This window comes from Periophthalmus magnuspinnatus, chromosome 16, assembly GCF_009829125.3.
Source record: "Periophthalmus magnuspinnatus isolate fPerMag1 chromosome 16, fPerMag1.2.pri, whole genome shotgun sequence".
NCBI lineage: Eukaryota > Metazoa > Chordata > Actinopteri > Gobiiformes > Gobiidae > Periophthalmus > Periophthalmus magnuspinnatus.
The window spans coordinates 21,510,172-21,578,562 of NC_047141.1; the positions used below are offsets into that span (position 1 = coordinate 21,510,172).

The 68,391-nt window shown below is 38.4% G+C and overlaps 4 protein-coding genes across 4 annotated transcripts in view; 2 read left to right on the plus strand and 2 right to left on the minus strand.

Annotated features, from left to right (window-relative positions):
* The window catches only part of LOC117383696 (CUB and sushi domain-containing protein 3-like), a 185,091-nt gene extending 180,848 nt beyond the window's left edge, over positions 1-4,243 (plus strand). The window contains 3 exon segments of the mRNA XM_055228152.1: positions 484-571; positions 1,636-1,777; positions 2,309-4,243. Of these exon segments, the coding sequence (XP_055084127.1) occupies positions 484-571; positions 1,636-1,777; positions 2,309-2,468 (390 nt within the window). The 3' untranslated portion in view covers positions 2,469-4,243.
* A 20,950-nt stretch (positions 4,244-25,193) lies between these two features.
* On the plus strand, positions 25,194-35,350 carry zgc:110410 (uncharacterized protein LOC553618 homolog). The gene is made up of 11 exons (XM_055228153.1): positions 25,194-25,222; positions 26,231-26,345; positions 27,550-27,703; positions 28,038-28,113; positions 29,331-29,387; positions 30,856-30,946; positions 31,087-31,124; positions 31,805-31,892; positions 33,510-33,599; positions 33,948-33,995; positions 34,905-35,350. Exons 2-11 carry the CDS (start codon positions 26,262-26,264, stop codon positions 35,055-35,057), a joined length of 879 nt encoding a protein of 292 aa, XP_055084128.1. The 5' UTR covers positions 25,194-25,222; positions 26,231-26,261; the 3' UTR covers positions 35,058-35,350.
* A 136-nt stretch (positions 35,351-35,486) lies between these two features.
* LOC117383324 (ankyrin repeat and IBR domain-containing protein 1-like) lies at positions 35,487-54,583 on the minus strand. The gene is made up of 20 exons (XM_033980474.2): positions 54,438-54,583; positions 52,737-52,993; positions 49,771-50,071; positions 49,277-49,459; positions 48,698-48,815; positions 47,902-48,110; positions 45,535-45,623; positions 45,317-45,461; positions 44,259-44,425; positions 43,652-43,740; positions 43,072-43,202; positions 41,132-41,266; positions 40,913-40,999; positions 40,639-40,705; positions 40,052-40,197; positions 39,771-39,949; positions 39,313-39,364; positions 38,522-38,633; positions 38,218-38,252; positions 35,487-38,121 (listed from the first exon to the last, which is right to left on the minus strand). Exons 2-20 carry the CDS (start codon positions 52,922-52,924, stop codon positions 37,264-37,266), a joined length of 3,291 nt encoding a protein of 1,096 aa, XP_033836365.1. The 5' UTR covers positions 52,925-52,993; positions 54,438-54,583; the 3' UTR covers positions 35,487-37,263.
* A 1,178-nt stretch (positions 54,584-55,761) lies between these two features.
* Positions 55,762-59,229, minus strand: LOC117383424 (eomesodermin-like). The gene is made up of 7 exons (XM_033980603.2): positions 59,167-59,229; positions 57,702-58,207; positions 57,458-57,612; positions 57,182-57,303; positions 56,815-56,973; positions 56,674-56,735; positions 55,762-56,602 (listed from the first exon to the last, which is right to left on the minus strand). The coding sequence occupies exons 2-7, from the start codon at positions 58,196-58,198 to the stop codon at positions 55,834-55,836; spliced, it is 1,764 nt and encodes a 587-aa protein (XP_033836494.1). The 5' UTR covers positions 58,199-58,207; positions 59,167-59,229; the 3' UTR covers positions 55,762-55,833.
* Between the last annotated feature and the right edge of the window lie 9,162 nt (positions 59,230-68,391).

The following is a 68,391-nucleotide window of genomic DNA, read 5'->3' on the forward strand; positions in this document are numbered from 1 at the left end:
CCTATTATTATGACTCTGTTCATTTCATTTAGTCTGACAAAAGCCACACAGGCAAACAAATGGGTAATGATTTTCCACATGTGTTACTTATTTTTATATTACACTGGCTATAGACATCCATGTGAAGTCTCCTTGTTTTTCTGACTTTCTGAAATTTTGAACCAATCCCCAACGAGCGGACTGCTGAGTTATTGTGTTGGCGCTATTAGAATTATTTTGCTCAAATTAACTTCAAGCATCACTTAATAATAAACTGCACACCGCATGGTAACACACACTGGTGAGCTATTGATAGTGCTTGTAACTATGTGCTTCAAACACAAAAGCTTTGTGTCTGAGGCAAACACAGAGCTGGCTCTTGTGTTCAATACGGCATATGTAACTGGTAAAGTGTTGTGGTATACTTGATTTCTTTTTTTTGGTGCCAAAAACACACTTTTATATGCACTTGAATAAAAAGCCTTCAATTTTTCTGTGTTCCAGGTCTCAGCTGAGCCAGAGGGAGGCAGTTATGTTTTCCAAGGCTCTATACAGGGTAAAGACTACGGACAGTTCGGCCTGCAGCGGCTCGGTATGTCACCTTTTTATATTCACTTCATTTCATGTTTTTTGTTTGTGTTTTTGCTTTTTTTACTCCGCTGTACTGAGAATTATACTTAGATATATATACAAATATTAGTATTGTTAAGTTAAATTCCTGTAGCAAAAATGAAATGGATTGCATATAATTCTTCCATTTATATTTTATCTATGTCCTGACACAAATAAGATTGAAACTTAAATAAGTAGTTAAATAAAAACTAACTAGTACATCATAGTGTTTTTAAAATGATTCATGTTTTTATAAAAAATTGCAAATATGACATTTGGAAACGATAAAATTATGCTTCTCTTTGCTTCCCAGTGCATTTTTGAAAGACATTATCCCTTTGTTTCAGTCCATACATATATTATAAAAAAGTAATGAATAATTTACATTGGCAAAGCTTTTAAGTATTTGACTGAAAATAGATGAAAATTCTATGAAGGTTAAACTATACAAACTGCCATGGCTACAATACAGCTATGGTATTTCTTTATAGTGTCAAATGGTAAAATGTTTTAAATGGCTGTCTGTATAACTGTTGTTAGTTTGACATGTTCAGTAAATGTATGTTTTGAGTGGTTTTCTGATGTGTGAAGGACTTGAATTCATTTTGCGTGCTGTTGTGACCTAGATAGTCCTATCTCATTACCACGGCCATCTCCCTGACGTGCTAATCATTTGCTCTTTGGTCATTTACACTTGTCGTCTGTGTGAACTGTGTCCTGCTGCTCCCTGTCATAGCCTTCATCAACATCATCATCATCATCATTGTCACAGTTTGCATCACCATCAGCTCCAGCCAATGATACGTATGACTTTAGTTTCACCTTTTAATTGCACTGTCAACACAGAAACATTTTGATATTTTAATACTTGCCAAAAGAGTGGTGATGTGTTGTGGTCCAGCATATCAGCAGTAAAGTTTTTTGTTTGTTTGTTTGACCTTCCGTATCTCCCAATGCAACTTAATATTTTACTGTGTTATTGGCTATACATACATACATGCATTCATCCCTTCTTCTGTATTTGTAATAATGTGTTTTGTGCAGGTTTGAGTGTGAGGGAAAATGTGACACTCCCAGACCCTGAGTCCTCTGGCTCCAGTAACAGCAGCTCTGTGGCTGTGGCCATCCTCGTGCCTTTCTTCGCTCTCATCTTTGCAGGCCTTGGCTTTTATCTCTACAAACAGAGGTATGCATCATATCCACAAACTCCAACATTGCAAACTAAAAATAGACTCTTGTTGTTTTCTGTGTGAGTTAGGTCCTCCTTGAAAAAGCAAGAGGCATGCTTCCTCTCTCCCTGGTGAATGTTAAGAAAGTTTTAGAAACCTAGATTTGAGCTCATGTGAGGAGAGGCAGCTGAAGGAGAGGCAGTGGAGGGAGATCAGTGGTAGACTGTGGCCCACTTCCTCTGGCTGAATGTATGTCCCTCTCTGGATTCCTAAGCTCTATACAAGGCATCAAAGACTGATGAAATATCACACAGGCAGTTACTGTGCTCACTACATTGCACAATGCCATACGTCAGCCATTTGAAATCAGAGCAAAATGATTGAAATTCAGACAGTATAGTACAAATAAATATTCATACACTATGAATGCATATGGTCTATACACATCCTAGAGCTATTGTTGGGTTTTGAAGATTTAATGAGCCACACACAAATGCTGTTTATTGAATTGAAAGGAGAGTAATGAACACCTCTCTTTGTTTCTGCAGGAAAACTGACAAAGCGCAGTACACCGGCTGCTCAGTGCATGAGAACAACAACGGACAGGCCACCTTTGAAAACCCCATGTACAACACCAACACTAAGTCAACAGAGGGCAAAGTGGTCCGCTTCGACCCCAACCTCAACACCATTTGCACTATGGTGTGATGGACTCTACACAACTGTACATGCAAATACTGTATGTACATGTCTGAGAAGGCAGAATTGCTCAGAAATACAAAGCACATTTTCAGATTAAGGCAGTTACAAGGGTTCTTATCCAGATTAGAGTGAAATCTCCGCACATCTCAGTGGAGAAAGTGCTTTACACTCTGTGAGTGTTGGTGTGGGAGACAAAGCCTCTGGCATATAGATAAAATAGAGTATTTTATACTCTCTAGTACAAATATAGTGAGGCTTCTTGACAAAGCCAAATGGATAAATACAATGGAAAAACATCCCAAGACTTGGCCCCATGTCTTACATTCATAATAATGAGTTATTTTCTCTAATGGAGTGCAGAGTAGTTTTTGTGTGTTGACCAATATAATGTTCAGGGTCTATTTTTTAGCAGCAGATCTGTGAGCAGAAGAGGACAGTGCCAGTGATGAAGGCCATTTAAATGTATGGGCGTTTATACCTCCTAATTGGGCGTTACCTCCTGGTGTTGGAAAGTACAGCTGGGGATTTCATTTGTGAAGTGCAGGACAGTTTTTGGTTGCTGCTGCAAATGAGGGTTTTATTGTACCAGTGCAGATTGTTGACCACAGAACAGTGCATTTTCTGCCAATGAGCTATGCTCACCATTAGCGTTTATTATCAAGCTGTGTGCAATGATCTTTTTTATTTGACAGAAATGGTCCTGTTTAAATATGTGAGTTTAAATTGCTGACTGGCCTGTGGACTATATAGGCCCTGCACACTGTACTGTACATTTTAGGATAATGCTTCTGTGTAACGTCTTTCATTACTTCTTTGTTCACTTTTAAAATGGTTGCATAATCTCACACTAAACCAAATGATCTCCATCTTTAGCCAATGCCCCATCTCCCACAGTAAGAGACCAAACATCAGCATGTGACTTTCCTTGAAGTGTTTTTTTCTGATATTTTCGAATTAAAACACAGTGGTTGGAGGTTATATTGTTATTTAATCCTCCCTTTTGACCCATTCAAAGACTATCCACCATCTGCAGTTTACCACAAACTCATATTCCATTCTTTTGTGTATTCTTTTGGGAAACCTTGTTTGAATCGATAAAACCTTGCTCTCCACTCCTACTCTGAGATACACAGATAACTACTGGCAAATTTTATTCAAGTGCCATCTTTATTTTGATATTTACTCATCAGCTTCTTCCAACAAATGTACAGTAAACATGAAAAGTTTGCACACACATTTTGCAGAGTTATTATACTATCATTGATGGACCAGATTCAGCAGCACTCTCATTCTCTACATTGCAGTGCCTTGAATACTGTATGGGCATATGTTTTTACTGCATTCGTCAGCCACCACTTCATTGTAATTGATCCACATAGTCTGATCAGAAAGATGTAACATCTGCGGGTGCTGATTACATTCATATCTGCGCATGTTAGCAAAAAGTGAATATAGCACTGCTGCTATTGTTCCATGTCATTGGTTCTGGTCATTGCGGCAACATTTTGTACATTTATACAGTTTTGATACTTAATGGAATTCCTTTGGAAGATGTCTTGTGTTAAATATATGTAATATATTTTGCAAGTTCATATTTGTTACAAAGAGAAAAGCGCAATTGACATCTTTTGTTGTTCCACCCCAGCTCCAGAGTAGACTAGAAAGCTTCTAAATGTAACACACTTTTATTTGCCCATTGAAAACATGTAAATCAATGTACATAGGAAAAATGTTTTGTAAAGAGATATATTTTTTATGAAAATTAAAGACTTTGTAAGTTATTAAATATGTTGTGTAAAATTTCACATGTAAATGTCATGTAAAATCAAAAATGTTTTGTATTTTTTCTTTATCAGCAATGTATAAATCCTTAATTTATATATAAAATATAAAAATCATGAAGCTACATGTTGTTGTTCATTTTTGTCACACTTTAGGTTAAGCCCAGTGTTGGTGTGCTCTGGGTAGCTAAAATTGTACAGATTTTGCTTTAAATTAGTGACTAGATTAAATTTCTAAAATGTAGTTTCTGAATACAACTATAACATTATTACCATAATACTACGAGTTCAAAAGTCCAATATTAGCACCAACTGAAATCTTGGTTGTTAGATTTCACATTAATTCTAAAGTGCTACAAGAGAAATATGACTTGTTAAAATACTGCTATACCACTTTCTTTGGTGACACTGGGCAGTCCGTTCTTCTTTGACCTGTGAAGTCCTGTCTGAGGCTCAGGGGGATCTGTTCCTCCTTCAGTACAACTCTGAAGCAACGCTTTTCAATAAGCTGCAGCTTTTACATAAGCTACAGGTCCTCTGGGAGACTTGCCCAACTCACTGCAGCAGACCTGTTAAAATATGCTTTTTCTTATCCACTTCTACATGAAGACTGAAATTGCTGATAAATCATCCAGGTATATATCTTTGATGTTTCCTTAACTCAATAAAAGATTGTGGGGATTCAAATCTGTATGCAATTAATGAGGAAGGCATTCATTATCCACTAATACATATTGTTTCTCTATCGTGAATTGCATATACAAATTTCACTATACATATTTCAATTCCCACAATGCGAGAAATACCCGCCCACTTTCTTCCATTGATTTGGCTTTATTGGAGTACACTCATAGCCTTATCTTCTGACATAAATCTCTAAATATTAGATCAGCAACAGGGTTTACGGATTGAAATAGATCAAGACTGGGTTTAGGTTAAGGGAAATGAATTTAAGTCAGTGTAATGTTCTCAAAAAGCGTAGAAACCCAACATGTGCAAGTTGACAAATGTGTGAAAAACATTTGTAAGAGCAGTGCTTAGGCTGGCCCATCCACAAACCCTTAATAGTGTTTGAATTTGTGTGAACGGGAGGAATGGGGTTATTGCAAAGCACTCTGGGTAGCAATCAGGTAGAAAAGTACCTTAAATGTGCCCCATTTGCCATTTCATCGGAGTGAATTTGGGATCATTGGGCTAGAGCTTGCAGACTGAAGTAAGCTGACTGAAGTGAAGAAATGCATTGACGTGCTAAAGCAGTATATACAGACGTTATTGTGTATTTAAGGACATAGAAGGTTTTAGGAGGTCATGGAAACTTTGGGAAAAAATATGACAGAGATGTGTTCTGTGTAAGCTGCAACCTACGCAATAAAGAAACAAAGAAAAGTGTAATTGGTTTGTGTGGCTCTGAATGTTTAAAATATCTCCCAGTGCAAGATATAGTCCCACATAGCAACTTTAATGGTTTAACCACAAGGGAACAGTAAGAGAATGGTTCTACTTTACTTTGCTTGTCACTATTTTGAGACTTCCATTTGACATTTTTCCACTGAACTTAAGGTTTTGCTGAGAATTTGGAATTTCTGAAACTGAAACTTTTTCTATTTCAAAAACATGATTCAAGATAGCAGCCACATTATTAGGCTGTTACCACTTTACTAAAGAATAAAACAACATTTATACATTCAATAACCAATACTTAAATAAATATGAAATTAATTGGTGTTCACGTTACCTTTTCTGGTTAGGCTTAATAACTATGTCTTAAACTTAGACTTAAATCATAATGAACATATAGTTTATTTGCTTAATAACTAATTAGTGAAGGGGTTAGCGTCAGGGGATTAATTAATTAAAAGTAGTTAATAAGTTTGAATCATTCTTAATTAATAATTTAAAATATTCTTCATGCTTTATTAAACTAATTAGGTGTAGTAGTGTAAGTATTACCCATTTTCCTCTTGTTGCAGTGGCTAAAGTGGTGCCAGTGTTGTGCTAGTCTTATGTTTGCCAAGTCATTTTGTCGAGCCGTTATATAACCAAACAAGATGAATCGCTAGTGTGCAGTGGATTATTAACATGGGAGCAGACACAGATCTCCATTTCATGAATCAAACAACAGTTGACTGGCAGGAAATGGGTCGATCTCAGAGTCAGGTTAAGTTTGAGCTTTAGTCTCTGAGCCAAGGATTTATGTATGGATTACAAATATTTGCTGGGAGGATTTGACATTGAAGCTCATCAAAAGCATCATCAAGCAGATTTTGGCCCAAAGGTGGATATGTACGGTGACTGAGGTCTGCGGAGGAGGAGGGGTTTAAAAGCCTTGTGCTGTTTGCTCTGTGCTGGACTCCAAGAAAAACAGATGATCTGCACATGTCTTCAGTCCACATTCAATTTATAGTAGAAAATAGAGGTATTTTATTATCTCACTGATACAGTACATTTTTGCACTCACAGAAATACATTTCATACAAGCATAAAAGCATGAAATATGTCTGTACTTGTGAGTAAAATTCTAGCATGTAATTGTAATTACCGGCAGTTACTGAGTACTGAATAAGTCCCAATTGTCCAGAAGCACTGTGACTGCAGTTCTCAGTCTGGGTGGCTACGGTAAAGTGTTTAGAAAGAGGCATAACATCCCCTCAAAACAATGAGCTGATTGGGCAAAGAGTCACAGTGAGCAGCAAAGCAAACTGACAAATCTGGCCAAATCTGTTTTTCTTTTTTTAAAAGCACATATTTCTTTCCAATCTACAAATGCTCAAGGCACTTTTTCTATGTCAAAACAAAATAGTGTGTATTTGTGCTAGTCCAGAGAGTCCATAACAGCATAGGTGTACAGCCTTTAGGATCCCCTTGTTTTGGTTCATTTGGGTGATTCTTGCTATCAAACCAGCTAGTGAAATAGACTGTTTAATTATAATTATTTCAAAAATAATTCATTGTATTATATTAACTATATAATTGTATCATTTTATTATTTTTTTAAATTGTATCATTTAAAATGGTGTCATATACTCAACTCACCTATTGTTTAGGCTCCCTTAATGGCTCTGTTAGGATTCAAAAGCCTTTGTCTGCCTCTCTGCTCGCATGTCTAAAATGGCTTGAGGGACTTAATATAGCATTCTTCTGCCTCCAGGTTGCTCCACAGCATCTTACAAATACCTAATGGATGGTGGATGAGGAGAGCGAGCCTGCTAAAGCTGTGCAGATCTGAGGCTCATGCTGGACACAGTCCGTTTGTGGAGGTACATTGTGGAGAAGTTTTACCCTCTCTCTGATGCTCTGATGCCCTGTGGCCATTTTACACTTTCATCAGGCAGCTCTGGTTTGTTACTGTGAAATCATCCCCGCAACATCACAGCCCCAGTTATTGACATACTGCATAAAGATGGAAGGGCACGCTTTTGTAACATGAGCGGAGAGTTTTTTTTTTCCTTTTTCTCCAGTGCATAAAAGATCAGGAGAGGCTTATTGATCTCTAACGCTGCATGCACAATTGGTCATGTTTACTGGGAGATGGGCGAGCTGCAGAAGAAGTTGGTTTTGGGCTGCGTGGCGGAGCATAATGACATGAGAGGGTTTCATGGATGTTTGAGTCTCTAATGTGAAGGATTGTTTGTTGACTAACTAGCGTCCTGCGCCCTGCATATTTTAGGCTCTGGTTAATGAGGCGAGCTTTTCCACTGTTTTCTTATTGGCAAGGATATTGAGGAAAAAGGTATGTTTGGACATGGATCGGGAAGAGACAAAACCCAGAGGAAATATGACATATTGATTTTGAGGGTTTATGATGCTCTCTGAATGTCAGGCATTATTGTTTTACCAAAAATAAAAAGATATTTACCAAGGGTTGTCTGTTGGTTGGTTGTGTGTGTGTTTTGATAGCAGAGCACACTGAAGTTAATGATCACATTTCATTGAGATAAAAAAATAAATAAAATCTGTCATGGACCAAGGACAGAATATATTTTCATCACTATTTGAGTCCAAGAATTAAAATTCTAAGCTGTTGAAAAACAGAAAGGAAATAGCCCATCCACAAGAGATCCATAAACAGACCGTGTCAGATTATTAGAGACAAAGTTTTGTCAACAATACGTGTCACACTTATTCCCAATTAATATTCAGTCTGTAGAGTGGGTTGAGTCCAGGCAGTTATGAATCTTTGTCATGCAGAAAGGTCATGAAGAATGAAATGTGTTATTGATTATTCACCATGTGAGACAAAGTGGGGACTCAACCAAGAGAGAATCTCACCCATCTAAAACACTACACTCAAAGTAACACACTAAAGCACTACCATAAACAAAGATTATTTTTGTGCACATGTGTCAAATATAATAAGATCTTTATCTGATTGGCCTGTTTAGAAAACTCATTTCACTGCTTCCAGTGCTTTTAATGTTTTCTAATTATCTTTTCATACAAGAATATGTTAATAACTTGAAAAGTCTGTATTAAAAACATAAATTCCACAAAGAAAACGGCAGTATTTTATGAAAACTACATAAAAAGGAATGATTTTGTTGCTTCCAACTGCTCACACAGAGGGATCCAGAAGAGTTATGGAGTGTAATATGGGCTTTTTAATCTTGGGATGGATGAATAATGTATATCTTTCTGTGATCATTTAAACAAAATAAATTTTTAACCTATGGTTAATCATGTGCTCACTGGGGGGGATCAGATATGGACTGGGTTTGATGGAAATGTTAGATGAAGGTCAAAGGGTTTTTCGTGAGAGGAATATTTGAAAAACTGGTTCATTTATTTTTTTTTAATGTGACTTCTCAAATATGTTGCTATGACAAATGCTACACTCTATACTACATTAAAACATAGAATATATTCTCTTGTTCCATTCTTTTAGTGTGTCCATTTTACACATGCATAGATGTTATGAGAATAAAGATTATAACAACCAACCTTCAAATAATAGGACACCTTTGCCACCGCCAAACCACTGTTAACGCTCCCTGTCACTCAATTCAGACTGGCCTTAGAAAAAGAATTTTACCTAAAGGTCAGTGGCATATTTTAGTTTGCCCATACATTTCAAGCAGGTTAAGCAATGTTGTAAGACATAAGTTGTGCAGTAAGTGCCAGGTTTTTCTCCCTTTATATGCTTGTGATTGTCTGACTCTTTTGCAACTGTCCAAAATGTTACAGTTACATTGTTGCCGTATTATGTGCATCTTAATGAAGTGCAAACATGCATTGTATGTAACCCTCATTTCTATCCTTTGAAAAACATATCATGAGCTCTGCTGCCTGCAACACTTTAAGCCTCTTACTCACTATCAGTCCACACATTAAAGGGAAGGATCTGCATAATAAGACTTTTCCTTACATTGCATCACGAGAAATGCAATTTGATATTTCCCTTGTACCGCCCCCACATACTGTATAGTCGCCATGCATCCAACTGCATTCCTCTGTTGTATGAAAAAGTCATAAATGCTATAATTCAGCCTGTAGCTTTGGTTTGAAGGAAGCTATGTAAAAGTACTAGAAGTACCAACCCTGCTGTCAGATGAATGTACTGAATTTCAGTACTTTGAAGGTGCAACCCAAAATGCAGTGGATATGGCTAATGCTACTAATGAATTTCCTTTCTCTCTCTCTTTTTTTAATACATTTTACATTGGAAAAAAAAAAAACCCTGAATGTTTAACCATAATACCAGCTCCCCGAGAAAAAAAGACACTCCCAACACCACATTTCCAAGAGCAAACAGCACCTATTCTCATTCCATGCTTGAATAATGGATACTACAGTGGCAGTAGCATTATCACGGCAACAGAAAAGAGAAGAAAACAGGGATGTTAAGGGTTTCATGCTTGTCGAAAAAGAGTTTATAATAAAGGCCATTCATTACATAAATTTGCATATCCGCAGGAAAGCAAGTGTGGCGAGCAGGAGCTGGTGCAGCCAGAAGGCCCAGTGGATCAGTGACAGGTGTAGATGAGGCAGTCATATCAGACAACCAGATGCATTGGATACCCTGCACACATTTGGGTAACTGAAAACAACTATGATTTTTATTCAGTGAAATTGTTAGATCCCTGGTGAAGAAACCAAACCACTTCACTGCAAACCAAACAGACACAGTACAGGGCCCAATAGCAACATTACAAGTCTCCACTTTTCATATTAATTCACTTGCTGTAGCTGTGCACCACAGAGTGAAGAGGTATGCTGACAAATGACTTAATTTTTGCTGATGACTTCATGCTAGGTTGGTGAGGTGCTTGCAACAGCTTTTAGCCCAAAGTGTATTGACTGATCATAACTCATGCTAACTATATGCAAACTGAATGCCACCTGCTCTTATCATCCCAGCACTAATTTCCTGGACATGCAGATGAGTAGAATTGGGGGAATAATGAGTGTTATGCGGCCAATCTGTTTGACCTTGGCATATAGTGTACCATCCCCACCGCGAGGAGACAGCTAGCGTCGCTACCAACATATGACAACGTAGATTTAATTGCTCATGGGGCGCTCCATTTAATAGCCCCCCTGTCTGCAGCAATTAATGGAGGAAATGTTTTAAATTAGCCGCTAATGCCTTGTGACATTCGTCTATGGGAAGCGGCCTCGGTGTGATACAAGACAAGCCATTGCACACGAGTTTTAAAGGGACCATAGAAGGAGTCCGTCATGTCTGTCACATGCATAGACTGCATAAAGAAGTGGAAAAGGGGAGTGTGACATCACCCACAGTGTTCGGCTCCAGTCAGATGAAGCTCATTGAGTTTAGCAGTTATAGGGAGGAATTTCAAGATGAATTCCATATTTGGAATTCCGACTGCAAGTAGCATAACAGCCAAAGAGCCAACCGGGAGCAACGCTGTGGAAGGTAATGACTCTTCGTGTCTGCGTTACTGGTTTAACAGGGAGTGGGCTCCTAGCAATGCTGTCAGTCAAACCTGTTCTTAGCACTACAGGGAGCAACCTCAGAGAAAGAAGGTGCCTGACTTGTCTATTATTAATGTTCATATCTTGATTTATGGACACAATAGCAAAATAAAAAAATACCAGGATCATGTAGAGTGGGTTAATACAAACATTTTAAGACCAAAATGACGAGTCTGACAGCAGCAAATATGGAGAGAGGAGTGGCAATTTTTCAACAGAAAGCGAATTGGAGCCAGAGTCGATGGAGCCAGAAGCGTGCCCTTGCTCACTTCATATTCGAAAGTGGCTAGCAACTCAGCTATATCCATTTAAATATACAGTCTATGGTCACAAATCAGGCTATTTTGTCGTTTCAAGTGGTGAATCCATAAGAAAACTCTCCTGACCGTAAGCATGAAAAGAATTTTAAAAAAACCTGAACAGAGCATTAAGCATCTATTATATTGTTATTGTTGGTTATCAGTAACTATAACGAGTGTTTCAGTAGTTATCCATAAATTCAAAGGTTGGCAGATCCTAGCTCCAATCAGTGCATAAGCTGCTGTTGTTGTGTCCTTGGGCAAGACAATTCACCCACCTTGAACACACTACATTCTTATTTTTATTTCAAAAATGTGGAGGGCAAAATAACTAGTTGCGTAAGTGTATTTATTTCATTCCGTTCATTTTGTTCTCGACTGCTATGTGCTTTTTTCCTAGATGTGCCACCGTACACAAGCCTGTTCATGTTTGCAAAGGGACTCTTTTTGTCACGATACATCAATCACACTCACACCAAAACAATTCCTTTTCATTGGAGACGAATGCTTAAGACATCTAATTAAAGTGATGCAATAAGGACTTTAAAGGACGTGAGAGCTTTTAAAAATTCCCCCATTTTAGTCATTTCATCAGCTATCAAAATAAAAACGCCTACGCAACAACAAGAACTCCCCTTAGGAAAATTCATGGGGAAAAGGCGCATTTGATCACTACAGCTTGTTTGAGAGTAATTGAATCATAATTGAAATAGCACATGTAATATTTTATTCAGGAGAGCATGAAAAGAGAGCTACGTTTTGACACTTGGTTTTGCTTTAATGCTCCCCTCCTCCTCTGTTGTCTAAGTCAACACAAACATGACGGAATTTTTAAGTAGCAGTTCATAGCAGTCCCAAACACTGTGATTATTTTGCCAAGATTTACAGGGAAATTAGAGGAGTTTGCACAAATAAATGAAGTCTACTTGAGACTCTTTCAACTATGGTGGCATAAACAATAGTAAGTTTGAATTCTTGTTGATGGTATGATCATTCTGTGGGGGATAAAGAGTCTTAGATGCACCAAATAAGCAAATTTCATAACAAAACACTTTGAGTCTCCCCTCCCTTTAAGTCACTCCCCCTGCAGAACACTATCACAATTCCACTAATGAAACTACAGCACATCACATCAGGTTTGCTGTGTACAGTTTTGTATCATGTTTTTGCAAATTTATGGAGAATTGTCATGTGGGGTGAGTGTTGCACAAAATCTCACAGCTAACCATAAGGACGGTTTGAAAAGGGCCCGGAAAAGACCTCAAAATTACTCAAACATACATGGATGACATCTACAACCTCTTCAGGCATGTTTTTGATGAGGTAGAAAAAAAAAAAAAAGACATGTACATTTTGCATAATACCCCCTCTTATAAGAGTAAAGTTTTACTCTTCATTCTACAATCATTTCAGAGCAGATTCAAGGTTTTGGCATGGGCAAAAGACAAAAGACAAACAACCAGCTGCCAACATACTGTCACATTTGAAAGAATCTGTTGAATACCCTAAATATTTTTCCATTTCATTGTTGGTACTTTTGTGTGAGTTTCTTGAGCTGCATCCCCTGAAGAACTCCAAATTAGATTTCTTTCACCCCCAAAAAGTGTATCCAGACCTTTTCTCCTTTGATTCTCTTCTGGCCCATTACTGGATCAAAAAGGTTGAAGGAAATTGCCAAAGTAAGTTAAAAATAGTTTCCTGGCTCACTCTATTACTTTGTCTTTTTTTTTTCTTTAAAATCTAATTGTCCATGCAACCTTATTGTTCTTTTCAGTATCAATAACTCACCATGTCAGCTCTAGATTCGATGTAGAACGATGCCAGTCACAATGTCGATCTGAATTTTTGAGTGACTTTGAGAGACACTGCATGAAATATTGAAAAAACTGAGCTTATGAGCAATCAGTTAATATGTGGCATTTCATCTTGTCTGGGAAATGTTTGGACCGTGATATACAGCCTCTCCGTTAAGCAGTGCATTATAAATCACGAAGCGCTGACATTTTGGAAGCGTTATCATGCATGGAGAGCAGGAAGTAGCTCTCGCTCTGCACACGTCCAGGGGAGGGGCCAAATGTGATGCTATCGGAGCATATGATTGAGCGAGCCTGTCCTGTGAATTATAACATGGCGTTTGTGTGTGTTGCTCGCTGCTTAAGTTGTCCATTAAAGACACAGTGAAAATACTCTTAGTGGTGCATCAAGGGGATTTGTGTCATCTTACTGGCATGTCCAAGGGCGGACTTATTTATTTATGGACTTAGTGAGTTTTACCTCTATTTTGTCACGTCAACTGTGGTTAAAGTGTGGAATGTTGGAGGAGGAGCAGAGGCAGAAATAAAGACAATCATTTTTCAGTAAAACACAGAATCATTAACCACCATCAGTTGTATAAATATATGAATAAGTACCAAAATGTAGGGCTATATCCATACTTGGCAAGTTTTAAGCCAGAAACAATATTAAAAGGTGCGCTGCATAACGTTTGGAGAGGGGTTCATCATCTGATTGTCTCTACAGAGATGTTATTACTTTGCTTTTTTTTTGTTTTTTTTCTTGCTCAAAAGTATCTCGAAAATCTACGAATAATCTCTCCTCTTCACAGACCTTGTGGCATCAACTGTGTCTTCAACAAAATATATGTTTAATGCCATAATGCAATGCAATAAAATCAAGTCAGACATCCACCAGAAAAGTCACCTAGTACAGCTTAAAATAAATCTCACAATTATTTGGCACATTTTTCAGTGGAGACTTTCCTGTTGGAACCATGCTGTGACATATCTGTGTAATCCCTCGGTCGTCCAAGTATGATCCATAGTAAAAGAAAATTATAAAATCTGTCAACTGGACAAAAGATTATAGGCGTGAAGATGTTCTGCTGCTCATCCAAGCCGCTTCTTCAGTTCTGGTCAGATTACAGGTGGATACTGCGTAAAATCTATCTGAAGGAAGAAGCTAACTGCCCTGAAACTAAAAACACCTAATGTTTACAGTTTTTGTTTGCAGGCTAGGTCTATTGAGCTACAATAAGTGTGCACTGTGCCTGAGTCCTACTTAGCATAATCATTCAAGCCCCTAATGATATTGTGACATAATTAATAAGCTGAAATGTATTCTTGATAAATGTACCACTGGTCATATCCCAGCCTGCAGCTCTACACCACAGTTGTCATGGCTCGAACCATGTTTGTATTCAGACAGTGTCATCAGTCACTTCAGATGTCACTGACTGATAAATGACCAAAACTCTCCTCTGCATCTCGGCGCTTTGTGCTCGGCTCTTGACTGAATTTCACTAAACCGTCTCCCCGGAAACCAGAGGAGCACTGTTACAAAAACATACTGGTATCTGCAGTCCAACTCATTTAAACTAAGGTGCATGTATTAACTTCGGAAAGGCCTCTCAATCCAGCACTTTCATCTTGGTTTGTGCCACACTTTCTCTGCTCACAGTTCACTACTTCAGCTGCATAAGGGCACCATTTTCTTGGCCTTAAATTCAATTAAAAAGAAAAGCAACGAAAATAATATTATATAATTACATGTAAAACAGTCATCTGGATCCAAATTAGGTAGAGGAAATATAGCCACATTGAAAAGTATTCATACTTGTGGCTGAGGTTGTATCTTAATTCTTCAGCCCTGTACATCTGTGCTGTGCATACGACTGAAAGATTTTTATTCTGCACTCTTCTCTTTTAATGTTAATTTTATGATGATTATTTGTGGTTATTTATGTTTTGATTTGTGTGATTTTAATGTCTTTCTTATTCTGTAAAGCACTTTGAATTACCTTGTGTACAAATTGTGCTATACAAATAAACTTGCCTTGCCTTGCCTTGCCTACATCCAAAGAAAGTAGCCCTATCTCACAATACTACAGAAGGATTTGCATAAAAACTTTCCAAACAACTATTAAAAATTCTTATTATCTTAGTGATGTTGGAATATCTATTGGGTATTGCATTTATTCCTTAGTAGTGAAATCGAGTTTGAAATTTCTTGTATCGTGACAACAATAATCGCATATAACTATAGCATATTGTACTGTCAGATCCTCTTCTTTCAGTCTCAGTGCATCACACCTCACTTCTCCCGTTGTAAAAGTGGCATGCCTGCTTGGCTTTAAATGCATTCTGACCTTCTAAACCAAAAGCCTTGGTCCAACTCTTACGTTTTATTATTTGACACTTGGCCAGAATAATAAAGAATACAAGTCACACTGTCATAGCCATCAGAGGCGTCAGAGCCATCATTTCGGTTTTGCATCATTTGCTATTGACTTGCACAATTGAATCCCTATAATGTGAGTTCATTGGAAAGACATTTTAAAGTCAAGGTTACCATTGAAATTCATACACACTTTCTACTGCATAAATGTAATTCACTGGAGAGAGGCTTTTGATGACTCTCCTGACAGGAAGTGAGCTGGGCGCTTTGCATCCAAGTAAAAACAATTGCTGGGATGTAAAGTACCATAAATTCAATAACTTTTGGTCAGAAAGGAACATCGTCTGTGTAAAATTTGGCTCCGATACCAGTGAGAATTCAATGGACGTTTGTCTTTTAACTCTTAAAATACAGGTGTTTTTTACCTGGATTAAGACTAACATCTCTGAAATTTTAAGATTATTGTCAGTTGGAAAAAAGGACTAAACCTTAACTTTAAAGCAACGCTGCGTAACTTTCTGGAGGCGGCACCGTGGCAAAAGAAAGTTGCAAAACCATACTTCAGAACAGGGAGTTACAAGTCAAGCATATTAGTAAAAAGACATGGCTTTCTACATTTTTCAGTGCAATAAAAACATCCAATTTAAAAACATGCTTTAATTTTGGCTAAAAAAGTCGGGCTTTATGTAAGGAAATAATTTAAATCCATAACTTAAATGGAAAGTTTATGGACCCAATCCATCTCAACAAACAGCAAGATTCAACAACTCAAATGTGCTGTTTGAAAAACAGTACATCTCTCATACAGTTGTTTTTACCAGATTGATTAATACAAAAATATCATCTCAAACCCTTCAGCATTCATTGACATTTTGCTTTAGCAAGAGTACTCTCAAACTCTCAAAGACAATAGGCAGAGTGAAAGCAGACTTCAGAGCGTTTTAAAATACAGTGGCTGATTTGCTTTGCTCTTTACAGGTACCGACCTTTTGTGGCCTCACAGCTGGCACACAGAGAACAGGACGTCTTCGCCGCATTCATGTTTTGTCCTCGCTCAGCTCCTTTTGTGCACGTTTCTTTGGACTTCCTCTCACAATTCACACACAGGTTGTCAGGTACAGTGCTACAAGCTAATGAGATGATGTAAAAAAGACATCAAAATCATTACTAATATTAATTTGGAAATGTTATGCCAAAGACAATGCAGTGCTTTTCTGTTCTGCTGCAGGGTTGCTATGGTATCAAATGAATATATGCATGATTTTTAAATATTACATTTAGAGGTGCTTTTATTTTGACAATATGGCTCAGAAATGGTTGTGAGCTATTTTAAATATTCATCATATGAGCCATTTATATCGTCGAGTTTGCCAGTTTCCGTAACTTTTTTGACACTTGCACTTAAAAGTTGGCTCACACTTAAGTTCCTTCAAGGTTTCCCTTTTTCAGATTTTGTTTAAACACATTAAACTGTGCGGTGATTCATGATATTCTCTTTGGCTGAACTTTAGAGCTTATGCTTTGTAATATTTATGTAAAAATATGTGTTTCATAAAATAAATCCATATATTTACGAAAAAATAAACTATTGTGACTATACTATAAGTATCCATCCAAGCCATTATTAGCTTGGCATTTTTCTGAAACTCACCCTATTGACACTGACAGTTTTGACACTTTGTAAAAATAACTGTACTCCATATGCTGTAAAAGTGGATGCAGGTTTTATACATTACTGACAATTCAGTTTGAAAACCTGAAATGGAAAGTACTTATTATGTATTTATACTATATTTGTGTTGTATTTATAATATACATCTAAAATAAGAAAGAAACTTTTAAAAATGGTATGGTACAGTATGTGAAGATAAGATATTTCTCAGGAGATGCAGTTCAGTAATAACAGAAAGACAAAGAGCCAGACAAATGAAAAATATTGCAACTGGAACAGCATCTGGCATAAATCCCAAAGTCCTCACATACTGCAAATGAGTTATCCCACAGCTACCGGAAAAGAGCATAACTGAAAGAAGAAGCTTATCTTTACATTTTCTTGTGACTTGAAGCATTTAATATCTACCAGTGCACAGTCCAGTGAATGCTGTATTTATATGTGTGATCAGTGGTGCGCACTTTCACATTATTAACCAGGCGTGGTGTTTATAGGAGCCAGGCACGGGACAGCCTGACATTTGACCACTGGTTCCTCTGTCAGAGCCAGAGCAGCGGTGAAATGCCACTGTCACTTATTGTTCGGCATTTGTCATGGCTTATATGAAATCCATTTTCTCTGTTTAAATACGTTCTGTCAGGCAAGAATAGAGGCAAACCCGGCCCAGTGTGTGACAGGCAGCTGACACACAATGGCTGCACAGACCCTTCACATATGAGCCATCCATCTGTCCTTGGACTCCTCACTGTTTTTCACAATCATTTTTCCATTTGTCTGCTGCTTCAATGATCTGACAAATTAAACAAAAACGGTCCTTATATTACTTATGTTGACTTTGTGTTTCCAAATGTACCAGAGATTTGTGTTTTTCTGTCATTTCTAGCTCTCACCCCTGAGGGACTGCATGGAGGTCTAGTATAGATTTGACCTGGCAGTTTTCTCCCAACCTGTCAGACACTGCACTGCTTTAAACAAAACATGGTGTCCTTATGGACTACTTTATATTAAAACATTCAGAAACTAAATATTAAGTTTGGTTGCCTCCTGGGATAATTATTGGTTACACTTATATTACAAATTGTTTCACTGGGTTTATGATTTCAACAATCATAATCAATTACATGATGACAACAATCAAATCAACAACACAGTGACTGTATAATGTATTGTAAAATCTGCTTCATTTACAGGGTGTATCTTCCACATCTAAGTGCTATGTTAAAGCAGGGGTACTCGATTCTCACATCATTAAAGGAGGAAGTAGCTGTTTAAAGCTATACAACTTGTTCTTAGCTCTCATAAACAGTTTGGCATTTTTTTTTTTTCAGATGGCAAAATAAAGCAAGCCATGACTGCCAACACTCAACACATCTTTCTCGACTCTTTCTTCCAGATTTGTGATTGATAATATTCAATAATTAGTCTATGGGGAAAATGGGAGGATACATTTCACTCATTTACAAGAATAAAGGCAGCTACAGCAGCTTTAATTTAGTCACAAAGTTGTTTTCACTCAAATTTCTGAATATACAGTGTAAAGTTTATTTCTTTTTGGACCCTTGCTGCTGGAGTTCTTTCATTTGTACAACATCTTAAAAAATATGGCCTTATTGGTCTGGTGCTGACCACTATAAATAGAAGTCTTTTCATTCACCAATAGTATGCAGAACAAAAAAAAGCTGCACTAGACTTGTATGTGTCCCTAAGCACCATTTGGGAATTATTGGTCAAAATAACTTCATTAGCTTCAGCAGTAAACAATAAAATGTGTTGTTTTTGTTTTCTGGTGTGTTTTTGAGACACACAGTACTCAAACATCAGCCAGACATACCAAAGGTCCAAATGTGTCAGAATCACTTAAATTCATGAATTAATAAAGGTGGTATCCAGGCTACACTTGATCAAACCTTTGTGAAAAGGTTTGTTATTTTTAACTGTACCGACAGCACAGTCCTGCCAGGTCTAAATAATTTAAAGATAATTGGAGAGTGCATGTCTGAGATGCCTTAAAACTGTCACGCTGCTTTGAACAATGGTCAGTGGTACTGGATGGAAATGGATTTATTCTGCACCAAAACATCTGAAATTTCGTTTGGTGACTCAGATGTGCATGTTCCGTTGAAAAATAAAAGTCATCTTTCCTAAGTTAAAACTGCTGATTTTTTCATTAAAACCAAAAACATGGTCACAGAATTTAAGAGCAGACTCAATACTTTTGTCTAGAACAGAGCTTCTCAAACTTTTCAAATCAAGTGCCATTTAAGTGCCACGAGGTCGATAAGAGAACTATTTCTCTTAATTAGAGCTAAACCAGGTCTAAAATATATTTCTTCTGTAGTTTTAAACAATAACCCATGGGAGGAGAATAAAAAGTATAAAATCAACTCTAAATTAAACACACAGGAGTCCGCAAACCACCAGAAGGAGCTTGTGTATCAGAACCACTGGTCCAGATTGACTGATACAAATAACATCTCAACCTCATGATTTCATTTGAAAACTTTGCAAGATGAGATCTCTTGGAGGTGCATCCATAACATTTACATAAGTGAATAAATAGATCATTTATTGTGGATACTTCATATTGCAGTAATGGAGTGCTCAGTGTAGCTAATCCAGACCCAGCCTCTAATGAGGACAAATTCAGCTGCAGTTTTGTGTTTTCTGCTTCACTAATGTATTAAATCAACTATGGATAACAATCATTTATTCACTTAATTATGTCCATTCAGTTAGTCCGCTGCAGCTGTGGTTTTTGTATCATGCTCATTTACAAAATAAGATTATACAATCTGCTCTTAAACCAAAAAACAGTAGTAAGTCAACATGTCATATTTGTTATTTAGTGACTGTAGTTTAGCAATCAACTTCAATCAACTGATTTCTTCATTTCTTTTTACTTTGGTGTAACAAACATAAATTCATGTATTTGACTCATTTTAATTAATTGAACTCAGATTTGGATTCATGACTGGACTATGTATCATGAACTGTATGAGATCCCTCCCTGGATCAAGAAGTCAGGCTACTTAGTTTTACCAAGATATTTAGCATTTTGCTAAATCTGGTGCAGCCATCTTTTTAATGTATCTGCACATTGTCCTTCAAATAAATAAATAAATAAATATTATTTATGATTTGTCGGCTCTGGATAGGTTGATATGATTGAAATGAACACATTGCAACTCCAGTCATTATTTACAGGATCAAACCAGTCCCTTAGTTATTGTCTCCTATCACCCATATGTCCTGTCAGAACTGTACTCACCGCTTTCACAAGACTGTAAATTAAAAATGAGGCGTATTGTGGCACAAACCTCCAAGTCCTGCAATGAAGCCAACAAAACCAGCGTTTTCAATCCTCCAAATAAATCCGTGTGTTTCCGCCCGGGGTAGCAGTAATTCACTAGAGCAAGTGGTGAAGAGACACATGATGACGACTACATCTGCCTCTCCAGTGACACCAGAACACTCCCTATCTGATCCGCAATCCCCAAAGCCCCCAAGAGCAGCGCCCCAGTCTGACAAAACAGAGCTGTCAGAACATGTCCTCATCCAGGGACCAGGGACACTCCAAATGACTGTCTGTCCAACTACGTGTCTCTCTCTCTCTGTCCCTTTGTCCCTTCCCTTTCAGTTTATTTAATGACTATACCTACAATGTTTAATCTATTATTATTAAAGATCTGAGCTTGTTGTTACTGTAGTAGCTTAAGGCGTTGCACATATGGGGTTGTCATATGTCTCTACTCACTCTCTCTTCATTTTTTGCTATAGCCCTTATTGTCCAATACAGCATTTGGGCTAGAAAATCATGTTTGTTTCTCATCACTGATTAAATAATATAGTCCTGTGTGATTTAGTTGTATTTGTTTAAGTTAAGATCAACTTTAACCTTGTCCTCAGACTTTAGTACCACCTGTTTAAGATAGATGAGGCATAACTAACCCACTGCTAATGAAAAATACTGTACTTCATTTAGCAATTCACTTCTCAACACTGTGACCTAATTATCAACAAAACAATACTTTTTGCTTATTAATTATATGCATCTATTTTTGGCTTTTAGATTTTAGGATGTCATGACTCTTAGGAGGTGTGTGCAGGAGACAGTTTTCCGTATAGTATTTTAAAAACAAATATCCAAATGAAAAATCCACAAATGTTGAATTAGATCAATTCTATTACTCCCCTCAAATGTGTGTTTTGATATTTTTTCATTAAATACAATGAGTCATAATATATAGTAGTAGTAAAGTAGTTCTTTTTAAGGAGCTGGACAAGAGACATGAGCAAACAGAAGGGACTGACTACAATCAACTAATTAGTGGTCAATCAGGGAAGGTTCTCACATCAGTTTGAAATTCACAATTTATTCATTTCTGTTAAAAGGTATTAAGAATTGCCACATGCTATTTTTTTTTTTTTTTTTTTTGTACATTTACAAAGTGCTACAGTGCATTGACCTAAACATTAGATAATATATGTCATGTAATCAGTGTGTAAAAGTGCTGAATATTGCACATATCCAATAGTCCTGAATGTACTGCACACCCTACAGTGCTGTATACATTGCACGTACCCTATAGTGCTGATAGTATTGTAGGACCCTAAAATGCTGAATGTACTGCACATACGCCTACTCCAAAAAGCTGAAAGTATTGCACATTCTCTAAACTGTTGTATGTTGTGGTGAACTGAGTTACTCAAAGGTTGTGTGTCTTGTTTGTCCAGCATCATGAGGTGTGTTAAATATGCACTCACACAACCCTCCCGTCTGCCCACTCCGGTCCTATCCACCGCCCCCACACAAACTGATTGGTCTGTCAGTGTCAACACAGGCCTGGATTTCCACTGCCTGCTCAAATGTAACACTGTTTGCTTTGCAGGCGATTCAAATCCCACCAAAATCTCATGAATAGGTGAGGCTGCAGCTCATGCGATTGGAGTGGGTATAGCAGTGTAAATGGAAATGTTTACTGACAGGCCAATCATACTGGAACAGAGAGGAGTATTCATATTCAATTTTGCTAAGGTCTGAGTGTAATGTAGTAAAGAAAGTTGTGTCTTTTGGTTGGAATTGTAGCGGGAGAGACTTGCAGTGGCAACAGTAGTCAAAGTAGGGGGTTTGTGTAATCTCTCATTTGTCCAGGAGTGCTCCAGGGTATATGAGGTTTCAAAGGTAGTCATCTGAGCATTGTTTGTGAAAAGAAGACGTTTTGACTGCCATCAGGAAACAAAGCCATTTTTAGTCTGAAGGTACTGGTCTGAGAAACTACAATTTACACTGCCCTGTGCTAGTAGTTGTTGTAGTAAATGTAGTTGTAAGATTTGAGTATGCAGTTGTGCCACCTAAATAGCCCAAAGCCACTTAGGAAAATTGATCATTAATAAACAAATACCATATAAATTCTTTACAATGTTGTCTTTATTTGCTTCTGTATAATATTTTACTAAAGACTGATTGGACACCTGCAGCTGTGTAGCCTGTTGTGCTTGGTAGAATCAATAATAGTACTATAATATAACCTGCCTCTAAAATTGCAGTAGGCTTACACATATAATACAGTATGCTGAGCAAAAAGGCTATTCTATGAAGTGGTCATGCTGAAATGGGACTACCTTGTGTTGTTTTGCTTCATCTATGAAACAATTCATAGGCAAATGTCCGTGTATCTGTGCATTGGCCACGCATAGGGAGATAAGGCAGGTTAAAGAAATGACAGGTTTGATCCGGCTGTTAAATTGAACAGCCAGCCAGTTTAGGGGGCTCTCAGGGGGATTTGGCGCGCTTCGTTGGACAGGGAAGTGGCAGAGACCGAAGGAAAATCCTAAACCAAATCAGTGCAATTAAAAACGCAAGCGAAGGAGAATAGTGCCCTCCAGTGGCCGTTTGCTGCGGTGACGCTTCTCGTTTTGCTCTTGTGAAACGCTTGGATACCTTCTCTCTCGCCTCCAAAACGTCCTGTGGCTGTGAAGTGCAATGATCCAGGGTATATCCATATTTTAACAGCAGAATCCCTCGCAGCTTCACCTTTAATTGCATATAATCATTCATAAATAATTTCCAAGAGCTGCGAATGAGTTAAGAGCTGCATTGACTGCTCAAGCATGATGCAGATTCAGAAAAGCTTTTTATTTTTATTTAATTGCCTCATGTGTGAAAATAAACTCTTTAAATGTCATATTACATCGCCTAATGCCTGCTAGTACGGTTTAATCAAGCGTTATCAAAGGCTGAGAAATGGAAATTAGAGTGCGCAGTGCCGCCGAAGCTGTAACGCATTTATCCTTGACTGGTGCGCCGTTCACGGGTGAGGACTTGATCATTTCCTTTGAGGGCCGATTCTCCACGCAGCTGCTCTAAGACTGTATTGACCTACATTGGCGTCTGTATTTACAGTAGGTCTTATTTGATGTTATTCTGCTCAAAGTGAGGACCAGATACCCATAATCCCTACGTGCGTAATGATGACATCACTCATTCCTCCTCCTCTGTCCGGATGGTTTCCTCGGGCAATTACCTGCTATCACAGTGTAACCGAGAAGAGTCAGGTATGTCGGGTGACTGATGAAGACGAAGTGTGGCCTAATGGAAATGCAGTAAATACACGGACTGCGTAGTATATCTACACATAGGCCCATTTGGATTCAGTGTGCGTGCCCTAATCATCCATTCCCAAGTTGCTGAATAAATAAAAGCTTGCAGTATTTCACTCCACCAAACCTAGAAGTAGTTGGTTTAAACAGGGTGGTGTCTGGCTCACTGCTCCCCCTCTCTCTGATCTCCAGGTCTTAATGGGCTGAGACATCTGTGAGGAATGGCCCAGCTCAAACCTCTGCAGCTGCTGCTCTGAGGGGGCTCTGGTTCTGGGGCATCAGGTAGAATTATCATATAGGTTTGTTAAATGTACTTTTTGTTAAACTTGTCACTTACTAACTTTAATGTAATTTTATTTATTGATTGAATAACTGAGAAAGTACTTCAAATCTATTATGTTAAGCTACTACCATCCGTTACTATTATATTTATAATTTCTAGAACTGAATGAATACACTGATTATTCTTGACAGTGAGAACAAACAGGTCTTTGTCACACATTTTTATGTTATATAGCGCTTTTCCACCTTCAAGACACTCAAAGTACTTTACATCAAGGAACCGCTCACCCGTTCACACACACATTCACACACCAGTGTACACAGACGAACTGCCAACCTTCAGATCAGTGAACAAATGCTCTAGCAACTGAGTTACTGTGGCTCAAATTTTGGAAAATAGTTCCAAAAGCAGTTTGCATGTATGAATGTTATAGTTCTGAGTTGTACAACAAAGCAAAGTAACAGGTCCTGAATAAAAACATTCATATCAATGAGTTTCTGCTTCAATTTTTAGCACTTTTGACCCTGGTATATTTGGTATTAAAGTGTTAATTGCTATGGCAACAGAGCACCATCACTGAAACCCATATATATTAACTCAATAATTGTCAACTCTGGCACATTTTTACAATGTACGACAATAAGTAACAGACAACAAGCAGACAGTCACCATAGACTATTAAAAGATATTGGTACAGATTTTGGTTTCTACTTTATGTAGCTAGACAAATGAGTCATAATTACATCCACAGCATAGATATATAGATAGAGCCGCCACCTGCAGAAAGACTCAGCTGTATCCAGACCCCAGTGCCCTGACAAAGTGCCAGCCTGCTCTGGTTTAATGACATTTTAAGAACTTGATCTACATTTCCCATTGAGCCTAATGAGCATTACATCCTCTCCCCGCAGCCTCATGCAGTTTCTATGAGAGTGCTGATAGCAGGTAGACTTTGCCCTCCAGATGCACAACAGGAAGTCCGGCTAATTCCTGTCACCGCCACCTCCACTGCTGCAGAGGTAAGACACACTTTTATTAACAAGGCTCAGTCATTGATATAATTTCTTACCAATGAGCTGATGAAAAGAGATTCAACTTTTTTTTTTTTACCTTGTAATCTATTTAAATGTAACTTCTTAAAATACATATTAATTCATAAAATACTGGATTGAACTAGCAGCTATCCCTTTTATCCATCTTCGTATTTACTTGTCTTTATATTTGCTCTTCTATTATTAGCCTATATGATGTCCTATCTTAAAAAACGGTATTATCATAGCATCAGAATATTTGCATATATCCAATGATCCTACCTTAACAAGAGGACCTTTTCCAAGGTGCTTGTCCAATCTTGCGCTTTATTTTACCCCTGTAATGCAACTCCCATGCAAACGTAGATTCAAACTGAGCCTTTGTTTGAACAACTAATAGACTTCTGGAGCCAGCAGTGGATCTATCACCACCAGAATCTAATCTATTATGCATTACTGATATTAGAAGCAATGTACGGTGTTAAATCCATAGGTACATTATTTTGATGCTTTACTGAACGACATAGTGCACATAGTACAACTTCTTTGACATTAACTGTGGCCCCTTATCAAACAAAATCAGCTTTTTGTGTGAGTAATTGCACCATTACTTTGGTACTTTAATTATTAATGTTTGGATTGTGATGTCCTAGCCAAAATATGACTCCCTTGTCCGCATTATATTTAAACTAAACGGCACACTATATTGTCTATGTGCCCTTATAGCTGGCAACTGCTTTCCCTTTGAGATCAATTAGCCACAACAGATTTGGCTATTAAATATACATATAGCTCTATTAAAGGGAGGCTTAAGGCAATAATTATGGATGTTAGTCATGGCCGGGCTTTCAGTGTTTGTGTGATGCATCATTTTGTAATTACGCCTTTATTTTTTACGCTGCAGATTTAGCGGCACTGACAAAAGTGCTGATGGTGGTTGCACTGTGCCATATGACCTCAGTGTTAGCATTTTGTTTGTTCTTCTTCCTCATGCAGGGTTGATGAAAAGCTCCAGTATTATTTGAAAATGGACCAAGCTAACAGCGCCAACCCCCCTCCATACAACTTCCAGGACTATGGGCAGCATAATTATGCAGGCGTGAGCTATCAGGTTGGTAGTTAGCTGAACATTTTAATTTGCATCTTAGAAGGGGGCAAGAATTATAAAGGCTGACTTATTTTGCTTGTATTTCGTTTGGTTGTGCCCCACGGTGCATAGTGCATGAGTCAAAGTCACACTGGCTTTGATCATGAGCCTATTATTGCTGCGGTCCTTTGCAAGCGTGTTACAACTATTAAAACTGCAAGAATGATATTGAAACCCTTTTCATGGTAATTGTCCTGGAGGGTGACAGCAAACCGAAAAATATACAAAGAGTGCAGTATTGTGCAGAGGCAGTGTATGGTGCTCCTGCTGCTAACCCAGAAGGTTGTGGGTGCAATCCCCTGAGATCAGCAGTCTTACTCGGTGTGAGCTCTTCTGCTTGTATTAGTGCAGTTTCCTCTCAAGACCTTGGCCTTTTCCTACTTACCAAGAGAGCCATGGCAGAGTATAGCTATAGCTTTAAAAAAAAAAAAAAAAAAAGAAGAATAATTACAGGGCATGATTTACTACATTCTGACAATTTAGATTTCTTGGGAAAAATGACACAGCATGTGAATACAGCTGTCAAACCACAGGACATACTAGCTGAACAAAAAATGGTCTAGTTCTCTCTGCCAACTAGTTTAAACTTGCTTTTCAATCACAATGCAATTCTCAACTTCATTTCAAAGATTGCAAATGAGAGCTATGGCTCTCAAACAATTACCTCATTTTGCACGCTGTTATAAATGTTATTTTTTATAAGAAAACACAACAATAACTTTGTCATAAATCACCAAAAAATCTAGTGACATGGATTCATGAATGCCATATATCTTTTACAATAAAGACATTTGGAAACACTGTGTTTTAGGGTACACTTATCATCTAACTAGCTGCTTATTTGCATGATTGTAAGTGTTTGATTCAATATAAATTAGTATTTATTCAAACCTCATTAATGTTGTATTCTGCATAACAAGGCTAGCACCACAAGAAATGTAGTTTTTACTTTTTTACTTATTAACACTTAATAAATATAGCTTACTCTTAAATAAGAAAAAACACAGTCTACTAAGTGTCCGACTAGCCATTCATTGAGTCATTAAGCTCTGAATATGGTTCCCATTCTAGTGATGTTTTGACGCCTCAAATGTTTTGTTTATATTCTATTATATGTATATTTTTGTGATAAACAAACCGTATACCATACGGCCTGTTGTTTGAACAGGTTGGCAAAGGAAACATCTCGGTGGTGTGTGCTCCTTATGATAACACAGTTCATCCAGAAGCCCAAACATCTACTGCAGTGGACTTCAGCCCCCCTCCTGACTACTCCTACGGTGAGGAGGACAGCGGCTTCAGCGACGGCAACATCCGACGAGGTAATTCTTGGCCAAATCTCAGACAGAGAGAGAAAATAGTTTTGTTTGCATGGGTTAAACAGCAGTTACTTCCTCGTTTGTTCTGTTGCCAGGGTTGGAAATTGATTTGAAATAGAAAGTGTTCCCTTTGCCTGAGCCGTGCACTTTTACACACAAAAGAAATGATTTGAAGGGAATGTGAGTTGGCTGTGTTTTAAATGCAGTGCTGTCTTCGCTCCACTGTTCTGTTTGGCAGCCTGTCTGCTTTTGTCCTCCTCCGTTTGTTTTGCATTTTTCTAGTGCTGTGGGTCTTCTAGTGTGTACCTTTGACCCTCTTTGTGTTTTTTCTCAATAGGATTCATTAAGAAAGTCTACCTGACTTTAATGCTGCAGCTGCTGGTGACTGTGGGCATCATCTGTGCTTTTCTTTACTGGCAAGTAGAAAATGTAATACTTTGAACTTTTAAGAGTGTTTCGAAATTAACATACCCTAGTTGTTTACAGTAAGAAATATCTGTATTACTGGTAAAACATCAGAACAAATAGCAATGACTGATATAACTCATTATTCTTTCAATACTCACAATGTTAAGCTACTTCTATCCTGGGACTGACCAACCAAAATGTGGCTGCCAGTATGTGCCACCTGCTTGTCAGACAACCCCACATCACACAGTCTAACCCCTCACACTAACGACAACAGATGCTGACCACTTAAATTTGTAGAAAAAGAGGGACACGTTGAATGAGGTGGGACATGGAAGGACACGATTCTAGAAATTTAAGTTCAAAGACGATTGGAGCGACAAAAGCTCATTTTATTAGAGTGTTTGTCCACTGACCCACAGGTAAATGGCGCGATTCCAGCTCCCACAAATGAATACTGTGGTTGTGTCCTTGGGCAAGACACTTAACCCACCTCACCCCCAGTGTCTCTGCACACTGATGTACAAATGTGTGTTAATGTAAAGCGCTTTCAGTCCCTTGAAGATGGAAAAGCGCTATATAAAAATGTGACAATGACCATTTACAATAACTGCAATAAGTTAACACCATACGATTTTTGTTTTTATCAATTGTAACACACAGAGAGACAGGAATTGTACTAGGTGACAACATGATATCACTATGAAAGCCAGTACACATAAAAATTTAGCTTTCATCGTGAGAAAAAATGAATTATGTATGTAAATTGCACTATTTGTGGCATTAATAGTGGGAGATTGTCTAAATAAGAAGGATGAAGGACAGGGGCAGGACATCCAAAAGAGTTACAAGTGGTTACTCCAGCTGTCGTCCCGAAACAATGAAAAAAAACAGGATTACCACATCACCATGGAAGACGTCTGCTTCAAATAGAACAACCTGATCTCACAGCCATACACTCATTTAACTGTAAACACGACATATGGGAAAAGTGCAAATAAAACACTCTCTTCCTTGTTCTATTTTGCTGGTAACACTTTGATAGCTTTATATGTTTTGTATAATGGATGTGTTCTTGCCTCTCTACAGTAATTTCCTTTCATAAATTGTATTGGTCTCCCCAATGCACTGTGCTCTGTCCTCTGTTAATATTTAATACAATCATTCTACAACAGTTCCCAGATAAATGGCACCTCTATTAAAACTGTGTTTCTTCTCACACCAGGTCAGAGCTGAGGGACTGGACGTGGCACAACAGCTGGTTTTCGTACACGATGATGTAAGTGTCAAAAGTCACTCTAATGTAGCACAGAGGATTCTCTTTATACTGTTATATCTCTTTACAGTATATCTATTTTTGTGGAATCATTTTTAAGCCTGATGCAATTCATTTTACTCATTTGTCCAAGATAGAATATAGATTACGTAGTTAATATCAAATGAAGGTTTTCTTGGTGGAAAAATATGAAATGATCTTATTTTCCAAAAAACATTTTTTTGGCAGTGGCTAAATGTCTAGTGACAAATTAGCTCCAAGACTTCTATATTTATACATGTTCATATTTATTGAAATTGAATCAACAAATGTCTGATATTTCTGAGCTTGTTAAGACAAGGTAAACTTTACTACATTGTCTGGATTAATCATAACTACTCAACTAATTGCACTAATTTTTTTGATAATTGTAATCATTATGTGGGATATACAGACTTTAAAACACATACAGAAAGACTTTTTATAATAAAGACTGTGGCATTATTAACATTGCACAATATGTCAAAAAAGAAAAAAAGAATAAAATATCTTTGTTTCATCAATAATGTAGTTTATTCTTAAATATTCTCTGTTTAGAAACCTTCACTCACCACATTTCAGCTTTTATTTGTTTGATAATGTATTTTTTTGTTGTTTCTAGTCAACAGTAGATGTAGACATTGTTTGGTCATGTTGTAGTCTTAGTTTAGTTCCGGTCTAGTCCAGGTTTAGTCCCAGTTTAGCCCCAGTTTTAATGTGGCGTTTGTGGAAGTGTGAACACACCCTTAGAAGACTAATCAAAGAATGAATCACTGACTAGTCTACTACTAAAATAATCGTTAGTTGGAGCCCTACTTTCAATCTTTGGATTGAAAGTTCAGTATCAAACTGTTATAAATAATAATGTATAAGTTAAAGTTACAATCTACCATCTATAATTCAACTCATTGTGCAACAGCAATTAAAACAGCCTTAAGCTGTCTTCATCATATTTCAGTATTGGGATCCAAGGGCACATATATCCTGTTCACTTATTTTCTCATCGTATTCTTGTGTCAACACTAATAAGAAATCTGGAAGAGAATCAGTTAATGACTAATTTGTACGTACATAATATCAGTGCCAGCTGAGTCAAAGCAGGTTTATCAGTAACTAACTCGTCATGCACTGAGAAACACAACTTGATGTGGACCCTCCTCTAGTTCAAGGCCAAATAAGGTAGGGCAGGATTTTTAACTTCTGAGCTTTAAGTTGGTAAAAAAAAAAGGTAAAATCCATTTTGTTCAAACAGATAAAAAACAAACAAATAAATCTCAAACCATATTGTGGCCATTTATTACAAAAACGGTTACAAATGAAAAACAGGGGTCGCTGCATGGTGCATCAGATATTACCCTGGTTGAATTCTCATACTGAGCTGTGTGCCTCTTGTTGATGTTTACAGTCTGTTTATTTGCTATTTACGACTCGTTCTATATTCTTTGTGAAATAGGGCGGTGGTCCTGGTGCTTGTGGTGGCCTTGTCTTGCTGCGACAACCTGCGCCGTCAAGTCCCTCTCAATTTCATCGCCCTGGGCTTGTTTGTGAGTATACAGGCAGTAGCAGCAGCCAGGCAGCAAATAAAGCCCCTCTCCTTCCTTTCCTCTCCTCCCTCCCCTCGCCTCCCTCCCTTCTCCTTTTGTGTACTTCTGTATTTACTGTGAATTTGTCTGTCCATGTGTAGACGGTGGCGGAGGGCCTGATGCTCGGATCCGTGGCCGCGTGAGTGTTTGTTTTCACCTGATGCACGCTCTCATTTGCACAATAATAACCACGTTTGATCTATATCAGATAGAATTTTGGAAGCCAGGAATGAAGTTGTAGATAAGATGCTATCATTGTGTTTTTTAACAAATTAAAAACAAATGGAGACATGAGAACACTCCACTATAGCAGTATGACAGTTAGTTACAAACTGTTGTTGTTTAGCTACCTAAGATGTATCTGCTTGGTACTTAAATATATTCTGAACAGTATATGGGCACTGGCATCATTATCAATATTAGCCTTTTGCGAAAGTAAAGTAGTTCTAGATTTGATTTAGATTAGAAATATAAGCTAATTCAATATACAAATGCAACAAGGGCTCACAAGCCAGTAATCTCCCAGTGCCAAATAAATGAAGTGTTCAATTGGGAAGGGCATCCAAGTTTTATTATAGTAATTTTGTACCTGCTCTGGGCTCTCAGAGTGCTTTACAACCATTCACACAAACATTCCTAAAAATATGAACACCAAAGGGAATAGCATCATGCACTACTGGGAGTGGGGATGGAACCCCCGACCTTTGGGTAAGAGTATAAACACATTTTATCCTGGTCTTTGCGAAATCACAAAGGGTTAATAGTCGATCTAAGCTGTGTCATATCCACCATAGTGTATTTATGGTCTCCCTGCTACAGGCTCTTTGATGCTGAGGCCGTCCTGTGGGCCATGCTGGCCACTGCACTGGTGTCCTTGGCCTTAAGTCTGTTTGCCTTCCAGTCAAAGGTGAGATCTGTCACAGCTCAAAGCTGCGTTTGCGGGGCAGCCACAAGTGAAATTTCATAAAGCAGTGCGACTTTGAGGTGCAGCAAGCGGTAAATGATCCTATACTAAGCTGTGTTTCCTGTGCACTCGGAGGAACACAGTTAAGCTGGTGGCTGCTGTTTGCTGTCCAGGTATTGGTAAGGCTTTAAAAGGCTGTAAAGGGAACACTGATTGCTGCTCCAATCACGGCATTTGCACATCAAGTTTTTGTCTTGAGCTGAGGTTAAGTTTTTACTCATAATATAAATAATATAATAACCAAGCTCATTTTGGTAAGACTTTGACAGGGGAGACAGTTGCTGTGTGGAGGGATAAATTTGCTGATGTAAGAATCGTAGACCAAAATTAATCCACATTTCTAGCGAAATATAACAATTGCCTGACCAATTCATGCTCATTTCCTGTGTCTATGTACCTTGTTACGTTTAGAGATTAATGTGATTTCAGGTTTTAGACCTGACATTTTAGTTGTTAAAAAATGCTAAATGGCAAAACTCTGCCTTGAGTGGCTTCCAAATAATTCTCAAGTATACAAACAAAAAAACATGTGGCCAAACACTGAGAACAGTGAAAGCCCTCTTACTGTACAAGAATAGGCTCTTCTATTGAAGAAGTTGTGTATCTATAAGTTTAGTTGTATACTAAGTGTTGTTATGGTGAAAAGTTCAATGTGCCTTTGTGGTTTGGTTTCAAAGTAGGTTATATGTTTTGGAGGATCAATAGATCAATAATACAGCATCCCACAATATGCAATATGCATCCCACAATATGCCATTGTATGCATTTATAATTTTGGTTTTACATATACTTCCCAAACTGTACCTTTTATGATGGTGCTTTACATAACTGAGCTAGTCTTGGTCTGATTTAAATGTCACCCAGACACACTGATTAAATGTTAAGCTCATCGGTCCTCCAGTGGTCAGTGATTCTGTGACCGTGACTGCCATGTGTTTGATGTTCAGGTGAAAAGGGCAAAGGGGCCACCGGGCCAGCCCCCAGCCTGTGCATCAGCTGCTACATCCTGTTTATTGATTAGTACATACAAATCTTTCTATCCACTCTTGTTTTTTTTGTTTTGTTTTTTTTTTCCTAATTTTGTAATTTACTGCACCATTTTATATCTATATATACGCCGTGGAACTGCAGTTTTATGGACTAGACAAATACATACACTCCCTCTGTTATTTGAGTAAGCAACTTTTCCTCCCATTTTTGTTTATCATTAACTGTTATTTTATCCATTTGATGAAAGAATTTCATACAGTTCTCTCAAAACATTCTTAGATTTCGTATTAGATATTCTTCTCAGGAACCTTATCAGAAGGTGTACATCGCCTTTTTTCTTTATTTTGCCTTTTAAATTGCTTCTCATTTGTAAGTATTTATAGGTTTCGTTTCTTGGTCTATTGTATGTTTTTGAGATATTTTCAAAGGATTCCAATTCCTTATTTTTGAGCATGTGGTAAAATCATACAAGCCCTCTTTCTGCCCAGCTATTAAATACCTTCTTTTTCATATTTTTTATGGAAACATGAAATGTATAATGTATTTATGTTTGTGTCTTCTCCTCACTAGTGGGACTTCACCATGTTAAATGGGAGCCTGTGGGTATTATTGTGGACCCTTCTTTTATTCGGTTTGCTATGTGCAATCCTCCGCTCACAGGTAAATGAAGTTGTGCATGTTTACACCTGTGTATACTGAGAACATTTTCAAATGCATGGCAGCACAGAGAAGAAGAGAGCCTGAATGCAGAGCTTTTAGTGTAGTTTATATGATGTCATGACCCATGTGCTCAGCAGACTAGAAAGAAAGCTCAGGATGAGCCCAAATGTCACACTGATGTATGTAAAGTATGGGCTCTCAGTAGAACACATACAGTTTGTTCTATAGTGAAAAACACCACAGACAGAGCTAATGAAAGCTCTTTTTTAACATATTCTCATCCGGACTTGTGATGTCAGATCAGAATATAATCACATATGATCACTCATGTGTTCCATGTTCTTCCAGTTTGATTACATTGCGTATGCCTGCCTGGGGACCTTGGTGTTTTCTTTGGTAAGTACACCATATGCTTTACGTCATTTTGGGCTTAATCTGACCTTTTTAAATAGGTAAGTGTTCATCAGGGAGGGGGTGTGGGGGACATGTGATGTCTCAGTGGCTGTCAGTGCAGTTAGTGTAAAGAGAGTCACTGATGTGCTGGTGCCCTTTCATTTCTATTATGCAGTGTTAAACAGCAGTGGGCTTCATTTTCACAGCCACCTCTCTGCATGCCTTTGGCATTAGCAGCAAATGTTGTGACCCAGCCAGTCAGCTGGTGGAACAAAGTGCCCCACCACACTGGGCCCGCCACACTGTCAGCACAAAGACACTGCAGCTCTCAACCGCACGGTTTTAAGGCGAGTGTTTTATGAGAAGGTTTAGGCAGAAATCAAGGGCAGTTCTGTCTACCTACTATGGTGTACGAGTAGAGTACTGAAATATACAGAGCACTGAATCGCCAGGCTGAAGATGTTAAGGTGTCAAAAGGATGGATAGGGTCCAAAATTATGAAATCACTGAAACAGTTCATGTTGGATTATTAAAGGGATTTAGATTAAAATGGTTAGGATTTGAGGATTAAAGATTACATATATAGAAAAGGATGCTGACATTGCTGACATGCCGGGCAAAGCCAAGAGTAGGAATTCCCTAGGAGTAAAAAAAAAAAAGAATGCAAACTAGACTGCTTTAACTATTGCTTATGTCTAAATGTTCCTTTATATGCACCATTCCCCCTTTCTTAAATAAAATAACAATATTAACCGAATCGTTTATTTATTGGCCATGAAGTACAGTATTTCATTTGATGAGAGAAAATGTCTTTAAGACAACAAATAGTGGATTTTTTTTCTACAGCTGTCTTCACGTACACATTCTCTATATGTGAGATACTGTATAGATGAAGTCTCTGTCTGTCTGCAGTACCTGGTGTTTGACACTCAGCTGATCGTGGGTGGGAAACACAGGAAGTACATCATGACTCCAGAGGAGTATGTGTTTGCGGCTCTCAACCTGTATCTGGACATTGTGTCCCTATTTCTGCTTCTGCTTCAGCTCATTGGCCTCTGTCACTGACACCCCCACAAAACCACCCGATAGCAGGTAGTACTGAGTCACAGAAAACACCAGATAGCAGAAAGTAGTGTCACAACGCCCACATGTACACCAGGCAGTACTGTCAGAGTCCACATGTACACCAGGCAGTACTGTCAGAGTCCACATGTACACCAGGCAGTGCTCTTTCACCGAGCGCAGCAGCTATCCACGCAGCTGCACTGATGCGGCAGGACTTGAGCATGCCGTCTGCACCACAACATGTGACATAATTTCATTTTCATCTTAAACTGTTACTGAACACACTTTTATCTTACCACACTTTATCTTGTTACTTTATACACTTTTAAAATAAAATGTATTACTTTTGAGACTTAGTCTTTTTTAATGTATTTACAGTATTTGATGTGCGTGTTGTGTTTCAGCCTGAGGCAGAAAAAAAGGCTACGCTTAAAATGCAACACAGTTTATTGGCATCACACATTAACCATTGTTCATATAAAGAGGGAATGTATCAAGTATAGACTATGAAAGTGCAAATAACATTTCAAGGATTAGTTGCTTTACAATAGAAAATCTGGATGAGTTACAAAATGTCTGTTTTTTAAAATAAGTTACCTGGACATTAGAGGTGAAATACAAAGTACAGATCCCATTGAGAAGTGTACCCAGTTCATGCACAGCATACTGTCAGTCACACACAAGGTTCATAACCACTTTTACCTGATCACATTTCAGGCCAAGTTAGCTCCACTAACTTCATTATGGCACACACACAACTCCAAGACACATCTTTACGGCCAATGTTGTTCTAGGCCTGTTGATTTGAATAGAGATCACTTCATTCATTCAGACAGTAGTCTGTGAGTAATTAGAACCTAATATTTTACAATCTTCTTTGATAGAATATTTATATTGCAACTGTCCTCTGTTTAGTGTCTATAGCAAAATACATTAGGTCAACTCCAAAGTCAGTAAAGTGATTTAGTCTCTAAAACAGTATCTTTTGCAGCACTCAAACTAAAATATAAATCAAAAATGTAAAGAAAAGTCATTCACTGCCATTACACTCCTCTGATTCTCCAATGTTACTCTACTTAAACAAAAGCCTCATGCTACAGATAAACCAAAAACATCAGTTAGGAGCTCCTTTTTGCACACTACATACTAGTGAGAAAACATAAGGTAATGGGGTATATATTTGGTTTACACCATAAATACTGTGTAATTAGCACTCTGAAAATGTTCAAATCAAAAGGTGATTAACACAAAGGCACTGTAATTGTGACAGCAGAGAAATGTCCCACACACATTCAGTTTGCGCCACAACTCTTGGACTAAACAACGGTGCCATACTAAATCTAAAATTAGGATGTTGTTATCCTTGAAAGTGCCTTTTCCTGCATCAGAAAAACAAGGCTACTCACATGTGTGCTTCTCAAGCTATGTTTGACTGCACGCAAATGTGTACATTTAGAAATAACCCTTAGGCTGATCCAGGTTCAAATTCGACAGGTGACATTTGTGACTAAAATGTCTTGTTTTTTTAATTCATATCCACTGTGAATCTAAAATAACTCCTTGTGCATATCTCATATTTACAATAAATAACTGCTCTGTGGTTCAGTGGTTCTGTTTAGATATCACCAGCAGAAGTATTGAAGGAAATTATGGCTTGAGAGTTTCACATTAACGTTTTACTGAGTGGTTCAGATTAAATTCAACAGGCACAATTTGCTTTAAAGAATCCACTTAGTGACTGCAAATTGTGCTTTTGCTCGTCAGTGTTTGGCACCTACAAAATAAGCAGACTTAAACAGGCAAGGCAGTTAGTCCTTACCTGCTCCCAATAGATTTAACATCACTGCTAAATACAACCGTGGCCTCTATAGAGCCATCAGGTCCTAAAACATACAATAGGCTATAGATCCAGTGGAGACACAGCGCACCAGCCTACAGTTTCTATCTAAAAGGTCCTCTGACTCAAACTGACACAGCAGCCTTTGCCTATATCAGTTACTCAGCACAATATTTACTTTAGGAAATATACGCCACAAAATGCTTCACAAAAGTACGCTCTTCCTCCCCAGGGATTGGACTAAAATCAGAATAAGAAACAAAGGGATTCGATTTATCCTGAAAGTTTGTCATGAGCACAATCAGAGACATCCTCCACGCTGTCATCATTGGGCACTCTTAGGGCTGTTTGGCTTTTCGAGATCCTCCATCATACCAAGTGCACTTGTTCTTCCCACTCAGAGGAGCTGGTGCTGGGCAGCTGCTCGGACACAGAGTGGCACTGTGGAGTGTCCACCACGTGGCCAAGCCTCCAGGCTTCAGGGTGTGTGTGCTCTGCGCTGGGCGGCACTGAGTAAGGCAGGGGCTCCAGCTGCACCAGCTCCAGCTGCTTAGGCCTCTCTGCTACAGCTACAGCTCCAGCACTTTCCTTCTGCTCTATAGCACTTGCACATACCTCCGCCTCCACTTCTTTTGTATTCTCTGAGACAACCAGAGCAGATTTGTCCTGCTCATCTCGAAGGCTTTCATCTTCATCCTCAGTGTGAAGCGCACACAGGTTTGTGTCAGTGTCGGAGGAGGTGGGGGGGACTAGGGTGATACCTTGAGGGTTCATGTCATGGAACCAGGCCATGATGTTTCCCAGCAGGTTTGTGTTTGCAGCTAAAGCAGAGGACGAGGACGGCTCCTGGCTGCTACATGTGGTGGAGTCTAGGGTGTCGCTGGAGGAGAAGAGGCCCGTGGAGGAGTTATTGCCTCCTGGAGCCATTGGGATGGGGAGGGACGTCCTGTACATGTGACCTGTAGTAGAGTACTGACCACTGATGGACAGTCTGGACAGACTGTCTCCTAACTCCAGCAGCTCAGAGCTGCTCAAAGAGGCTCGGGTCATTGCCTCCACACCTACAGGGCTCTGCTCCAAATGAGAGGGCAGTGAGGTGCCGATGGCCCCCAGCGACACATCATGAGGCTCATCGGACTCTCTACCCCCTGTCATCCCTGACTCCTGGAGAGACAGCTGAATGGCCAATAGAATGTTTGGGTCATCTTCATCCAAAGAGCTGAGACCCTGAAATAATGGATTAAAATATGCACACACGTTAGATACTGATATTGCTTGTATTTATTCCAGTTCTACTTTTTTAAAACAAAATCCTGGGCTCACCATTAAATGTCTGTGCCCACCGAGGTCATGTCCATCTTTATAAAAACACAAAACATTAATAACAGCTAATAGACAGTTAACACAGTTATTGTTTCCTGAAGTTAGAAACTTGACCAACAATGGCCAGATTCTATTCTTACAGAAAATACATGGATGAAGATTGAACATAGTAGTGAATTAAATTTAAGACATTGGGTTTATTCTAAAAAGGCTGAGTGCTTTACCAAAATACAATATTTCATATGACCCAATCTCAGTTTTACATATCCATCTGTCCACTTAAGTAGGAGGAAGTGTTTCTTACCTAAAGTGCCATCACTGGGGTCATCGGGGTCTGGGGTATCACTCCGCAGACTGGACATGTCACCTCTCCTCCGCTGCCTGTGCCTCCGTCTGTACTGGAACTCTGCATATTCCTGTGAGAGGAGAAAGTTACTTTTCGTTATGGTGTGGATAAGTTGATTCCCATTTGAGATTTCTGACATACTGTCAGTGAGTGGAGTGTGAATGATAGAGAAGTAATTACAGAGACTTTCACAAAGCAGGCCTAAATTAATTTTAAAAGAGAGCATTTGCATAAAGCACATTAAAATGCTATTCATTAAACTTTATCAGAAAAATCTCCATGTCTTAAATTGGTATTTAGATGATGTTGACTGACAGCCAGGTGTGTATCATAACACTGATATCCAATTATTTAGAGATGAGTAAGTGATAGCCACCATGGCACAATCTACTTTCAATCTGATTAAGTAATACATCATCAGGTTAAGATAAACTCTATAGCCCTGGTCTACAGGTACCACTGCATGCAGCGTAACTACCCAAACTATGCTCCTGTTTTGGTCAAAATAAGACACTGCAGAATGACGAACTAAACTTAACTCAAATAAACTGGCACACTTGAAGAAGAGCAATTATCTGTGGCTACATCTAGTGAACCCAGATTATTAGGGTTAATTCAAATCAACCAGATTGAATGATAGACTGAAGAATCAAAAACTGTGGTAACAAACAAGGTTGAGCAAGTAATATACACTTAAAAACTAACATCTACACAAACATTTGCATATACCCAATGAAACACCTCCGTACCTCAGGCGACGCAAATCCTAAATATTCCCAGTCCCATGTACCTCCAGCAAAACTGAAAAAAAAAAAGTGAATCACATCATACATTTAAAACACCTAAAGAGATGGTATTATACTACAGGTTATTGTTAACATAACATATTTAGATCACCGTGTTACCTTTTATTGTTTTGAAAATGCTACATTTGCCAAAATCAACATATTCAAATGTTTAAGTAGTTTCAGTTTCATTTTGACTGATGGGTTACATAGAAGCATGGGTTTGTACTGCTATGAAGAGGGTTTCAATAGAATCTGGGACAGATCGCCATAATACTCAATAATACTCAAACATGCATGGATGATACATACAAACCCTTCAGACATGTTTTTGATGAGGGTACATTATAACATGGTAAAAAGCTCCAATTTTGCATAATATCTCTCTGTAAAACATACATACATATGATTTCACATTTTACCTGCGCCTGGGAGCCTCCGGTGAGTCACTGGGTGCTACTCCTCTGGCCACAGAGGCCAAGAACTCCTGCCTCTTCTGCTGAATCAGACAGGCTGCACGGATGATCTTATGGCGGGGGGTCCTCAGGTAAGGGCGATTTACTTTCTGTGCAAGGTCCTCTGTTACCATCTCCAAATCAGTCTACAAACAAAGAATCATGCTAGTAACACATTCAGAGAGTAAACGGTATGGCAATACAAAGCCTTTGATGACAGCCAGCCTGTCAGCACTGAGCACTGATACCTGCATAAGCTCATAGATCTCTTTCTTTGTGCTTTTGGGCTCAAGGAAGAACCCATAAGGATAAGAGCACTTCAGGATGCGTCGAGTCTTTAGTAGTTCTAGAACTGCGTCTTCAATGAAAGTGGTGTCAGGTGGGCCCCCTTCTCCTGCAATAAGTACAGCAAAGAACAATGTCTAAACTAAGCATGTAGGTATGTTTCTCAATATTTATAATTCATCATAAAGATACTCATATGGTGTACCATAATTCTCAGTATGCAGCATATTGTATTTCATATTCTCTTTATATAACCAGGCTTGAGAATATTGCTTTTTTGGCAAGTTTTGAGGGATTTTAAATTGAACCTTGCACAAAAGACAGGAAACTTGACACCACACTTGATGTCTACACACTAGAAGGTGTTTAATAAGTTAAAAACAAAAATGTTTCTATCAAGCATATGAACTGTCTTGCTTTTGGTTGTGCTTTTTCAACACCTTTATGGGATCTCTCCTGCTGCGTTTTCTCAAAGCTGAACATCAAAGTAGACGGGATGTGTTGAAAAGTGTAATAGAGACTGACAGTGTTACATCTGGCCCATACTCACTTCCACTCAGGGCTCTGCTGAGCTGCTCCATCTTCTCTTTGGCGGTTTTCAACAGGCGTTGCTCCAGCTAATGTAAGAAGACAGAAGCTTTTAGGGCCTCTTGTTAAGTAAAAATATCTAGACAAACACTTAGGAGAATAGAAAGCAAGGTAAATTTCACTAGACTAAAGGCACTATGACGTCCATCTTAGAAAATGTGTAAGTCTGGATTGGAAAATAACAAGAAGCAGATTCAAATGTACATCTAATATGTAAAGTGGCAACCGGGCAGTACCTGATAGCTGTGTTCATGGTTCTTGAACCGTGTGTAGTAGTGCATAAAGCGATCAAGTTCCTGAAAATTCTGGTGTTTCTTCTCTGCCTGCAAAATTAGACATAAAACTGGTGAACATTGTGAATACAGACAAACGTTTTTTTTATTATTACTGATGTATAATTTGGCTTGTTGTTTTATGAAAATAATGTAGCATTTATTTTGTAGTATGAGCTGTACCTCTTCGGTCATCTCCTTTGACTGCTCCTCCACCTGCTGGATGACTTCATAGCGAGTGCATCGATAGTACCCTCCAGTGGATGAGCTGTGCTTTTTCCATTCTTCCAGACAGATCCAGCAGAAATCATACTTGCACTACAGGAACAGATATAATACAACAAAAATAGTTATAGGAAGGTAATAACACTATATACAAAGAGAATGATATTTACACACATCAGAACATACAAGCAGAAATGTGTTGCAACCCAGGAACAAACTTAACAATAGACAAATATACTTCTTTATTTGCTGGGCATAAAAATTCTGAACTGTTGGCATAATCACAAAAATCGCACAGAAAAATAATTACAATACATAAAACAACCACTAGCAATCTATAGCACACACAAGACTCCAATGTATTACAAGATGTCCCTTGGTTGTTATGGAAACTCTGCCATGACTGTTGTTACATGACACTTCAACAAATCAATACAAAGGAAACAAGTGGGAGCGGCGACGAGTATCTGACAGATAAACAAAAAGAAAATGTTTGTACTGGACAGATGTAATAGAAGTCTGGAGACTACGGACAGGGGCAAAAAGTGGAAGCACAAAGACAAAGACCAAATGTTCCTTGGCAACACACAATCCTGAGTTTCTAAGCAACAGCAGTAACGCCACGTCTTTCCAGGTAATGACAAGTCAAGAGACTCAGTGGCCTTTGTGAACTAATCTCCATCTCCTCTCAGCCTCTTCAGCTCAGACATCTGCAGCCAGACAGCAGCAGGGCCAGCACACACACCTCATGACAGCTTACTGCTCTTTTCGACACTGCAAAGTCTCCAAAGTTGGTATAACAAATACTACACCCCAGAGGTGGGGATCCAAAATATGTTATTTATTTTAGAGAGTACCACTATAGTAAAAAGGTAGTTGATGAACATATCAAATTCTGTTTGGACATAACATCTGATTAATGCTTTAGAGTTCAGGTACACGAAAGTAAATAAAGCACAGATTCTAGTATTTCTGGCACAACAAAAAGACCAAAAAATAGACAGACATGTTTTCTCAAGTAAGAATACTGTTACCATAGGTGTTACTATTTTTGTATTTGTCTTTTGGTATAATCCTCTACTACTCTGCGAGAGGACTAACACTCCAAAGGTAAAATTGTGTGTTTTATTGAGAGTCCTATGCCAAAATGAAAATTCACTATTCATTCAAGGCAAATTAAGGGATGATATCAGAGTATACAAAATGTTGAATGAGTTGAAAAAGACCCTTTAAGTGAAGTGATTACATACTCACACCTGCTGATATAATTGCCACATTACCCTTGTACATTTCCTTAAAATTGAGTCCCCATTTATATCCATTATAATTATGATTAATATATGCCTATACTTGTGTTTCAAGTATGGTTACAAATTAATGAACTTTTACCACTTGAGCGTCATTAAAACTAAGTGGAAACAAACTCAAAAGTCTCATTACAGATGTTAATCATTTAAAGGCCTCCAGAGCTACAACATAGGTCAGTGATTTGACAAATCAATGTACTTTTGGCCCTAACTTCTGTATTTTGAGTATTATTATCTATACATTTTATGGCTGTTATAAAGTTCTTTTTTTTTTTTTTAACTCATCCAAATGCCTTATTTTTGCATAGTCCAATAATAACTTTTAATGCCCATGCCATTAATAAAGGAAACTTCCAATACCACATGATCTGTTATAAATCATTTGAAAGCTTGGGCTCACAGACCAAATCAACATGATTGACTTGGCCTGCACCATGCAGCAGCTAGCACTAGCACCTGCTGGTGTAAACAGCTACATTAATAATCAACAATAACAACTCATTTTAGTTTGATGGTTCACTATTGTCTCCATGATGATTTCACGTAAACAATGATTCATTTGGACAACTATTTTATTATTGGGAAACATACCTTGGCACATTGCATGTGGTTGCAGCCCTCATTCTTCTGAATAGGGGACTTGCAGTTGGCACAGGGCTTGGAATTAGTGAGTAACCAGAGGCAGTTGGCGGCATCCTCGTAAGCTTCACTCACACCAGCCACTTCAGCATAAGGAGAGGAGCACACATAAAGCCTTAATGAGGTACAAAAGATGCAGCAAACGCACTGTTGAGCTTCAAAGAGGTTCACTGCTTAGACATTGTTATTTGTGTCTCCTGTTTTACTCAAGCACCCACATAGAGCAAGTCTGAAATCCTGATCAAAATCAGTATCTAAGGGAACTCAAATAGGAGAAAATATAATAAAGGGTGGTTGCTTTTATCACTCAAATATAATAGGTTGGTGTTTGAGCCATTGCAACCTTAATCAGGGGAGGTCTGGTTTCAACAACTGATTCTTTAAAATGAATAACTATTCGTAGGCATACTTTATGTATGCATTATGTACTTCTCATCAGAGTGACAAAGTTCCAAATATTCTGCTCCTGAACCAGAACATTGTTATAAAGAGATGCCTCAGTACTAATATTTGATAGAGACTGTACACTTACACTCCTGAGGTTTCATCTCAGTGACTTTCTGCAGCCATGATGTCCATGTCTCACAGTCACAGGGCTCATGAGCCTCTCCTTGACACTCCCTAGAATCACAACTGATTTAAAAACAAAATACTACAATACGGTGGCAAAGTCATAGTAGTTCACAAACAAATGGGCTTGTATTAATATGCATTGGTAGAGCATAAACTTTGCATATACATATGAAGATTGAACATAAAGACAGTTAAGAAAACAAAGTTCTGAAATTCAGTTTTGCAAAAAATAATTGCAAAATGCATTCATCTGGAATTAATACAGTTTGTATATTTATACAATCATAAAAGATCACCAGACACCTTCTGAGCTCCCTTGCTTTTCCTTCTCAGTGCATCAGGTGTGTCTTTTTAAAAAAGGGTAGTGGATTAAAATGTAGAAGAAACAATATTTATGCTAAATATTGGTCATCTTTGGAGTATCACACCCATTTTAAAATATGAAAAAAGATTGTCACAGATATTTGGTAAATCCCCAAAATAAATTCCTCAAATCCCTTGACTCTAAAACTACTCCATAGTATTTTGAACCTATTTATTTGAGATCAGTAGTGATTAAAACTGACCAACAGAAGAGGTGTCCTTTGCCACAGTCTACAGCTGGCGCTCTGAGGAGGGGGAAGCTCAGAGAGTCTGAGGTAGAACTTCCAGGACCCTGTCTGTTGAGCCTCACCGCCCTCTCACATCCTGCCACGGGACACCAGCGGATCGCAGGGTTATTCTCCACAAACGCCTGACAACAAAGAGCAATGTTAGCAGTGATGGACTAATAACATAAAATAATGGGAAACGCTGTTTGTTACAAACATGTAGGCCAGAAGAAGAAATATAGACATCAATGTATAAAAAATTATAATATCAGTATCAATGTATTTTAATATGCATGCTCTTTAGATCTGAGTTAACTAAAGAAATTTATGGTCCAAAAGACATGCCATGTGAACTAATAAAAGGGGGCGATGTGTGGTGCTGGCAAAAGCTCTTAAACTATCAAGTATTTGACACAAGTTGCACTTACAAGATCACTGGAATTCTCACAAATACAAATATTAATACATAGCAAAAGACAAAGTTTAAATCTGTCAACTGGACAAATCGTTCAAGAGTGAAGACATTTCTCTGTTCATCCAAGCCACTGCCTTATATCGATCTGAAGGGAGGGGCTGGAAAACTGGAAAACTGGAAACAATAGATGTTTACAGTTTCAGTGTAGTTAGCCCCTCCCTTCAGACTGATATAAGACAGTGGCCACCAGCAATCTGACCAGAACTGAAGAAGCGGCTTGTATGAGCAGAGAAACTTCTTCACTCTTACAATGATTTGTCCAGTTGACAGATTTAAACTTCGTCTTTTGCTATGGATCAGACCTGGACGACTGAGGGATTACACAGACAAATATTAATACAGAAACTTACTAGTAAACAGGGAATTTATCTTTAAAAAGGCAGATTACCCGCTCAACTTACACCTAAATGTCAAAACTCACACCAAGCCATCACCTTTCTGCTGTAGTCTAAAATGTTAAATTCCAATAAAATAATTATTGTAGGTTTTTCCTGTTCACCACAAAAATTGTATATACTAAATCTGTTTTTATTTTTATTAATTCATACGTTTAGTCTACCTTAATGTCAAACTGGAGATAGCGCCTGTCCATCTCTCTTGAGACAACACTCTCTATAACTTCCACAGGCACAAGTTGGTAGCAGTCAAACGCAGGGCAGAAGATGTTGTGAGCTTCACCCTCCTGAATCTTCATATTCAGAAACCTGCAGATGTACATTTTTCATTAATCACAATTATAGCTTAGCTTATTAGCTAATTATAGCTTTCATAACCTACCCTTCCCAGCATGCTCTGCAGAACTCATGGCCACATGGCATGTCAACTGGCTCTTCAAAAACGGAAAAGGAAGACATGCAGATACCGCACTGAAATACAAATGTAACACATAAGATTATGCAGAGGCTAAACTGATCAAAATGTTAAAAAGAGCAAGCTGACATTTTTGCATTAGAGAGGGAAATAATGCACAAAATTATGCAAAATACACACCCCCAAAACACAGAGCTCTTGTTATAGTGAAGCCTGGGCCTGACAAAAGAAATAAAGGAGCCAGTGTGCCTCTACAATGTAAGTATTGATTTGAAAAAGAGCAGAATGAGATATAATCAAGTGTAACCTTTAAACGGGCCCTTGAGTAGAACACAGTCGTCTGGCACAAGACACATCTTTTTAGAGGTTCAATAAGGGCTGCCAGTTTCAAGATTTCAAGACAAATTGCCGCCTATCAGACGCTATTATCCATTAACAACAGGCCACAAAATAAAATTATTCCAATTATTCTAAAAAGATAAGTTGAATAAAAGGCTTGAGCTCCCTAAAAGTTTTCTTAGTTGTTGTTCTTTCAATATCATAAGTACAAAAAAGTACCGTATTTTCCGCACTATAAGGCGCACCTAAAAGCCTTTAATTTTCTCAAAAACCCACAGTGCGCCTTATAATCCGATGCGCCTTATATATGGATCAATATTGGTCAATTATGACACCCGTAGTCAGGAGGCGTCGCTGAAGTAATAGCGGTAATAACCCTTTAAGGACTGAGCACACTGTGGGCCAGTATAGCTCACCTAAACCTAGACTTTTATTATTTTTTAGCCATAAAAATCATGTTAAACGAAGTATCAGCATTTGCTGCATTTTTTCCACACAACTACTTCTATTTTACACATCCATCTGTATTTTTTCTTTTACGCGTCGAATAAATGACTGGGAAAATCCCCGCAGCCCCGCGCTCTCATTCAACACCTTCAGGACAACAGAGGCAGATTACCGTAATGACGGTAAAATATTTCGATAGCCCCGTGTCTCCGCTTTGAGACGCCGTTTGAGTTTACATGAGAGCACGACTGGGCGCGGAGTTACGCTGCTGGAAAGTCCGCCACCCACTCTATCTGCAACGACAGGATCCGACGCTATAGGGATAACGGGGAGACGGGGAGACAGCGCCGGGCGACATACGCCACAATCTGCCAATGGATCGCGGATGCCTGGGCTGATATATCAGTCTCAACTGTGGTCCGAGTTTCACGAAGGCAGGAATTGTCACTGAACTGTTAGACAACAGCAGCAACACGGATAATGGCGATTTTGACGAGACGGAATCGGGCACTTTGAATGAGCTCGACCAACTGTTCAACTCAGACACTGAAGAGGTAGAACTCGGATTCGTGAATGAGGAATGAACTGAAAAAGTGAGGCTTTACGTGTTTCTTTCACGTGTTTACAACTAAACAAGGCTGGAGATATTGTGACTATGGACATTAACGTTTGAACAACGTTGAGTTATTGTTATTACTTTGCACTATTTCGAGAGTTACTATATTGTGATGCATTAACTTGTTTTGTGAGTTTGATTGACTTATCTGACTGTTTTGTTGACATTCCCTTTAGCGCAGCTCCATCTCGTGGATGCGTAACACAACCCCAGATACTACAGTAGTTTATATTCTATGCGCCTTATAATGCGGTGCGCCCTATATATGAAATTTGTTTTAAAATAGGCCATTCATTGAAGGTGCGCCTTATATTCCGATGCGCCTTATAGTGCGGAAAATACGGTAGTAATTTTAGTGTAATAAAAAAGACATTAAAAATTATTTTGACTAGCATTCGAAAACAACACACTAATAATGATAATGATCAGTTATAATATATTGTAGCATATTTTTAGATGCAATACTGGAAATCAATGCATTAAGATGTAATACATAAATATAAATGCAACTGGCACATTTAGTGTGGACTAAGTGGAGGCAAACAAAATCCACAATATTCAGTCAAGGGTCTACAAGAACAAGATGTGACAAGATTGGACATAATTTAGGTAGATATACTGAGTAATTTGAGTGTTATTATATTATATAGAAATTTTCTGTGAAAAAAAGTATAAAGAGCATCGAATTTGCATTTCTTTTGTTATTTACTTTACAAATGTCACTATAAACTGTTTTACTCTTACTTACATTTGTTTTATCTCTTTTTCGTTCCGTAGTACATCGGTCTTACATTTAAAACATTTCTTTGATGCTTTTCAAGTGTAGTTTGAATGTTGATAAGTCAAAAAAATTAAATTAAGATACTGTGGTTAGGTTCTTACTACAAAAAATGTCAAATGTTGTGTGTATTCATTGTAAGTGCCGTTAATACCAGGGCTGACTCTTCATCTGCAGGCATGAGGCTTATTTGGTCTGGAGAGGTGATAGAAGAGCGAGCAGTGCGAGGTGTGCGGGGAGAGGGCAGTGTGTCCCATGCATTGCAGCCACTAGGGGGCGGGTTGGGCATCTGCACTCCAGAACGCTGACAGCATTCCTCTGCATCTTTCATCCAGGCTTCCAACAGCTTCTCTCTGTCCCAGTCTGTGTATAGACACATGACAGGACTACATCAATGGCAAAGCACAACAATGGCTACAATTGGAAGGGACAGTTTTCCATGGTAACAATGGAAAATATGTCTATAAGTTCTGTAAGAGCCATAATACTTTGCTGACTCATACATCTAAGACCAGGAGCCATCGGGTTTTCTGCTTTAGAAAATATGTCCAATCTCAAAACAAAGACATTACTAGAAAATGAGCCTTCTTGCGGGGGAAACTGCAGGACTTGCAAACTGTGGCTAGTCTATATTTTCTGACAAAATGGTCGGCTCTTAAAAAAGAAACATGTACCCCAGTCAACAGAGCAAATAGGCCATTATCAGTCTGCCAAAATGACTTCTGCAGCAGTTAAAGGCCCCAGTCTCTAAATGGCCTCATTTAGATAATGAATATTACCACAATTCGCCTCATTTTATTTCAGTTAAAACTCATCAATACATTAAAAGTGTCTAGAAGTAATAATTATGATGTTTAGTTGTAAGTTTTATAATATGTAAATCATACAAAGAATAGTGAGTCTGATGGTTTAATTACATATAACAGAGAGGCTCTAGTTTGTGTTTGTACCATGGGCGCGCAGTAGTGCCTCTGCAGTGAAGAGGGGGGCCTGGAGCATGTCAGCCGTCTCGACTATCAGCATGTCCTTCAGCCTGCGGAGGTCCTGAGGCCGCAAGCCCTCAAACAGCTACAAAACACAGCAGATAGAGAAATAACTAGGGCAATTAGGGGGGAAAAATCAACACGGTAATAATATGATCATGTTTTTTCCCTAAAAAAAGAATAAAGAAATAAAAACTAAAAAGATGGTAGCAAGCATGTGGCACTGTGTAAAAAATGAAAAATGTGTCTTTGTTATAGCTATTTTGCGTGTGCACATTTGAATCTTCACCAATAGAGTGCCACATTTTCAGATTTAAAGCATTAACTTGACTTAACTACGAGTCCAGCATTTCACATGGTTTGGAAATCAAATAAAGCACAATTGCCAAACCCAGCGTTGTTTAGTTCTGTGGAAAATGAGGTTTATGAGATTCTGTTCATAGTTTCAGCCCTATTAAATCCCCCCTAAAACATTTCAGGCATTTTGCAAGCTTCAAGTGACATCAATTGAGTGAGTGTGCTGCGATGCCCATTGGTATTTTGTACCTCTCTTCTGTCGAGGGCTGCGTACTCGGCTTCTATACCCTCCGCCTCAGGGGCCAGAGAGAAGACCATCTGCGACTCCAGGCACAGGGCCAGCTCTGTGTGGTGCTGCCTCTCCGCACAGTCACATGGAGTCTCGCGGTTCTCATTCTCAGCAAACAGGTCTGCCTCTCGCTGCACCAGCAACTGAACAATTCAATACAAAACAGTACTTTACATAAGGAGATGAGATTTTATTGTTAGTGTTTTGTAAAGGATGTACATATTTCAACGTTAATCAGACTGTGTGTTTTAGAGCACCCCACACCCAAAAAAAAAAGAAAGAAAGAAAGAATGTATGACTGAAAGCATTGCTCAAGATAGACTCGTTCAAGTTAATGTGAAAATAATATACAAAGTGAAACATTGCAAAATTACAGATTAAAAGAGATGTGGATTACTACATTGAAAGGTTGTCCATTTAAATGAGATCCTATGTTTACAATAGCATATCTTACCTCTACGCACGTCTTCATACCCGAGGCAGCAGCATAGTGCAAACTGGTGTTTTTCTTGTTGTCAGTGGAATTCACATCAGCTCTTTCATACTCTCCATGGTCAAGTTTTGCGCCGGTCCACGAGAGGACAATCCTCAGACACTCTGCCCGCCGGTACTCATCTTCATGTGGTCGTGTGATACGCGGCTGCAGGGCCCCCTCTGAAGTCAGGATCAGGGGCCCCATGCACAGAAGGTGCAGAGAGGTCTCATTGTGCACATTACGCTTATTGGGATTTCCATCTTTGTTTAGAAGAAAAGACCTAACAAATATAAGATTTGAACATTTATATAAACAAACTGACTTATCAATCAGAAAATTTACAATTTTAACATCATTAATGTGCAAGAGCTACATGTTTCCAGCTATGGTACAGCCTGCTTTGCCAGTGAAGATGAACCGAAAGCTAGTTTCTCAATAGAGGTCTTCTCGTGTACTAGAATAGTTGAGTACTAGATGCATATCCTAGCCGGAGCAGGTGCTCAGAAAAACATGGTTTATTCCTGACTTGCTGTACTTTGCAGGAAGAGCATCATTAGAGTGTCTGCCTGGACCTACACATGATAGATTTTCAGTAACAGTTTTTATCAGTCTTTTCAATGGGATTTGTTTTCAGAATGTAAATCAACACCCTTGGATTAATTAATTTAGCGCATTTATTTATGTTCTGTTTTGACAATAATGATGGTGCTTTATAATCTATTGTATTCCTTAACTATAGTAACCTTAAAAAATCAGATGCTTAGTCATTACTTTGCAGAAAACCATAGCTCACAGTTGCAGCTGTGCATACAGTTTTTATGGTGACTATACTCCCAACTGCCTGGAAATTATGCTGGGAAGCCTGCTGTAATCCATCTTCTAAGGTGTGGTGAGGAAAGAGCCAGACACACACGTTTTGCAGCGTGTAATCTGTATTCATGGCATTGATTCTGTATGAAGTGTCTGCAACACGCAAATTTACACCGATCACTCCTGTATGGGTTCAGATGCTTAGTATTTAGTGATAATTTATTTACACACATCCTTTATTTCTATTGTAACAATTTTATTTTATTTTTTTCATTTTCATTTAGCAATACTTAAAACATCTGATAACATGCCATGTAACAGAAAATGTATGGGCAACAGAGCGCCGAGCCCTAACTCAGTGTTTTGTGTTGGACTAATTCAGTTTCAAATAAAAGACTTCACGGTCAACAGCACCATCTTCAGCTATAAGTGCAACATCCCAGCAAAACTGGAATATGACAACTAAAAAACAAAAAATAAGCAAAAAACCCTAAAATGTTTTAATGCAAAAAAATTAATTACCGTAAATTTCGGACTACAGAGCGCACCTGATTAAAAGCCGCACCAGCTAAATTTGAAGAGAAAATCAATTTTGTACATATATAAGCCGCACCTGAATAAAAGCCGCAGGTTTTCATATTGTAACATGAGATATTTACACAGAAAGACGGTGCACTGACACGCTTTTTTTAAAAACTGTGCCTGAAAATTGGAACCAACACGACAACAACACGGGATGAACACATCTGCAGGTTTAGAAAATAAAACTGCACCAAAACGGAAAATCTGCTTTTATTTCCTCTGAAAACTTTTGTCGTCTTTTTACATTGACCAAGTTGGATTCATTGATGTCGAGCTTACGTGCAGTGGCTCTATTTCAGGAGTCGGCAACCCGCGGCTCCGGAGCCGTATGCGCCTCTTTCAGTCTTATACTGCGGCTCTGCGTGGCTGAAGTGTATTTTATTTGTGTTAGCTCTTTTTTGTTGTAGTTTAAATTGGAAGATTATTATGATCTTAAAATAAAATAATATTTTCTTATTTTTCGTTGCTCAAAATAAGCGTCACACTCGCGGAACAATGTTCAAAACAAACACGTCTCACGTCTCACGTCTCACAGACACAGACACAGCTCACAGTCCTGCGTAAAAAGCCCTGATTTTCAGACGCTGTGCGCACAGGGGTCAGGAGCAACTTTCGCCTGTCCCTAATGACACACTAATAAGCTCGTCCGTAGATGTATCATGAAAATCCTGCTGGAAATCGCCACAGAAATCTATTTGATGTAGTAGCAAGTTTATTATCTGCTCTTGTCTCCGCGGTGACGTATCACGTATAACACATCAGACACGACGCACAAAAGTAGAGCCACAAGCGAGTGAAAATGAGCCAAAACAAAAGTCTTTGGAGAGCTTTTAACAAAAGGGAAAAGGACAACTGAGGAGCCAGAAGAGGAGACTACGATCTTCAAGAAAAAGAAAGATAAATTTAACAGACAATGCCTACTTAAAATCTGGGTTTGTCGCTGCAGGTGACTCACGCGCACAGTCCGCTCTACGTAACATACGGGAAAAGCAAATAAGGCAATGAAACCTTCAAAACTGCTTTGGCACATGGAGAATAAGTACCTGGGATTAAACGATACGCCTTTAGAGTTTTTGAAAGAAACTGCGGAGCAGAGTAGACATAATCACATAATCAGCGCAGGGCTCCCTCTGATGCAGCGGTTTGGTGAGTTGTATTTTTTTAATGCACTTAAGTTGTTTTTGCCATATTTATCTGCCACGTGTAGAAGGCTTGTCCGTGAAAATAAAACCCAGGGGCCGTTATCCAGTAAAAAATCCATAAATAAGCCGCACTGCTGTACAAGCCGCAGGGTTCAAAGCGTGGAAAAAAAGTAGCGGCTTATAATCCGAAATTTACGGTAATAAAATAAAAATCAGGTAAAGCGTATAAAAGATACACTTTTGGGATGCAACCTCAGAGAGGCAGGATGCATTCCTAAGATGGCTTTATTGAGAGACAGATGGGACATACATAGACATTTATTTAGTAAAAACATGGACATTTCTTACTATGCAGTAATTTGTTGATAAGTAGCAAGTACTAAATTTATTATTCTTGCAACAGATACTAACCTGAGTAGTCGTAGCATTGCGTGCCGAGCAGCATAGTGTAGAGGAGTGTTGTGCTGGTAGGACTCTCCGTAGGTAGAGTTGGGGTCCAGTGCTTCCTTAAACTGTGGGTTGCTCTCATAGAGTTGACAGGCCAGCAGCTCATCCCCGTTGATGAGGGCTTTTCGAAACTTGGTGGCTGTGTTCCCCATGTTTCCTGTAAAGAGCCTCTCAAGTGGTCCTCAGCAGCTTGGGTTCAGCAGGGCAGCATGGTGAATGTCCTAAAAAAAGACACAAATAAAAGTTAAACAGAATTGAACGCATGAACAAAACACTAAACAGTAACACTGAACTGAACCGTAGGCACGGCATGTTACAGCAATATCAGAAATGAATTAGGAAAATACCAATCTTCAGTTAAATTGATATATTTCTCTTTCCGAATAATAAGAAAAAGTGGCAGTTCTCCCATTGCTCCAAAGTCTGCATAGTCGTCCATACTGTATCAGGAAATAAGCATCTCTATTCCCGTTACAGCTACAATATGGGGCCAGCTAATTTCCCATTGAGAGAAGGACACCACTTCCTCTGTCATCACCAGGAGTTTCCGTTGGGCTCTGCCAACACTGTTCATCCCACAGAGGCCACGAGCTATAATGAAACAGGAGATACTCCTCTCAAGAACATCACGCAGCACGGCACCAATCCACCTCCACCACAGCCATATGGCCCTGACTGTTGGGAATGCAGCTTTTATAATCTTTAGGTTTTTGCTTTTTTGTGTCAGTTCTTACATGGATTTTTAGAAGGCGCTGTTTGAATTTTAAAGTAGAAATACTTTACATTTTTGGTCTTCTTTGTTTCAAGAGTTAACCTTTCCGTTTTATTTTCCTCGTTATCACATGCACACAAAGTGAAAGTGAAAGATAGAAATCAACATCAGATTTAGCAGTGTGTACATACCATTTCAATTATAAAAACACTCCAGAATTCACAAAGTTGGCTATTATGATCAGATTTTTGTGTGCATGTAAACACAATGAGTGTAAAACCAAAATGCGGCCGCTAACTTTGGAATAAATATAAAACACATAAACTAAACCAGCCATGTTTCTGTCCCCCTGTAAATAATAAACATGTCGCAATATTTGTACTTAACAGCAGAACCACAGACATATTTTTCATTTTAGTAGCTAATTTAACGTTATGGTTAACTATTTACCTAACATTAGTTACACACTAGACAACAGTGACAGCCAGAGCCACAACACACCTCGCCTGATGACATATCACACAAATCACAGCAGACAGAATGGATCGCCACCATCCGCTGTTCATGAGACAAAAATAGGCCACGTTTTATTTGTTTACCATTAGCTTAATCACCCATTAAAATCTCGTGCAAGGGTGGTAACAATACAGTACAAAATTCACATCTTTGTGACACGTTTACAAGAGCAACAGTGACCTCAAACCTTGGTAACCGTGTCCTGACTAGATTTCGATCGCTCGATCTGGATGAACTTCAGTGTCCAGCATGTCTTGCTAGCTTTACGTTATTCATAAACAAAACCCAACATGACGCTATCTGCGTTGGCTAATGTGCACGCATACGCTAGCAGAGCTAGCTTGCTAACTGTGCTGTAGCCAACTTGGCTAACCTAGAACACTTGGCAAAGGCAAACTAAACAAATCACTTGTCCAGTGACTGTGAATTGAACTTACATGTACAGTGCAGACTATTACCGTCGTTCCGTCTCTGTAAAAATAACTGTCACACTCGGATTTGTGCCTTACAGAAGCTATTTTGATAAGTGAGTGCTCGCCATATGTGCGCTCCAGTAATGTTTTCACGTCTGTTCCGTGCGCTCGACTGGCTGCGCGCGGGTTGCCAGGTTGACAACATCCCACAAAACACGACTTTGATTCAATATAAGAGAGTGTTGAGAGACGATGAGAGACAGTGGCGACACATATATTCACAAAAGAAGTTATAATATTACGGCTAATTTAAATAAATCACACTTCGCACGTCATTTATAACACTTTATTATCGAGACATGTTAACTAACAACATGCCATACAATTATTTTACTGGACACAAACTATACGTATACCCTGAATGTTATATTTTACAACAGTCTATTTAGTCAGAAAGCAGACTGGAGCCTATCACACTTCTGTTCATGCACTTCTTTAAGTTGGTCTCCGCTGTAATATGATTTTTGACCACTTGAGTGCGACAAAGTCCACTGAAAAAACAAACTTTCTGAGTGAAGGACAGACGCGCTTTTCGCAAACGTGCGAGTCTTTTATGTGATTTATCCAAAATAAAGCAAACGTTATTTAGCTAAATTGACATATATTTAAAAAGTATTTATATTTGAAGTAAAATCTCAAGTCTTCTTGGGTCCATTTGCATGTAGCCTACCCTAAAAGAATGAATTTGAAATTGAACGTGCAGGCCAAGACTATACTTGTGTCACACAAGCAAACTTTTGCGTCTGTTTAATATCAAAGGTCTGAACATTACAATTTAGAACAATATGATATCACATTTGATAAAGAGTGCACAAACATCTTTTTTACAGGCTCAATAAATAATCTATAAGCACAAATGCCTCTTGTAACAAAGCAATGTAAAGCAAACACATTGGGCAAAAAAAGAGAAACAGATAAGCCAAAGACAGTAAACTATACAAACGATTACAGCTGCCTTCATTTTTAGATTTAGGCATTGCGTGAAAAATGTATATGAAATCTATTTTGTCAGTTTAACACAGATAAATAGGGAAGTGTCAAAACAACAAAAACACCTGCTGGACGTGCATGCCAAAAAGGCAAAAAAAAGAGTGTTAACTACAGACTGGTAGGCCTACTTATTATCTGAATAATTTTATTAAATTTAGTTTTAATTGCTGGGGTTAAAAATTGGTTTTGAATTGATCTTTTAAACAGTCCTTTCAACATTATAGTTTGTCAATAGAAGAAGCAAAAAGTTAAACTACTGCTTATTGTGTTTAAACACAATAAATTTGGACTATGGTGGGCCATCATATTTTCTTGATGGAGCCTATTAATGGGAAATACTGAGGCTCATCTAAAGTCTTGGTAATCCAGTCTATTGGTTTGCGTAAAATGAATAGTAGGCTGCCATGCTTTTGGAAGAGGGTGTTTCTTTGCCATAGGAGCTGTTGTTAACCGTGGAGATCAAATCCTCACACTTAATGTCAGCATGTGCGTCTTCTACACTGGGAGCACTGAGGGACAGGCGTCTCCTCTTGCACACTAGTGCATATGAATCTGTTTTCTCTAAAGAGACAGACACTGGTGTGTCAGTCCAGGGCATCACACTGCCATTCATCTCCTCATCCAGTGGCTTTGTTTTGTCTGAGTCTTCAGGAAAATTAGATATGGGACATGCCCGTGGGGACCAGGGTAGGCTGGGGGACACCTTCCTCTGATAGGCCACTCTAGACCCCCAGCCCTGGGTCATGGTGGAGAAGGGCGAGTCGCTGTAATAACTCAGGGCGTGTGATGTTTGCATGGACAGGGACTTGATGCCATAGGGCAGCAGAGGGCTGTACTCCCCTTCATATGGGCTCAGGTCGAGCTTGTTGTTGCTGCTACTGCTGCTGTTTCCTCCTTGCTGCACTGAAGTGACAAACCACCTCTGTGACACTCCATCATCTGTCTGGGGGGACAGGAGGCTGTTGGTCTGTGGCACAGCTCTCTCACTGTTGTAATAGCGGTTTTGAGGAAGGTTGTGTACTAACTGGTCCTGGAACAGAGGCTGCATGGTATAGCGTGCCCCAGGTACAATCTGGTGAGCACGAGAAGATTCAGTGGGGGACGGGGTGAGCCGGTCACTCTCCGGAGCAGTGTACATTCTGAAAAATACATGAGTTATGTGGAAGGCCTCTAGATCAATGGATATAAATAACAATGAAGATATACTCACGAATCATAATTATCTCTGAATCCTTTGGCAAAAGGGTTATGATCTATTTTTAATTGTGTGATCTAAAAGAAAATAAGTAGCAGAGAAGTAAGATTTCTGGAGAATATACTCACTTCTAAAATAAGTGGTATGGCCACTTACATCAGTGTTTTGGTAGGCAGTGACAGCTATAAACTGCGTCTCTGGGAAAGTGAAAGTCTGGGTTTTGTGTTCACTGCTGATGTCCTCCACTCCATCCTCAGAGACCTCCACGATGTGCAGCCGCGGCTGATATTTGTGCAGTGATTGCAATACAATCATCTAGAAAGAAAGAAATTGGTAAAAGTTACAATTTTGTTTCACTATTTAGCCAGCTATGACATTCTCAAACCTAGCCTAATTTACACAATTTTAAAATCACTTTAATATAAAAAAAAAACAACAAACAAAACATACAGATATTTGGAGGTATTCAATAGGCCAGAATTTTGACATTTAATGAACTTAGTACCTAAGTATGAACAAGTACCTGAGATGTGCTGTGATTGGTGCCTTTATTGTTGGTCAGTTTGAGTTTACTGAAGGAGATCTCTTGTCTCATCCAGTGGGCTCCAGTATTTGGTGATTCAGGGTGGATATATATTTTATTTCCTATGAAAAAATAGTAATAATTTTGTGTACATTTGTCCTTTATTCATCAGGCTATACTTTACAGAAGTAATTGTAAAATGGCCAACAGTTCTCAAATCTGCTCTCCTCAAACAATAGTAAAGATTGTGTGAACTTGTGCGCGTGTGGACTCTACCTTGACTGCTGCTGTCCGCCTTGCCGCACGTGACCCACTTGCCTCCTTGAAATCGCCAGTGGTTGGGGTCCGCGAGAACCACCTCCACAAACACGTTGTAATGTGCAGTTAGGTTTAGTCCAGCTATGTTAAAACTTAAAAAAGGAAACATACGCCTGGGAAAACAGAAAATATCGACTTTTGATAGGGCTGACGTGAAACCATGCGCACACAGCAAAGTTTGTCGTGGTTGAGCGGTGCGTACCTGCCCTGTTTAGTGATAATCATCTCCGTGTGGTGTCGGTGGAACTTGAGCCACAGTGGCCGATTGCAAAGGTAGACCTGAGCGCGCGTGTGCGCCGTGGACGCAGGTAGGGCCATGTTGCTGGCGTAGGACGGGTAGAGGCAGCCAGGACTCTGGCCCAGTTGATAGGCCGGACTGAAGTGGCCTCTGCCAGAGGAGGAGGGGGAGAATCCCGTTGGAGGCAGAACGGAGCTCAGATGCAGAGATGAGGGGTACCGGGGTGCACTTGAGGAGCTGTAAACAGTGCCGCTCGCCGTGTAAGGAAGGAACGAGCACGGGTTGCCCGGCTCTGTGCTCTGTTTGGAGGTTGAGGGTGGGATGTAGTAGCGGTCCACGCCATGCTCCGTAAACCTGTTGGCTGCCGACGGTTCCCGCTCCAAGGCCGGAGACTTGCGCTTCTCATCAGATGCGTCTTTAGCAGGTGAGAAAGGACTGCTGTCTCCATCACTGCCGAGCATTTTTATAACCTAAGAAATACAATAAAGAACAAGGCTGTATATTTTGCTCTATTGCATTTTATACAACTATATATATATATATATATATATATATATATATATATATATATATATATATATATATATATATATATATATATATATATATATATATATATATATATATATAAAATAAAAAACTATCATCCACCATATCATGTGTGCCAACCAACGGATTTTGAAGAAACGAACAAATACATTTACAATTTTGTTTGGCCTATTTACAGGTAAACCATTACTGTGTCTGTTAAACTTTCGAAAAACAGGTTAAATTATAAATAGGCTATATCCTAAGGCTTTTTTATAGCTGTAAAAATCCTGAAATATATCTGTCAATCTCATATAAATAATATACATTTACTTAAATCGTGGCTAACGCACAGCACCATTTTTACGCGCGGGAAGAATTTGATCAAATAGTAAGTTTCTTGTGCTGATGATAGATTATGTTTCAGACATTTTCAGAAAGTTAACACGTTTAATGTTATTGCAAGGCTGCGCTTTCTACATGGATCTATAAAATGATATTGAATGAATTAACATTTGAAATTAGGCTATAGGCTATATGTCTAATTAAACGTTTTGGTAATAATTAACCTACATTATTTCTATTTATTTGACGTGAAAAAGCACACACCTAGACTAATTTTATCCCGTTTGAAAAAAATAAATAAATAAGTGACGTTTTATTAATCTGATAAATGATGTCTAAAATGACACGAATAATGTCTGGATAAAAATTACCAGTAAAATCAATAACCCAATTAAGTAAAAAATAAATAAATAAAAAAAATTTAAAAATCGTGTGACCATTATCAGGCCAATAAAACAAAAATAGCCAACAGTGGTCTATAAATTTATTTTTCTAAGATCATGGGCCTGAGCTGTAAAATTTGTAGAGCTAAAATGTATGAAAAGCAGTGACTTACCAAGTGCTTATTTGTTTTGTAGGTAAACTGCCAAAGGGGTTGGTTCGTCTAAATGCTGATTTTTTCGTCCATGTAACTTCATAAATCTTGTCTTTGATCTAGAAGAGTGAGACCCGTGCGCAAAATGTTGAACGGCAAAGAAGCGCACCGCCGCTTTCTGCGCGCTACTGCCATGACGCACGAGTAGCAGCCTATTATCGGGTCCTCCTCTGGACCCCAGGGGAGGGGCCGGGGATCCTCAGTATCACTGGCACAAGGTGCGAGATCTTAAAAACCACACTGCGTCTGTGAACGTCGGATTTTAACAAATAAACTCAGCCCATGCACAGGTTAATTTTAGGGGTAGGAATACTTTTATCGGTTTAAAAATGTGGGCAAATGATTTATATTTAAAATTAGTGTAATGTTCTTGATATTCCTTGAATGTTTAGAATCGAAGTAGAAGTTACGAAATGGTCAATGTGGTCACACATTGTTGTAAGCTATATTTCAGACGTTGCCACCTTATGAATTGTACCTTTATGAAATCTGGCACACAAAGACTTTCAAAAGTTAATCTTGATGTCAGTGTTTTATGAAATTCCTTTCATTGTTATGTTAGTGGTCTAGTCAATCTTGCATATTAATTCCGCTAAAACAGAATCTGGTGTAAAATGTAATGATTACAATCACATATAATATGTTTTGCAGAATAGATAAGACCAGGCTTTAAACACCTTTAATAATGTTCTACAAAGTTCATAATTCAAAGACAAATGCAGACAGACAAAGTGCCCTATCATCTGTACTCTTGAGGCTCATCTTTGCTCTGTCATGTGGACAATAAGAGGCATTGTTGATTTAAGAATCAGGAAAATAACGGATACCCACTCAACATGAATACACTGATAAGCTGTCTGAATACATGAGTCAAGGGAATACACTTCCACTGGCAAACATCACAAGCAACAATGTAGGATTAGTGTGTTAATTGCATTCATAGGATTTTAATGGTGTGCTATACTCTCTAGGTCATGGTTTGAACCTAGAAGAAGTTCCTCTACTTTGGCTAAAATACAGATGTGCAAATTGTTTTTTATCTCAAATCCAAATGACATTCAACTTTTATCTTCTTCTCTGTTGTTTTACTCTGGTGCCCTTTCTGTCCCACTTTGTCCCCTCACTGTGCCTGCTTTTTGACACATCTAAAGGGATGATTCTGAATGTGAGCCATGCCCCAGGTCGCCTCTCCCACAGTGCTCTGGACAGACAGGAGGACACACAAACACGCACGCCACACACACACTGACACACACACACACGCATCCATCTATGGACAAACCAGGGTCAGCAGAAGGCCTTGTTGGTCCCAAGCCACAGGAGGAACTGAGCCCGACACTGCTGGTGATGTCACGACTGCCACACGGACTAACTGAGCATTTGATTGGCTGAGTGAATTCTCTATATTCTAAGAAAGCTGTATGGACTGTTATTCATTGTGGTTGGATAATAATTACTGTAAAATATAAGGTATTCTGACTGTTTCAAGAGGTAGCCTATGTTTTCTGAGATGCATAGTCACAACATTCTATCAAACATATCAGGTAAAAGCTTCAAAGTTATGTCCCCCCTTCCTCCCCCTCCGATGCTTACAGTCATGGTTCAATCCTGTATTCTGCAAAGAGTAGCAGTGGGAGTGGACCATCACATTTGGTGCTCAGCGTGGGAGCGGTCAGGGGGCTGTCATGTTCCAGCTATCCCACCGAGATACGCTTCTGCCTCTCTGTAAAGATTTGGTGTTTCCTCATTTACATTTGCAAATGAGATGCTGTTTGGGTGGATTTGTACTGTGTGTGGTTATCTCTCGCTATAGGTCTACATCAATGCGGGCAGTGAATAAGCTCTTTAATGTACTTATCTTAACTTTATTTGCCTATTAGTCTGGATGAGATAAGATAAGACAAGCACCCTAATGTAATGGTAATGAGACAACGTGCAAAATGGGAATGTAGTGATTCAACAACTTTTTCATAAAATACTGAGAGTGAAAATTTTTATTAAGCGCCAAATGTCAAGCTCTGATTCAAAGTTCACACAAGAGATTCATCTTCCCAAAGTCTTTGTCGGCCAAGAACCATGACTCTCCCAAATCACTTCTTATTTGATGAGAAGTTGTTGAAGACCTAAGCCAAAACCAATTAAAGTCCTGCTCCGAGCACGTCCTAGATCTCAGCCAATCTGTAGTGTCAGGATCTGCTGCCCACCAATCTGCTGTGCCCCACTAACCCAAAGTCACCACAACACTATGTTTCGCTATATGGACAAAATAAATTCTATGGCAAATACATTTCATAACACAACCAGATCTTGCGAGGTATGGGAATTCTAGTTGCTAATAATCACTATAAAATAAATATTTACATTTTTGTGGTTGTCAATTGGTAAGTTTTAACTATTATTATTATTATTATTATTATTATTATTAATAATAATAATAATAATAATAATAATAATAATAATAATAATAATAATAATAATAATAATAATAATAATAATAATAATAATAATTTTATTGCATGTATCTGATATTTCAAAGAGAACTTATCCTTGAATTTTGAATTTTGACTTCATATAAAATGCTATGGGAGGGATTATAGTCCAAATAAACTGTAGTAAATCATTGCACTGGTGAAGTACTAAATTCAAGGTTCTGGCAAGAAATTACGTGTCCTCTATATGAAAATTGCACATCGCAAACCCCCTCATCCAATGTTTCTGAATCAGAGATGTTTCCTTCTCCAGTCAGCTCCAGTGGTGTGGAAGGAATCCCGCATGCATTTGTCCGTCTAGGAGCAGCCTGGACTAAATCTGCTGACTGCTGCATCACTTTATGATTAACAATTTAACCATCCTCCCCTGTTTTACTCATTGTTATTCCCCATATGACTCTGGTAAGAATAGGACACAGCCATTGCACGTGCACTTCATTAGACACATTGATTTATTGTTTTGTGTGCCTGTTGTCAGTTTCCCCAAAGGTAATTTACAAGCTCTTTATGGTTCAGAGGTATAAGCCAGAAAGCTAATTAATCAGCTTAGTTTACAAGTTTGGAAGTATAAATAGCCACGCTTCAACACAATTTGTCACTCTGAAATCTGTATTTACTACAGATTAAAAATGAGCAGGTAAAAGATAAGCATATGATTACTTATTTTGGTCATACATTTTGTGTTCCAAAATTTTGCCAACAACATTAGCAGTAACTCTGTAAAATGTATTGTTAAATTCACCTAAGCTAAACTTTACTAAAATGATTAAACCAGGTTACACAGCATGTTTTATCTTTTAATATTTGATTGAAATGAGCACATAGCGATTTTTCAGTTTTCATTTTATATTTTCTCTATCAATATCTGCCTGGACAGATGTTTTATACCAGATGCCTTACCGGCCTGCATACCTGCTCAACCAGCTTTGTACCAATACTGGCTTGTGGCCCTGTGTCTTAATACATGTCGGACTGTAAGTAAGTCCATAAACACTTTTCCCCTAACTATAGTTTCTCTCTAAAAATACCAGTCAAACCAAAATCTTCTAATGCTATTTTTATTGAATGACCTAAATCTGCCCCATTTCTCACTACCCATCCCAGACTCCCATAATATGACTTGGTCCTCAGTCTTGCAGCAGCGGCAACAGGGCTTGACTTTAATTGGCTTTTGGGGCTGGTATGTGAATGCTGTTTATGGGTTAAGTGCATCTTAATCAGGGCCCTAATCCACTCATTAACACAGAAACATGAGGTGTGGAGAGTGGCACGGAGAGCTTGATAATTGAGAGGGTGTTGTATACTCCTCCTCCCTCTGCACTGAGGATGTGTGCATATGCTTATTTTAGCACAGCCCTGCCATTCAGGAGAACTATGAGAAGAAAAAAGAAGGAACTTTGTCAAGATGTTGTGGAAGTCATTGTCCAAAACATTTTAAATAGACGTATTTTCATTCTCATGTAGGGGCTTGTGGGTATACAGAGCCTAGCTGGAAAATGGAGAGCTTTCTGCACCAGTGAACTTAAGTATATTAGCTATTTTATTTGTTTAATAAATGCATTCCATCAATCCCAGTAGGGGGCTTGGGTCTATTCTGTAGTCAATCATTGATAATTAATTTTATAGCCTACACATATTGACCCATGTACACTCAACATCATGTTTATCAACACTAAAATAACATGATCAATTCTTCTAAGCACACACTTGTAAGACAGAGAACCTAATCCATTTCCATGAAGGCTTGAAAAACTGTTAATTTTGCTACTGTCAGAAATGGCTGTATTCAATTTGACACAGATAGTGTGGAGTTAACTTAACTGGGGTGATGAAATATTAACACAAAAAAAAAGGTTGACCAAGAGATTGAGATAAATTTACAATCACTATTTTGTTATTTTAAACCACATATTTGTATTGGAGTGCTGATTGTAAAACAGATTGTTATTGTTTCTCAAACACAAGTCTTCCATAGCAGCCGTGCTTCTTCCTGTTGCTCAGCTGCCTCTTTCTCACTGAGTTTTTCGCGCTGTATATTTTAGCACCTATCGCAGTGTGAGGCCTGTGCTTTCTGAACCCCCATCCCTCACACACACACTTCTAATGCACAGAGCGTCGAATCAACAAGCTTATATTGAATAAACACTGCAGTTTTTAGATGAAAGTTCTGATTTGCATCATCCTTTTGTGGTGCATTTTTCACCAATTTTAGTGTCATTTATTTGACATAAACAAACACCTACTGATCCTCTAACACCACTGCTAATAGCTCACAAAGACTTACATGTGTATTCCAAATTAAACTGGAATAAAATATTTATATTAGCTAATGGGGCCTATAAAACAAATTCTTTTGATTTTCATATAGTTCCAATATAGTTTAACATCACTTTAAGTTGAGTGATCAATAAAAATAAAACAGTTTGAAAATAGTTAATGTATAGAATAAAAGAGCGTCTTGACTTTAGTCCTAGAAAAAATAAAAACATATTCTATGGTGTGCAAAATGTGCAATATTTTGATAACATCTTCTTCTAATGTGTATTTGGTGTCAGAGAGAATGATGCCAATATAGTTCAGTGACCTGTGATGCTGGGTCTAGTGGTTCATTGTATGAAGATGTAAATGCCCTGATGGTTTTACTAAAAGCCAAGAGTGAAGTGTGAAATGTGTACAACCAGAGATCACAACACTCCACTGCTCCAGGGGTCAGAGGTCAGAGACTGTACATTAAGACAAGTAATACTTCTCTATGAAGCAACAATAAAAAATTTATGTAAAATCAAATGTATTCAGGTTTCAGAAGGGGAAATATAAAGGAATTGTCACCGCATATAAAGTATATAATACAACTCACTTCGTGCTGTCAGACTGGACACTACTTTTAGCTGAAAAAGTGAACAGACAAAGCAGCTTCTACATAGGTTTTTACTTTAAGATATGAAACTTCTCTTTTATCCATTAAAAACGATCGATCTTTGCTTTCTGCGCCTGATGGGTTTTTCAGTCATAATGGAAAATCTCCTCTGCCATTTCTTCCTTAGCCCATTCTTTATTTGTAGTAATTATAGGGGAGGTAAAAGATGTTTTTCTCCTTTCTCTTCTTGTCCTCCTCCCTGCCCATCTTCCCTAGCATGCATTCAGCTGCTCTCACCACTGCATTCTTATTAGGGACATCTCTGAAAGGCACTCCGCAGCATGTGGCATCCTCCCTGACCATTCGTACGCATCTTGCTTTTTGTTGGCATTAACGAGACCGAGCAAGCTAGAAGGGTAGCTTTTTCAACAGGTACAAACTTTTCCCTTTTTAGATAATTAAGTGCATTCAGACACTCGATGTAGGCTGAAGGAGGAAAAAAAACTTGATCAAAAGACAAGATGTTCTTTTTGGTGTTGTTTAGAACTGGGGTCTATACCAAACTCCTATTCAAATGGTACGGACTTCATTTCAGCTAAGGTCTGTCCTACTCGTCTTTTTGATCAAGATGGACCAAGTAATGAGCTGCTTATTGTGGAATGGTCAAAGGTTTTGGTGGATTAATGAACAGAAGAAAACACAAGACGTTCTGAATGCTACTCCTTGCCTTATGCTGCCAGAAGCTCCGGGACGCCAGCTTGAAGAAGGCCTCCTCCATACATTGCCATTTCTTCTCTTGTTAGAAGGGGCATAAAGCAGAGCCAAAGGGGAAAAGTAATTTTCTTCTTCTCCTGTCTGCCCATTCTTGTGCTGGGTTCCTTCCCCCTTCTTGCACACTACTTTCATAAAGCTTATAATTATCTTGGCGAGAAGTCCTTGTGTGCGAGCGAATGGGTTTTTGTGTCCCCGACTCTCTCCTGCTTCTGCTGTTTCAGAAAAGAGAAAAGTTGCATTAACATTTGATCTTGCCTTTACAAATGCACAGAGAGAGCACGTGTTCCCTCTGTCAAAAATACCCTCGACTTCCTTATCAAGTTTTAGTTTTTGCTAAACCAGATCATGTGTGCAGCATGATGAATGTATACAAGTATACAGTGTATTTTAGCAATGTTGAAAGTCATTGCATCATTGAGCAAAGATAGTTTTTTGTGGAATCATAAGTGATTGATGAGGAACATGTGCAAAAAAAAAAAAAGAAAAAAGAAAAAAAAGGAAGGTAGGATACTCATACTCCTAAATCCTTTGCTCACGGTAATGCTCAACCTGAGAGTATTGTAAGTATTCAAAATACTATGTAACAGAACATGTTACAAACTACATGTTAATGCAGGTATTAAGTATTCTAAACACATTTGCAAATTGTTCTTCCCAACTGTGTAAACATGTGATATATGGATTATTATTTATCACCTAAAATAAAACATCATATCAGATCAACCTGCCTGGTCCATCCTTTATAGCCCATATTGAGTGCCCTGGCAGCAGATAGTGACCCCCTCCTTAGTCCTTCTGACCTCCATCCCCTTCTCTCGGCTGATTAGTCCTAATGTAATTTTAATTAAAAACTCTGGTGTCAAAGGCTTTAGCCTGCCTGAGAAGTGACTACAGATTGTAGCTCAGTGGCACAGCTCTTCATTTGCTTCAGAGGAAATGCATTCTGACATTTCTCAGGTGGTGCCAACACAACCGGGGTCATGGTCAGAAAAAGATCCAAAATGCATGTTTGAGCAGTCTTTAGAATTTCATAAATAAAAATCAAATAGTCCTTTACAGCAATAGCAACTGTGAGAGAAGTAGACAAATATTTCAGTAGCAAGGACCACAATGAGGGGCAGTTGGATCACAAAAACAAAACAAAAAAAATTAAAAACCCTATTGCAATGTTTAGATTTAAACGTATCTTAATTAAATAATTGCCTATAGAGGTTGTTAAAGAGTCAAAGCCAGTCTTGGATAGATAAATAGGCTGAATAAAATATATTATAAAACTGTAAATACAAATACAATATGTTATTTTTTGTATTACTTTGCAGAAAATTAATTGCCACCCCATTTTTTTTAAACACAAACTTTTTTAAACGCAAAGTGTATTTAGTCACTTGCATCCAACCAAAAACTAAATATTATGTAATTATGCAATTGTGTAAACATACTCACCATTAGCCAAAAGTGTGTTGCTGGTTTCTTGACTTCTTGACATTGACAGTGATTTCACAGTGGAGAGCCGCGTTAGGTCCTCCGCGACAGGCCGGAGCAGTGGAGGTCTGCCTGCGTCTGCCTGTAATCCCCTCACCCAGACCATCGGATCGTCTGCTCCCCACCGACCCTGAAGAGGAGTCCTGCCGCTAGGGTTTAAACACTCTCAAAATCTCATCTCCACACTCCATCTGCCAGCCAAATCAGCCCTGCAACAAACTGACAAGGAGCAATGAGAAGCATTATTCTGCTCTCTGACTGTTCTGAGAAAAGATTGAAGATTATCTCTTCATTTGTTTTTGTAATACACTTTCCATGCAATTACTACTTAATTAATAATTACTATTAGGTCAATAAAAGCATATGTAAAAAGCGTCACATACTCACTTACAAAATATTTATTTGAAATTACAACAGACATTTAGGACATTTAAATGAACAAATGCAAATGGGGCTGAGAGTGGTGTGGTTTACTGTTTGAAGCAGGATTTGAACTCAGGGGCAGGTGAAATGTCTCATATGCGGCAAAGCTCTACCATTGAGTAAAACAAATGTGTGCTTTTCTTTTTAACCAATTTAAAAGAGTTCTACATCATTTTCTGGCGGCAATTCTCAGCAGTAATTATGTAAAAATTTAATTTGAATATTGAGAAGTCCATTTGTCTCTATTCTACAGACCTATAACTGCAACCTATAAACACAGCATGAAATTTATATATTTTCATTTTAAGTTGTGTTTACTTTAACTGTGTTAAATTACTGCCAAAAGAATATAATCTAAGCACAAAATTAAAATGAACAAAAGTAAAAAAAAATAAAATAAAAAAGAAGAAGAAAAAAAAGAAGAAACAATCCCCCTTTGAACATTACTGAAATAAATAACTTTTTAGGCTTCTTTATTCTGGTTGTTAATGGGATATCTAAGAGTGTTGTATAAAAATGTCAATAAAAATGTTAATAAAATAGTCTAATATTACTGTAGTTAATACAAATCAATTATCGATGGTTACATTAGCTGTACAAAGGTGTCAATGACCCTTTGACATTCTCGCACAGGGGCCTTGTGCGTGAACAGTTGGAGGAGCTGGTGGTGTCCCGGGTCACTGAGGCATGTTCTGAAAGGGTTTAACTCTGCTAACCTCCTTCTGCCAGGTTCAGGAGCCTGCTGCTTGGGGTAGATTGGATCAGAGCTGGAGCTCCAGACTCTGCCATAACTAACAGCATGCATCCTCCTCGGGCAGCAAGAGGGCTCCAAGAGGGCCAAGTGGGCATTCACGTACTTCACCCTGCATGGGACAAAAAGAAAGCATGGATGATAGATGATGTATACAGTTTTAAGATACAAAATATTCAAACAGATAAATTTCCCTATATATTAATACAACACATACTGAGGGGTGAAAAAAAGAAAAATAAATGAAATCTGTATCAAATTTTTCTGCATCAGCTATATTACATTACATTGTACTGATTGTATTGTAGGCTATACCACTGATCAATTCATTTAGGTCACTACAAGTTCCACAATAACTACAAATAATTTAAAGAAATGGTTTATACATGTGATTACGCTATAGAATTTGT

Excerpts from the sequence above, each read along its gene's own strand:
- LOC117383424 (XM_033980603.2), bottom strand. The coding sequence starts at position 58,198 with ATGCTCGGCAGTGATGGAGACAGCAGTCCTTTCTCACCTGCTAAAGAC. Across the intron at positions 57,304-57,457 it reads GGCGGACAGCAGCAGTCAAG|GAAATAAAATATATATCCAC; the intron begins GTAGAGTCCACA and ends ATTTTTTCATAG. Across the intron at positions 56,974-57,181 it reads CCAATCACAGCACATCTCAG|ATGATTGTATTGCAATCACT; the intron begins GTACTTGTTCAT and ends CTTTCTTTCTAG.
- zgc:110410 (XM_055228153.1), top strand. The coding sequence starts at position 26,262 with ATGGACCAAGCTAACAGCGCCAACCCCCCTCCATACAACTTCCAGGAC. Across the intron at positions 28,114-29,330 it reads ATCATCTGTGCTTTTCTTTA|CAGGTCAGAGCTGAGGGACT; the intron begins CTGGCAAGTAGA and ends TTCTTCTCACAC. Across the intron at positions 29,388-30,855 it reads TGGTTTTCGTACACGATGAT|GGCGGTGGTCCTGGTGCTTG; the intron begins GTAAGTGTCAAA and ends TTTGTGAAATAG.
- LOC117383324 (XM_033980474.2), bottom strand. The coding sequence starts at position 52,924 with ATGGGGAACACAGCCACCAAGTTTCGAAAAGCCCTCATCAACGGGGAT. Across the intron at positions 50,072-52,736 it reads GCAATGCTACGACTACTCAG|GTCTTTTCTTCTAAACAAAG; the intron begins GTTAGTATCTGT and ends TATATTTGTTAG. Across the intron at positions 41,000-41,131 it reads CAAAGGAGATGACCGAAGAG|GCAGAGAAGAAACACCAGAA; the intron begins GTACAGCTCATA and ends CTAATTTTGCAG.